Below are 72089 nucleotides of genomic sequence, written 5' to 3' on the forward strand. Positions count from 1 at the left end.
AGGAGATTTATGACCTTGACACACTTTCACTTTTAAAATATTGACATAAGCTGGTGTTCATACCATAGACCGTATGGTTCATATAGTAAAGGACTGTTTCCATGTGCAGTCCAGATGATCTTAGTTTTTCTCAATCGCATACAAGGGATCTGTGTTGAAATGTATCTACAATGAGTGTACAAAACATTAACAATACTTTCCTACTATTGAGTTTCACCTCCCACTCCCTTTTGCCCTCAGAACAGCCTCAATTCGCCGGGGCATAGACTCTAAAAGGTGTCGAAAGCATTCCACAAGGATGTTGGCCCATGTTGACTCCAGTGTCAAGTTGGCTGGATGTCCTTTGGGTGGTGGATTATTCTTGATACACACGGGAAACTGTTGAGCATGAAAAACATGAAAAACGTTGCAGTCCTTGATACAAGCCGGTGCACCTGGCACTTACTACCCTGTTCAAATCACTTGCATATTATGTCTGGCTCATTCACCCCCTGAATGGCTCACACACACAATCCCATGTCTCAATTCTCATGGCTTAAAAATGGTTATTTAACCGGTCTCCTCCCCTGATTGAGGTGGATTTAACAAGTCACATCAACAAGGGCTCATAGCCTTCACCTGGTCAGTCTATTTCATGGAAAGAGCCGGTATTCCTACATTATTTTAGTCATTTTAATTTTGATGAATGATTTTACTGTTCTGTGGTTTTTAGTGTCTTGTGAACACTGTTTTGAAAAATATCTTTCAAAGAAATGCTTGTATGCATTTGAGAAACACTGTACCAGTCTTTTTGCAGTGTCTCATGTAATCCAGTAGATGGCGATGTAGAAGTCTATTTGAACCACTCAGGACATGGGCCTTACATCAAAGAGAGAAAAGTATTTGCAGTATTGACATTTGAGGAGCCTATCAGACTTATTTTATTTAAAGATTCAGCATTTATTTGTATAATGTAATGTAACATTGGACACAGCCATAAAAGGTAACTCTTTTAATTTGAATTACAAACATAGACACCATCTACTCATTTGCCAAGAAACATCTCAATGTAGACCGTGACTCACTAAAAGCCAATTGGGGAGAAAACCCTCTTCAGGGACAGTAATTGTTTGTGTGGTATCTAACAAACTAAAATAAAATTAAAGTTGTTTTGGTGGCAAACACTCTCAATCAAAACTATATCATCAGCTTATTGAAATAATTGTTATATTCTGTACTATTAAAAAAACATTGCATTTATCATACAACAGATTCTACGGCATAGACCAGTGCACTTTTCTACATTCAACTAAAAAGTTAATATAGGAATAATCAAGATAAAGGTGTGTGAATAGTTATTGACATTATAATAGTTTATGGCTACCGGTACCTATTTTACAGACACAGTATCTTTTGGTTATCTGTTTAAATACAAAGAACTTGGGGAAAAATCGTGTCCTGCTTTGTCTGTCTGTGTGTGCTTGCTGGTGGTGAGTTACAGTGTGAATATTGGGCGGAGCAGAAACAGGAGTAATGGGCGGAAGGGAGAACAGCAACACATGTAAAAGCAGCACACCTCTGATCTCCAATGGCACAGTACCACCTCCCTCTTGGGAAGACAGCACCACTCTCTAAAAAACAACCTCCATTGGACAAAAAACAAGCCAACTCCACCCATCAATTTCCATCTCTTGATTGATGCAGAACCAGGAAGTCGATTTGACCTGCTGCCAGGTAGGAGTTTGGTTCCTAGCACTCACTGGCCCGAGCTGTGGACAGAAAGAAAGATTACTTGATATCTGGAATCATTAAAAGGCATTCATTACCAAGCCATGTGAGATAACACAGACATACAGCTCTCCGTTGGGCAGCCATAATGATCATGTCCTCCATGTCCCCAGATCAGAGGCAAAACAGTGACAGCCATGGCTAGAGTTTTATGAGAGATTAAGAGTTTTTTGATGATAAGCACAATTAATATTAGCAGCACAGATGCACAGTGCAGTTCTGTTCAGCAGTGGGAAGGATGTGCCCCACCCAGCCTACATCAGCTGGTGAGCTACAGGGGAGCAAGTGATGAGTGTGGGCAGACAATCTCCGCTCCGGCTCTGCCTATACAAGTTTTTCAATGAGTTGTAATATTTGTAGCTACTTTTTAAGTAAATACCTGCAGTCAACTTGTGCAACACATTAGGAGATGAAGCAGATTGCGTTCTTCATTTCACGTGTTATATTATTTTACATTATGAAGCTTACCGTAGTTCACCAGAACAGATGAGCCAGTCACGTGTGTGTTTGTAAATAGCACAATGGGAGAAAGCGGGAGCAGGTGAGTCCAGCTGTTTATTTGGTTTAACTTGCTAGTAAGCCAAATAACTGGCTGAAGGAGACGGGGCATCATATAGTGCTTTCTACTGTGTTTGAGAAGTCAATGCGCTTTGGATGAGTTATCTATACAGCTGTCACTGCTATCTTGATTTCCTAGCATGTGTTCTCCTCTCTGTTCTGGGCAGCCTCAGTCTGCTCCTCTGCCCTCTGCAAGCAGGCAGACAGGTCGTGGCCCTAACGACTCCACACAGACACAGCGTGTAGACATGGTGCTTTAGAGAAAGCGTCAAAACTGAATTCATTTGCACAATTTCTCGTTGACATTTGCTTGTAAATGTCCAAACTCACCAAAAAGCACATTCAGTAGCTACTACCTATATATGTATAACTTCATGAACTGGATTGCCTGTCTTTGCTTTTAGTTTATTTTTGCTTGCACTCATTAGCATATCAGCCTCCATGGAAATTAATATTACTTGTGTATTTATTGTTGTTGTTGCATTTTAATGGCCCCTTGTTGACTAAGACGGTAATACCGTAAATCCCAGGATGAAAGAAGGACAGATTGACGATATGAAAATCTGGATAGCACTCAACCCTTCAGGCGATACTCTTGCTTCCCCGTAGCTAGCCAGTCACCACCACTTCTAGTTAGCTACCCTTTGCCTGTTAAGAAACACAAGCTGCTTTGCAAAATTAAAAACAATAGCAGCATTGAATGTAATAGTAAAACAACAGTCTAGCTATGTTTTTCTCTCCCTTGAGTATAGAAAAGTAGGCTGTCTTTGAATTTGTAGTCTCGCTCAGCCCTCCCACTTTCCCCACTTGTAAGGGGTGCGTATCTGGTGGCAGGGTGAGCAGAACTTGATAATAGCCGGAGCAGTTTAATAGTAAAACCAATGGCATAAGAAATACAAAGTATGGGCACAGTAACCCGACCCGCACCAGTCAAACAAAATGTGCACAAGCACTTACAATTAACAATACCACACAAAGACATGGGGGAAACAGAGGGTTAAATACACAACACATAATGAGGGAAATGAGAACCAGGTGTGTGGGAAAACGAGACAAAACAAATGGAAAATGAATCGGCGATGGCTAGAAGACCGTCGACGTTGACCGCTGAACACCGCCCGAACAAGGAGAGGCATCGACTTCGGTAGAAGTCGTGACACCACTGCATTTCATAGCCAGGTTCTGTAGCCAATGAAGCCAAATCTCCTTTTTCCTCAGAGAAACGGCTTGATTCTAGCCCTTATCATTCAAAAGATATGACCCATAATCACGGCGCTACGTTTTTTTTCTTTCTATCCTGCATTGGTGGACAATTTGTGGCGCATTCAGCAGGATGCAACATTTTGGAATGTTCAGATAGCATATTTCTATGTAGAACAAACATGCCTCTGACATGTTGAATAAGGAATAACGTTGGCTCTATTCATGGAATTTCTATCTGCAACATTCGAGAACATTTTGCAACTGAATGTGGCACTGGTACATTACAATTAGCCTACAGTATATGCAGACATTTGGTGACACAGAAAGAAAACAATTTATTTACTAAATTCCTCTTGCCACTACACAGGGTACTCGATTCGGACTCAAGGTTTAGTGACTCGACTACATCACTGAGCGAAACAGTCATTAGCCCACGTTCTACTTTTGGATACCAATGTGGCTGAGGCATCTGTGGAACACTGATAACAATGGCAATGACGTGGCTGAAGTGATGAAGGATCAACCAGTACTATTTTGTCAAAACCATGCAGCACCATCTGGTGATCTCTCTCTCACATTTCAAGAACTTTGAAAGCTTCTTCAAGTGCAGTCGCAAAAACCATGAAGAGCTATGATGAAACTGGCTCTCATGAAGACCGCCACAGGAAAGGAAGACCCATAAGTTCATTAGAATTACCAGACGCAGAAATTCCAGCCCAAATAAATGCTTCACAGAGTTCAAGTAACATCAACATCAAATGTTCAGAGGAGACTGCGTGAATCAGGCTTCATGGTTGAATTGCTGCAAAGAAACCACTACTATAGGACACCAATAATAATAAGATACTTGCTTGGGCCAAGAAACATGAGCAATGTACATTAGACCGGTGGAAATCTGTCCTTTGGTCTGATGAGTCCAAATATGAGATTTTTGGTTCCAGCCATGTGTCTTTGTAAGACGCTGAATAGGTTAACGGATTTCTAATCCTTTTTCTTGAAGAGGATATTTTGTAATGATCACTCAAACATGCCAGTCAGTTATATATGTTCATTATATTCCTAGCCAAGACTTATGCATCCAGATGGCTAGGAATCATCCAGTGTAAGGAGATTGAGAGGTCAGGGGAACAGACCTTGGTCGTTGAGTGGCTGGGCGGCGTTGCTTCCTGACCTCCTCCTGCAGAGAGAAAACCAGCATGTCAACTCACACTACATTTCATTATACATTACGACACCTAGCTACGTAACACACACACATACACCTACCTGAAACGTACAGTTTCACACAAAGAGTGTGCCCTGATCTGGACTGAACTGAGCATGCACTTATATGATAGATCATTTACCTTTTGTCTTGGTTGAACTTGCATCTGCAGTGTCCACCTGTTATAAGAAGGGTCGGTCACAAGGTAATCTGTGTCCTATGTTAATGTGAGCATGTGTAAATACATGCTCTGACTGTGTCACTGTGTGTGAGTATGTATGTGTTTATGTGATTGAGTCTTACTGAAGAGGATGGTGATGCCGATCAGACACAGAACTGCTGCCAGGATCAACCCCCCAACACGTAGCCTGTGATAATCTGAGTGAGAGAGAGAGAGACGGGGAGAGAGAAAGCAGCAGAGAGAATAATGGGAGAGAGAGTGAAAGGAAAAAAGCATTAATCATACACAGTAAGCCAGGAATGTTGAGAGTTGTTGAGTGTTCTAAAAGATGTATCTCTCTGCTCACCAAAGGTAAATGGATCCTCCTCCTCCACTGTAGGGGCAAAACATGACAAAGGTCAGTTTATACAGCATCTAGACACCTTCAAAAATAATACAAAGAACTGGAATGCACCCAACCTCAATGGGCAAATAGCGAATGGCCTACTTTAATTTGTGAATCAATGATTTATCTGGAGACCATATTAATGAATGTCAAAAGATTTAGAGTAATAAAACTGTATTGTCAGTTACATACTTTCTTTCTGCTCCTCTGCGAACACAAGGGACGTAACTGCTAACAGAAGAGACACAATGGTAAAAGCACACAGCATAATGCATTGACAACATGGCATCCCAACAATGTCCCAAACAAGTCAGCTTTCCGTCCCTGTGACAAGTGCACTTGTAACTTTAGTGGTCTCTCAACGGCTTTGACCTTGAATAGCACTGGAAAAGGTCAATGAATCTATCCTTCCTCTATTTAGTTCTAGATTGGTATACTATTCATATCCATAATCATATGTATTTCATAACATTACATAAACATATTCTCTCTCTCACTCAAAACATACAGTAGTATCTACTGTTCTGAATACTGAGCCAGAGTTGTGAGTGAAGACTGGGCAAAACAAGATGAACAGAGATGGTAGCTTTGGGGAAAACCTAAGCAGGAAGTGGTGATATTAATAGGTGTGTATGTTTGGTCTTTAAGACCTACCACTCACATGTCAATAAAATCAAAGCAGAGATATTTGCCATCTTCTCTCTTTCACCTGGAGAAGACAGAACATAAACAATTGAGGGAAACAAAGTAATGGCATAATAATACAATCATATTATAATATTAGGCTGACTTTAAATGATAAAGTAGCTGAGCATTATGACTGCAGTGCACCCTAGCAAATTGGCACTCATCCTCCCTGCCCTTTTGACACCCACATAAGTAAGAGCTCTGCTGCTCAAAATGAAGGAAAAAAATGTACCCGCTTGATTGTCTGATCAAGCCTCCACTTGTTAGAATTAAATTACCCTTGTCCCACTACCTATTTGACTTGATTATACCTTTTCAAACCCGGGATGCTAACGGCAGCTCATACAGTGTCCAAAACTGGCTCACACCGTCAGGACCCGGTTACGAACCCGGGTCTCTGGAGTGAGAAACAGTCACTTAACCAACTGAGCCACGAATAGTCGGCAGAACCCAGAAGATGAGGCAGACACAGCAGTACTTGAGATGGTGTATTTAATGAAGTAAAAAGTGAAGTTCTTCAGGAAAACATGTAACTCCACAACCTCAAAAGGAATTCCACAAGAACAAAGGTAATCCTCCAAGACAAAAAAGGTAAATCCACAAGGTGGAAGGTATAGCACAAAAAGCCTCAAAAGATACTCAAAAACAAACAAACAAGAACAAAAAAACAGAATTCCACAAGCGCGTCCACCGGGATCAACAAGAGTTCTCAGAGTACTAGGGCTGGGTGCTAACATACAAACACAGAGAAAAGAACTGGGGAAAACAAAGGGTTTAAATACAATCAGGGGAAACGAGGCACAGGTGCAAATAATAATGGGGATCAAGGGAAAACAAAAGGTCAAAAGGCACAATGGGGGCATCTAGTGACCAAAAACCGGAACAACCCTGGCCAAATCCTGACACACACCAGTTACAATATCAACAGAAACCTGACACAACATTTAGCTTTCCCCTGGAGTCCCATATTTGATTTAGATTTGTACAAAATGGCTTCTAAGCAGCGTAACCCATGTGATCTTGAATGTTGCCCAGAATGCTTTGCTTCATCTCATGCCAAACCTTCAAACCTAATTATGTTTCAGCTATTCCTTGTTGTCACGATCGTCGTATTGAGTAGACCAAAGCGCAGCGTGAATGCATGATTTAATGAAAAGATGGGAAAAACACAAAGTACACTAACTAGACTGCTAACTAGACTGCTAACTAGACTGCTAACTAGACTGCTAACTAGACTGCTAACTAGACTGCTAACTAGACTGCTAACTAGACTGCTAACTAGACTGCTAACTAGACTGCTAAAGAAACACACTGTGCTAACAAGCAACATAACATAGACAATAACCCACGAACCACAATACAAAACAGGCTACCTAAATATGGTTCCCAATCAGAGACAACGACAAACACCTGCCACTGATTGAGAGCCATATCAGGCCAAAACACATAGAAACAGACTAACTAGACATGCAACATAGAATGCCCACTCATATCACACCCTGACCAAACAAAACATAGAAACAAACAATGCAAATAATGGTCAGAGTGTGACACTTGTTCAATATATATTTTGGGTTATAATGTCTTTATAATCATATAACTGTCAAATTATATAAAGAAGTAGAAAATCCACAAGGGAAAAAATGCTGGATCATTGAGCATGGCTCCAGCGCCAAAACGTAAAGTAACTAGACCCCAGTAATTTTCCATCACACCTTATGAATAAAAGACAAAGAGAGGAAATCACCTCACCCATCAGCAACCACACACTTACAACAACCTACAAACAGGTTTCTAAAGTATCCATGAGGGAAAGAGAGACAATGGGAACTACACAACAAACATGCCGGGGCTTGAGCAGAGTTCCAGGGGTTTGGCCTTCTTCGATCATACTCTGCCTAACATGATGGTTCTGGAAGGGCTGGATACTGATTTGGACAGGAATGGAGTCTCGAGGAGATTTGGTAGCTAAATCCCTTATGTCACAACTGTCTCACGCTCCCCTTTGGTTTCTGCTCATGATAAGGTTACATTTATTTTCCGTCATGTGGTGTACTCCACCAGCCACATACTGGACAAGCACCAGATACAATCTTCAAGGATTCAGACTCCAATTATTCTTCTCACTATATCCTATCCAGGTTCCAGGGTTTAAGAGGGTACACTACACTACTAGACCATGTGTGTTGTGGTTTTTCACTATGAGCTAAAAGGGGTTTAACAGTGTAATAGGCTTACACTTTGCTATTGCATAGCGAGTAGTAAATGTTACAATACGTGAGTACCATAAATTACTTTGTTTTTGGTCACTTGGTATTTTCCTGCCATGGTAGTATAATTAAAAAACTACAACTACTATTTTGTCATTGTACTACCATGGTAAAGTTTTGTAAAGGCAGCTCCTATAACAACACTACATATCCTACAACAACACTACAGCTTCTGTAACAACACTACAGCTCCTACAACAACACTACAGCTTCTATAACAACACTACAGCTCCCATAACTACACTACAGATGTTATAACAACACTACAGCTCCTATAACAACAGTACAACTCCTGTAACAACAGTACAACTCCTGTAACAACACTACATATCCTATAAAAACACTACAGCTTATATAACAACACTACAGCTTCTATAACAACACTACAGCTTCTATAACAACACTACAGCTCCCATAACAACACTACAGATCCTATAACAACACTACAGCTCCCATAACAACACTACAGCTCCCATAACAACACTACAGCTCCCATAACAACACTACAGCTCCTATAACAACACTACAGCTCCTATAGTGTTATTATGGGAACCTACAACCTACAGCTTGTATAACAACACTGCAGATCCTATAACAACACTACAACTCCTGCAACAACAATACAGCTTTTACAATAACACGGCGGCAGGGTAGCCTAGTGGTTAGAGCGTTGGACGTGTAACCGAAAGGTTGCAAGTTCGAATCCCTGAGCTGACAAGGTACAAATCTGTCATTCTGCCCCTGAATAGGCACTGTTCCTAGGCCGTCATTGAAAATAAGAATTTGCCTAGTAAAATAAAAAATCACACAGCTAAAACAAAGATCCTCCCTCTATCTTATAGCAGTGTCATACTATTTGGCATTTGGCAGCAACCAGGGAAGAAAATCCCTCCCTGGATTCTTTCCAAGCGCACCCTCCATCTCCCCAGCAATGTTGGTGAGGGAGAGGGAATGCAAGAAGCGGGAAGCCCTCCAAAATATCGGTCGTGGATGGTTTACGATTCAATACAGGGAGAGAGGTAGACTCTCCCGGGGTTCTTTCTTTCCACGTTTTCAAGTTGGGAATCATATTACAGAGTAAATGTTAGCAAAGGGTGGAGGCGGCCGACCTTGTGAGATTTATGTAGCAAAGTTTAGGGCTCTTGGTTGTCTGTTCAAGACAATGCTAGGCAGCGCTGCGGATCGTGCTTAGCCATCCCCTCAGTTCCCCACCAGGCAGATTCACCCTGGACACCAGGCCTGGTCATAATGGGATGAGTGTTCTAACATGGGTCACGCTGGCCTCCCTGCCACTGAATGCTTGAAGCTAAGAAAGAATCGGCCGTTGTGTGGTAACAGTACGTCTCGGTTCACCCCTATCTCTTCGCCTTGCACTGCCCTCCTTTTATCCCACTTCACTCACTAACCTGCTCATTCACAATAGGGTCTTGTCTAAACTTACGATGAGTACACACCCACACCAGTCCCCCCCACATTCACTCATTACACCTGTGCTTACTCCCTTATTCACACTCACTCCCTTTCTTTTTTCCTAATTTCCTGTCATTCCACCTGGCCATCTCAGTCAGTCACGACGTCCTAGCACTACGGGAAATTACTTGTGTAAAGTTACTTGTAAAGGTACTTGTGAAATGGATTAAATCTAGGATTTTTTGGTTTTCTTTGTGTTTGTGAAGTCTCTTCTATTATTCTCTTTTCCCTCTATTCACTCTGCCTACCAACATGAGGAGGATTGGAGACCCAAGGACTGGAGATCAAGTTTCCCCCACTACAGAGGCAGAGACGTAATGCCAGTTGGGTCCACTGCCATATGACTTATCTAAGAGTTCCATGAGGCCTCGGAACAGGAAGGTTTGTCTTTTCAAATGACACAATATGGGCTCCCGAGTGGTGCAGCGGTCTAAGGCACTGCATCTCAGTGCTAAAGGTGCCATTACAGACCCTGGTTTGATTCTAGGCTGTATCACAATTGGCCCAGCATAATCCGGGCTGGGGTAGGCCGTCATTGTAAATAAGAATTTGGTCTTAACTGACTTGCCTAGTTACAAAAATACCACTGAAAGATTGTCAGGTTGAGGAGCAAAGCTTCAATGACAGCTGAGCATGTCCTGTGTGTGTGGGTGAGTCTAGATGTGTGTGTACTTCTCCCACTATGACCCAGTCACCTCTCCATACTCATACAGGTTCACTCTTTGCTCCCCCATAGAGAGGATCTGGGATCTGGCCATGGGCTGGCTCATAAAGGATGTGGTGCCTGGACACAGGAATCTAGTGTGCAGCTAATTTTGGAACAAAACATGCCGCTGAGAATAGGCAGCACCCTTTGAGGTATAATAGGAACACACACACACTGGGAAACCATTCTAATGTGGTAAGGGACTGTGATAGAGCAATACATTAGTGTATGTATGTATTCATATTACATCTGGAATAAAGAATATGTGATATTTAACCTATTTCTTTCATGCTGTCAGAATTGAGATTAAAAATGTTATGGGTCCATTCTTCCGAGCTGTCTCACAACCAAAACCGAACCAGACAGAAACGAGTACCAGACATTTCTGTGAACGTTTTAAGTTAGCTGGGTAAAGTGTAGTCGATATTTTCTCATACAGAGTGTTGTTTTTCTGTCAGTCAGCCATAGATGGCTATTGAAGCCACTACTTGTTGTTAGTGTTTGATGAAGAAGTAGTTGCAGGAGCAAAGCAGGGCAATGTGTTCCTCCGGCTGCTCAATGGAGAGGGGGGACATGGCATACTATAGCCATGACTCATCCCTCCTACCCACAGCCACAAGGTCAACAACAGCAGCAACAGCAGCTCCACTGTTTAAAGAAGTCATGCGGCCTTCCCTTCAAGGGAAAGACCTTGGTGTTGCTTTGCTGTGCTTCTGAGGCAGTGAGGCCTTGAAATAAGCTATTCATATATCTGAAGTAAAGAGTGGTGGTGTTGCTATGGTGAATGTGTGATGAACCCTAATTATCTGAATCTGAGTCAAATGAGCTTTAAACTGCGGAAAAATAGAACCATAGCTTACCTATCATCTCTTGTGATTTGTCATGTCTCACAGAATAAATAAGCGTCACACTCTGTGATCACACTGAATCTCTCATTTTTAATAAGGCAGTCTCTCCGGGGTCCTCACTTTTGAACGTTGCTCATCTGTATTTGAGGTCTAGACAAACATTGTGTATGATTAGAGGCGGCAGAAGGCGACCCACTGAAGGTCGTAGAATACGTTTAGCTTTTGAGTGTGAGATAACATTTATATGTCAGTTTTAAGTCCGTCTGTCAGTATCAATCACCTTAGCAACAGCACTGTGCTGGAGTAACCACAGTGAATAAAGATCAGTCCAGGATAACAGCTCTATCAGGCTTCTTATCAGCTGAGCTGTTTGCACTGTACCAGAACCCCAGACCCCTGTTTTCACAGATCCATAAGCATAGCTTACAGGAGACTTGGGACATGTAGTTTTTGTATCAGACTTGAAATAGAACAGCAATTTCATAATGACATGTCTGTCTACTGATCAATCATTCATACCATTTCAAAATGTCTATTAGCCTACCCATGTCACACTAGTGAGCAGAACATAACTGAACCATGCTGTACTGTGTTGGCATGGTTACGCATCACCATAGTTGCAGGAGCCATGCTGAAAAGGACAATGTGAAAATAAAATATCCAAGCCAGCACGGTAGCCTATGGTTTGGGTTGGCACAATAGTGTGTGAAGGGTACCACCAAGATGCTGAACAGAATTGGTCATTCAAATGTAATTCCCCACACACAGGGGCATGTACACTGATACATTTTCCATTACAGAAGGACAGCACACCAACTAGCCTACCAGTCACAAACATATTATCTTGCGACATTAATTTGATAAAATACTGAATATTCTGATCCAGTAAAAAAAAAGTGCTAATGGGAGAGGACATGTAACATTAGTATCGCATCATTAACCCTGACCACCCCTCAACCCATCAAAGCACAGCTGGACCACAGCTGGATGATGAGCACCACAGACATGAACAATCTGGCTCTAGAAAAATGTATTGAATACAATAAAGGAAGGACCACACGTTCCGTTGTTTTCCATGAGCGCCACATAAAATACTGAATATCACGCGGATTTTATTGGGTCCTCCCTCTTAGAAGACTGCCTGGACACCCTTGCTAAACGGAATAGAAAGGAGAAGAAAAGTTGCCGAAGGCCAAAATGTTGCTTTAGGCCTATAGGTTATGGACGTTTTGTTTGAATATTACAAACAACATACAGAACACTGTTATAGAACAGCCCGAGTAAATAACTGAATTCATAAAAGCAGGTTAACAAATACATCTGCGTGACGCAGAAACACTATAATACTTGCACATGGCTCTGGCTCATATGCGCTCGTTCTGTCTGTCTCGCATAGGCCTATACTGTAGGCTACAACCTGAAAGCACATTACATGCAGGTTCGATCTTTGTTCTATAAACATAACTAATATCCTAATAAAGATTGTACCCTTTGGAGTATTTTAGTTAGGCTACTCAACTTTTTCCCAAATCTGAGCAACTCTTGCCAGGAAAGAAAAGAATATGCCTATAGAGAAAAGGATATGCCTTATAAAGGAATTACATATATTTTAAGGTCTTACTAGGGATCGGCTACTACTACTAGAACATATAGAGTGATACGTTTGTCTTGGTCAAAGATGCGCTAAGCAACATTTTAGAAATGACTTAAAACAAGATTAGCCTATTATTTTCTTGAAATAAATAGAATTAATAACGGTTAACATACTCATACTTTTGATGAAACTACAGCTGAACATTCACTCGAACTCTAATTGTTAGAAAATTCAAACTTACCTCCGACACGCGTTAAACCCAAATGGAGATGTGTGTAGGGGGGTAACAGGAAATGTCGGGCATGGAGCGACACACAATAGACGAACGTACTCTTGAGTCAGACAGACGCCAACACCCTTTTTCACTGACGCTCAACAGGTTTGCTCAGCTTGAAAATAGGCTGAGTTTAAATTGAAGTTGCATGCGCTGGAGAGGAGGAGGATTTTATCATTTGTTTGTCATTGGTTGCTTTCAATGACCTGTTGTTGCTATAACAAATATAGCAACAACGTGTAACAACGGTGATATAGAAGGTACCAAATCGAACATTATCACATCAATATATTCAAAGTAGTTGTGTACAGTACCTGCTATTCTATCGTGAGAGCATGCACAGTGCACATCTCTGAACACAAACAGTTTAACATGTTGTTTACTTCTAACAATGGTATTTATTTGGCTTTTCATTAATAATAATTTGCACAAACAATTGAAGGCTAATCGTTTTAGCTCAATACAACTCTGTTTGACTATAATGCCCAGAGCCTATAGCTAAATGAAATGCATTTCAGTTGTTCGATCATACATCTCACTACCACCGTAAAACACCTGCAAATAAACTCATATATTTGAGCCAATAAAGAAACAAAACAGTAAATAGATGCATTGTGGTCCACCCTCAATCCGCTCTCACATCCATTCAGGTGTCATTACATTGTCACGGCCAGAGCCCTGCCCCATTCCCACCCCCGAATCTTCATCATTAGAACAACAGCAACCAGTTAATCAGATTCCATCCTTTAGAGATGCTTAGAGTTCACTTGTGTCATCTTCAGATTTTCTTTTGTTGTTGGAGAAAGAAAATAAAAAATGGAGACAGAAACAAGATTTTATTTAAATATTACACACACATAACAACAGTACAGTGTAACAATCAAATGAAAGGACATTTCTTATGCAGTATAAACTATTTGTGAAGCATTTATGTAAGCCTAGTAAAGGGTTTATAAAGACATGGATATAAAATAGGCTCTTACTTGTTCTTTCTAGTGCATTTGGGATCTGAAGAGAGAATAATGAGATGTTACTACAAACACTGACAAAGTGTGAGTCTATCCTCTTGAGTTACACATTCATAATGTAAGAACGTATTAGTAATTGGGCTATGTGTACTTACTAAGTAGGACAAACAAGCCACCTACTACAAGCAAGCCTGCAATGATCAGGCCTCCAATTCGTAGTCTCTCATAGTCTGGGAAATTCAACATTCAACAGCTAAGAATCACACAGGTGCAATGATTCATCCAATGACAGAAGCATATTTCAATGATTCATCCAATGACAGAAGCATATTTCAATGATTCATCCAATGACAGAAGCATATTTCTGACGTGCTCATGTCCTTTCATATCCATTAAGAATATGACCACTTACATACCACTACGTTCATTTAGTTTGTTGGTGGTGATTTATCAGTTCCCTTTGAATGAGTGTAGAGGAATGAGCTACTTACTGTAAACAAATGGATCTGCAGACGAGAGAGGGGGGAGGAGAGAAAGGGAGAACAGAAAATGAACCTCAAGCAAATAAAACACATGTTGCTCTGACTGACTGCACAGTGTGTGACTCTGGTTTAAGTGACAGTGGTCAAATCTGCTGAAAATAGTTAGTTCTCATTCACAGTCACCTGAAAACAAGAACCTCATGAAAAACAGATGAGTCTTAACAAAGAGCGAGTTTTGACCAACCCGTCAGACAACTAGAGACAACACTAAAGCAGAAGTGTCTTACTTGCTTCAGTTTCCCCGAAGAATGCACAGAGAACTAGGAGAGAAAAAGAAGAAACATTTTTAAAATGTTTGTCATTTGGTGGATAGATCTAAGTGTATATGTAGGTTTGATCATGTTAAGGGTCAAGGTCAACAATCCTTTCTTGGAAGGACACAAAAGGTCACAAAATGTCAAGTGCAACAAAACAGTCCTGTAACATTCTTCTATGACAAAGCAGAACTTGTCTGTTGTATCACAGACTTGTAGTTCCCACTTCCATACTAATCTTTCATAATATTTATTTCATTTTGCAGAATTCATCTGTTGCATTACCCCATGCATCTTTATCATGAAAATGTCTGATTTACCTGTCAGCAAAACCAGAACTGATAATTGGCCCATCCTGTACACAACCTGACTGGGAGCAAAATGAGAAAAGGCATCTATTATAACAGCATAACATCTCACAATCTCACAACTCACAACACCCCCCTATTTTACATTGCTGCTACTCTCTGTTATTATCTATGCATATCGTAGCACTTTAATAACTCTACCTACATGTACATATTACCTCAATTACCTTGATTAACCGGTGCCCCTGCACATTGACTCTGTACCAGTACACCCTGTATACAGCCTCACTAGTGTAATGGTACTGCTGCGCTTTGATTATTTGTTACTTTATTTGTTACTTTTTTAAGGTATTTTTAAGCATTTCACTGTAAGGAAGTAGTATTCAACGGATGTGATAAATAAGATTTGATTTGACATACCAATAACCATTGGGGTCATTCCTAGAATTTAACACCATCTTGAATGAACCCTTGTTATTCCTAGCTGAAGAGGGATAATACTGTATGATTATACTAGTATGATCTATAATGAACTAATATCATTAAAACCATTGTGTCTATGTTGCCCTCCTGCACAGTCCCATTCTTGTTCCCAAACACAGTGAGGATAAAGGGGCAGAATGTCCTTATGGTGTGAGACAGACACTGGGACGCAGCAGGAGGGCATTGTGGGTGTTTGGACAGAAAACAGCTGAGGGAGGAAATGTGGGGCGGACGCCACAGGCCTCAGGACACCCTTGGCTCGACCTTGGTCACTCACTGGGGTTTACACTGCAATGTTTTGGAAATATAGAAATACGACACCCATCTCCTTCATTCTGGTAAAAACGAGTTTGTTTTACAATAGACAATTCCACCATTTGAAGACCAGGTCAATGCTAGTAATCCAACTTTTCCTATCAGATTTTTTACTTTTCTAATGCCCTCATACACAGTAAGATGTGGTCGTAGATGACTCTATCTCTCAACTCCAACTGACAATGATGGGAATTAGTCCTATGTCGAAATACTATGATGTGTATAGTTCACGTCAGAGCATTCATACACTGAAACATAACACATACATTTGAACTTATAGAGGGAAACAGAATATTTCCATTCATATTGTACTATATATCCCAATATATAGTATATATAGTACAATATATATTCCAATATGCCCAGAATGCCATTTTCCCTGTTGCAGACTAATAGTAGTGAAGGTAACCATGCTGATCAGCATGTCATCCCTCAAGGTCAAGGATACCTATCCATATATTTACTGCCTGACAACTGCCTTTTGCAGGGAACACACCAACCTAGCTCAACCAACTGAGAATATATTGACTTTACAAAGTGATTTTACATTGACTATTTAAATATATACAAAAATCACCATTACATCCATACAATCTTCAGAACCTAATGGTGCTATAGCAACACCCGACCCTATGGATGTGTAAGTGTTCAGAACAACACAGATGGTTGTAAAACAGGGCCTGGGAAAGCCAGTGAAATCCCTTCTTACCTGAGAACGAGATCTGTCTTGGCAAGGGGTCTGGGGATGTCTGCTGGGCAGCTCAGGTCGTCCTGCTGACTTCACACACCTAGTCTTTACTCTTTCCTTTTACCTTGAGGAATAGCCCCTCCCTTTTGTTGTCACCTTAAACACACTATAGGACGATGAGATCCCGTGTGCAGAATGTGTGTGGTGTATCCAGGTGCACTGTTGTGCCCCAAACACAGGCCTGTGCCCTTCTGTTCAGGGTTAAAAACACTGGGTGGGACGAGGTACTGAGTTGCCATACCAAGACCTACTGAGCTCTCATACTGATCACTATTTCATTGGATCTCTTTCGGTGTATTCGCTTTATGGTCAGTTATATTAGACTTTGTGCATGTCCTACTGATAAGCAGAATGAATGCTAGAGAAGCATACGGTTTGAGCTGGAGAGAAATGGATTTGGGGCGTCCTTGAAATATTTGAATGACACAGTGAGATACATCAATCCAGGAAGTTTCCTTCCAGTCCAGTAACCTTTCAATGTCATTCTGAGACATTCTAAGAGGACATTCTAAGAAGACAATCTAAAAGGACACAGAGAGACATTATGTACCGTCCCAAATTTGAGCATTGTCTGAAATAGGAGTGAGAAAAATCGAAATATTTTTGTAGTCTCTTTGATAAACGGATGTTAAAAAATGCTATATGGGTAATACAAAAGGCCAACACACAACACAGTATTAACAGGAGTAGCCTTTGGCCAGAATGTATTGAAACAATGCAGTCTAATAGGTTCCCTCGATTAGAGATACACTACATGACCAAAAGTATGCTCGTTGAACATCTCATTCCAAAATCATGGGCATTAACTTGGAGTTGGTCACCCCTTTGCTGTAGGCTCGTCACGATATCAACATTTTACAAACGATACGATACCAGGCCAAGTATCGCGATGCCACTCAGGCTCCTGAGTGGCGCAGAAGTCTAAGGCACTGCATCTCAGTGCTAGAGGCTTCACTACAGACACCCTGGTTGGAATCCAGGTGGTTTCACAACTGTCTGTGATTGAGAGTCCCATAGAGCGGCGCACAATCTTTTTATTTCATGTTATTTAACCTTTCTTTAACTAGGCAAGTCAGTTCAAAACAAATATAGTCCGGGTTTGGCCGGTGTAGGCCGTCATTGTAAACAATAATTTATTCTGAACTGACTTGCCTAGTTAAATAAAGGTTAAAAAAATATATATATATATTTTTTCCCACGGTGGAAAAAAATCTGTGGCATAGCATCCTTTTTGCACAGCCCCAGGGACGCTTGTTCACGTCTTCTAAACGTTCTCCAAAAACCTGTCACTGAAATTCACACTGCTACTCAATACAAAACATTGAATTTAACTTCACACTTTTTAGTGTATAATAGAATACTTCTTTACTCTTCAGTTAACACACACACTCTCCCTCCCTTCCTCACACACTCTGTCTCCCTCACTTTCATAAACACACACACATACACATCACTCTCTCTCACACAAACACACATACAGCGCAGTATTCACACACCTTCACTTTTCCCACATTTTGTTACATTACAGCCATATTCTAAAATTGATTAAATAGTTTTTTTTCCCTCATCAATCTACACACCCCATAATGACATAGCAAAAACAAGTATTTTTTTTGTGTGCAAATTTATTACAAATAACTGAAATATCATATTTATATAAGTATTCAGACTCTTTACTCAGTACTTTGCTAAAGCACCTTAGGCAGTGATTACCTTCTCGAGTCTTCTTGGGTATGACACTCCAAGCTTGGTACACCTGTATTTGGGGAGTTTGTCCCATTCTTCTCTGCAGATCCTCTCAAGCTCTGTCAGGTTGGAAGGGGAGATTCGCTGTACAGCTATCTTCAGGTCTCTCCAGAGATGTTCGATCGGGTTCAAGTCCGGGCTCTGGCTGGGCCACTCGAGGACATTCAGAGACTTGTCCTGAAGCCACTCCTGTGTTGTCTTCACTTTGTGCTTAGGGTCATTATCCTGTTGGAAGGTGAACCTTCGCCCCAGTCTGAGGAGCAGGTTTTCATCAAGGACCTCTCTGTATTTTGCTCCATTCACCTTTTCTTCGATCCTGACTAGTCTCACAGTCCCTGCTGCTGAAAAACATCCCCACAGCATGATGCTGACACCAACATGCTTGACCGTTGGGATGGTATTGGCCAGGGGATGAGCGGTGCCTGGTTTCCTCCAGATGTTAGGGTTGGCATTCAGGCCTAAGTGTTCAATCTTGGTTACACCGGACCAGACAATCTTGTTTCTCATGGTCTGAGAGTCCTTTAGGTGCCTTTTGGCAAACTCCAAGCAGGCTGTCATGTGTATTTTATTGAGGAGTGGCTTCTGTCTGGCCTCTCTACCATAAAGGCCTGATTAGTGGAGTGCTGCAGAGATGGTTGTCCTTCTGGAAGGTTCTCTCATCTCCACAGAGGAACTCTGGTGCTCTGTTAGAGTGACCATCGGGCTCTTGGTCACCTACCTGACCAAGGCCCTTCTCTCCTGATTGCTCAGTTTGGCTGGGTGGCCAGCTCAAAGAAGAATCCTGGCGGTTCCAAACTTCTTCTATTAAAGAATGATGGGGCCACTGTGTTTTTGGGGACCTTCAATGCTGCAGAAATGTTTTAGTATCCTTCCCCAAATCTGTGCCTCAACACAATCCTGTCTCTGAGCTCTACGGACAATTCCTTCCACCTAATAGCTTGGTTTTTGCCCTGACTGCACTGTCAACTGTGGGACCTGTATATAGACAGGTGCCTTTCCAAATCATGTCCAATCAATTGAATTTACCACAGGTGGAATCCAATCAAGTTGTAGAAAAATCTCAAGGATGATCAACGGAAATTTTGAGTCTCATGGCAAAGGGTCTGAATGCTTATGCAGATAAGGTATTTCTGTGTTTTATTTTGTATACATTTGCATTATGGGGTATTGTGTGTAGATGTATGAGGATTTTCATTGATTTAATCCATTTTAGACTAAGGCTGTAATGTAACAAAATGTAGAAAAAGTGAAGGGGTGTCACGCCCTGACCATAGAAAGTTGTTTATTCTCTATGTTGGTTGGGGTGTGATAGTGACTAGGGTGGGTCATCTAGGTGAATTGTATTTCTATGGTAGCTTGATATGGTTCCTAATCAGATGCAGTTTATCATTGTCTCTGATTGGGGATCATATTTAGGTAGCCATTTCCTTATTGTGTTTGTGGGATCTTGTCTACAGTTAGTTGCCTGTGTGCACACCAGTAGCTTCACATTTCCTCGTTTGTGCTTTTTTGTTTGTTTCGTGAGTTTCTATTAATTAAAATATGTGGAACTCTATGCATGCTACGCCATGGTCTACTCCTTTTGACAAGCGTGACAAGGGGTCTGAATACTTTCCGAATGCACTGTAGGCCCTCTGCTCTCAACTTTTAAAACATTAGGCACCAAACATCAGTTAAGGAGCACCAGAAATAAATTGATTTTGTTTATAGTTTAGGCTTCCATTAGGCCAATATGAACCCTACCTTTTGAAACACATCTCATGAGTAGCAGACCCTTTTCCTTTCTTCCTGTGCCAGTCAAATTTACCGGGATTAGTTTGTTAAATTATATTTTAGAAAGGCATCTTCTCTTAACAGTTTAGGCTAGACAAGCCGTTTTCTTTGCTGTAAAGCTGCGGACATGCCTGTGGCGTGCTCCATTTCCCCTCTCTGACGCTCAGAGGCTGCATGACAGTGAACTTCCACAGTCTACTCAGTCTGGTCTGTGCCCTAGGTTATAACAGGCGATGAAATTATACAATATATTAACATTGCTTGCTTTGTGCGCAGCTCCAATGTAACACATCTAACAAGAGAACACTCACCAGAGTTTGGGTCTGCATCCCAGCTGATATGCACATGAATGTTTAGAAGCAAAACTGACTTCACAAACATTTCATAACAGGCGCTAGCAGGTTTTTTATATCGGTGGGTTTAAAAAGTCAGTAGTATCATATGGAAATGTACTACAGTATTCTAAAATGTTGTTATTATAAGTATCATAATATTACCGTGTTACCAGTATACCTTGCAGCACTTCTTTGCTGTTAAAACAGCCTCCACTCTTCTGGGAAGGCTTTCCACTAGATGTTGGAACATTGCTGTGGGGACTTGCTTCCATTCAGCAACAAGAGCATTAGTGAGGTCGAGCACTGATGCTGGGTGGTTAGGCCTGGCTCGCAGTCGGCGTTCCAATTCATCCCAAAGGTGTTCGATGGGGTTGAGGTCAGGGCTCTGTGCAGGCCAGTCAAGTTCTTCCACATCGATCTCGATAAACCATTTTTGTAAGGACCTCGCTTTGTGCACAGGGGCATTGTCATGGTGAAACAGGAAAGGGCATTCCTCAAACTGTTGCCACAAAGTTGGAAGCACAGAATGATCTAGAATGTCATTGCATGCTGTAGTGTTACGATTTCCCTTCACTGGAACTAAGGGGCCAAGCCCAAACCATGAAAAACAGCCCCAGACCATTAATCCTCCTCCACCAAACTTTACAGTTGGCACCATGCATTGGGGCAGGTAGCGTGCTCCTGGCAGCTGCCAAGCCGAGATTCGTCCGTCGGATTTCCAGATGGTGAAGCGTGATTATTCTCTCCAGAGAACGTGTTTACACTGCTCCAGAGTTCAGTGGCGGCGAGCGTTACACCACTCCAACTAACACTTGGCATTGCGCATGGTAATGTTAGGCTTGTGTGCGGCTGCTCGGCCACAGAAACCCATTCCATGAAGCTCCCGGCGAACAGTTCTTGTGCTTACTTTGCTTTGAGAGGCAGTTTGGAACTCGGTAATGAGTGTTGCAACCAAGGACAGACAATTTTTACATGCTTCAGCACTCGGCGTCCTGTTCTGTAAGCTTGTGGGACCTACCACTTCGAAGCTGAGCCGTTGTTTATCCTATACATTTCCACTTCGCAATAACAACACTTTGACTAACGGACTTTTTTTAGAAAGGTGGCATCCTATGACGGTACCATGCTAAAAGTCACTGAGCTCTTCAATAAGACCATTCTACTGCCAATGTTTGTGTATGGAGATTTTATACACCTGTGGCTGAAATAGCCGAATCCACAAATTTGAAGGGGTGTCAATGTACTTTAGTATATATAGTTCACCTTGTCTATATGGCTCTATTGTTATAAATAAATGACAACTGTATAGAAAATCACACAAGATCTATAAGTGTCCCTCCCAAGCCAGTTTTGGAGTAAAAAGAAACATGACAACCGTCAGATTGAGATCATGCTCACCTCACAGAGAGGGAGGTGCCTTAAATACAATATAATGCTTTGGAATATTCCACATCTATTCCCAACTCAAAGAGACAGCTATCATAGCTCAGAGATCAGAACTCACTACTGGTGATGTCAGTGGCAGTCTGTCTCTCTGTCTCTCTGTCTGTCAAAACAAATACAATTTAAATGTATTTGTCAATAACAGGTTTTGTCTTCCTGCCTGCCTGCCTGATTATGTGCTTCTCATTTGGAGTAGTGTGGAAAGTAAATGAAAACACAAAGCCTTTAAAAAGGCTAACACAGTAAACTGAACAACAGAGTCAAGAACCTAAGGCTCACACCTCTATGGTGGCTCCTCAGAGGGGACACATGACTGAACCACTGCACTTTATTGGCATGGTGACGTGCTGCTATCTGGGACTATTTATATCCCCGCGGCATCTGCGGAGGAATACATATCCAGTTCTTCACAAGTGATAATACAATAATGTGAGTGACTATATTCTAGTTAGAGGGACCATCAGTGACATATTGAAGACCTGACATGAGACTGAGGTGGTTACCACCATGAAGGACTGATAAAACTGTGAGATAAAGTCCATTCTGTGCTGTCCATGTCTATGTGTGTATTGTGTCCAACATATGTGTGTTCCATTGTTGTACGTTCAAGCACAACAGCATTCCATGCAACCAGAATAGTTTTAAGACATTTATTACTGATGATAACACAACTTTTCCACAATGTTCAAAACTGACCATATAGTGCAAACTAATTGATTGGAAGACTGCATACCTGCATACCCAGTGATGTAAAATACTTTAAAGTACTACCTACATAGTTTTTTCTTTGGTATCTGTACTTTACTTTACTATTTATGTCTATTTTTGACACTGTATACTTTTATTTCACTACATTCCTAAAGAAAATCATGTGCTTTTTACTCCATACATTTTCCCCGACACTCAAAAGTACTCATTACATTTTGAATGCTTAACAGTACAGGAAAATGGTCCAAGTCACGCATTTATCAAGACAACGTTCCTGGTCATATGTACTGCCTCTGATCTGGCAGACCAACTAAACAAAAATACTTTGTTTGTAAATTACGTCTGAGTGTAAGAGGGCACTCCTGGCTATCTGTAAAACAAATATGTAATAAAAATATGAGTGCCGTCTGGTTTGCTTTATAAAAGGAATTTGAAATGATTTATACTTTTACTTTTGATACTTAAGTACATTTTTGAGATTACATTGACTTTTGATACCTTTTACTCAAGTAGGATTTTACTGGGTGACTCACTTTACTTGAGTCCTTTCATATTAAGTATCTTTACTTTTACTCAAGTATGACAATTGGGTACCTTCCACATACCTCAGTTACATAGTCTACAGAACCAGTGGCCACAGGGAAAGGGTTGTCGTAGACTCACACAAGAGACAGTCAGGGTGGGCTATCCAAAGGGTAAAGCTGACACACAGGTACAACACACACATAAGACATTCCCTCCACAAAAACCCTGCTCTCTTCTTTGCACAGCATCTCTTTACAATAGTATTGAGACAGTGACACATGTTTGGTTTGTTTTGGCTCTGTACCCCAGCACTTTGGATTTGAAATTATATCATGACTGTGAGGTTGACGTGCAGAGTATTTAATTTGAGGATATTTTTATCCATATCGGGTGAACCATTCAGAAATGACAGCACTTTTTCAACATAGTTCCCCCATTATAAGGCACCAAAAGTATTACGACAAATGTACTTGTATGTGTATTAAAGTAGTAAGAAGTTAAGTATTTGGTCCCATATTCATAGCACACAATGACAACATCAAGCTTGTGACTCTACACATTTATTGAATGCATTTGCTGTTTGTTTTGGTTGTGTTTCAGATTATTTTGCGCCCAATACATAGGAATGGTAAACCATGGATTGTGTCTGTAACTTTCTCATTCATCATTATTCACGATTCATTCAGGATTATCCGTAATCGTGGTAGCATCCACATTAATGCAGAAATGTTTAGAAACATATTTTATTCTTATTTTACAATTAAAGTGACTCCAAAATGACACAATACATTATTGACCATTCATTTATATTGGGCACAATATAATCTGAAACACAACCAAAACAAACAACAAATGCATTAAAAAACATTGTAGAGTATAAAAAATGCATAAAAAATATAAATACATCTCAAAGAATGTATGTAATTCTAAACAAATTAGCAATGCATATTGTGGGATCTGGAGGGATGTGAGTTGTGTCCGTGTCAGAGTCATACCACAGCATAGCAGGCCAGCTGAGTCAACATCGCACCACCTCTACTGATCCTCCACTGGAACACTTTAGACAGCTACTCAGACGTCCTGCTCTCTATTGTTTATGCAGTGAAAACAGGTGTTAGCTGGCTGCCAGCATAACGGTAAAACAATGAATGGAGCTATAAAACGCAGTATAAAAAATGAACATACAATTCAGTATTCCGGAGTAGAGGAAAAGTCAGAGACGCACAATTATAGTACATGATCAAACGCTTTAGTAGTATCCTAGCATCATTGAACTTCAGTTTCTGTACTGTCATGGCTGCTCTCTGTTGGACAAATAGTAGAACTGCGACTGAACAAACCAAGGCAAAACAAATCTAAAAGCTTATGGGTGAGAATATGTTATGTGGGACTTTTGTAAGAAGTTTTCAAAATGCAACAGTTTGTTTAATTTGCTATGTTTAGCTACATTTAATAAGATAAAAAACACAGGAAACTGATGCCAGTATCAGATACTGCATACTGCTAGATAAGCAAATAATAGAACAGTAAAACAAAATAGAAATTACAATCAAAATTCTGCCTATGCAAAAAAAAAACCACAAAGTGCCACCTTTTAGAAGTTGAATAAGTAAATCCAACAGTATTGAAAGGTGTGTGTTTAATCCTTTGTCACCATTGTGGTGACGTCATCCTCACGATCTTTCCCCCCTGTTGACACAAACACAGAAAAGAGAAGAGAACCATATGAACGTCATGCTGCATCATTCTCTGGTCCATCCTCTGTTAGGGCTGAAGGAGAGAGGTACTTACTGAAACAGAGCTGGAACCTCTCAGATCTCCTGAGCACAGTGTATGACAGACCAAAGACGATGAGGATACCAAAGAAACCACCAATGACGCAGCCAATGAGGGTGGCAAAGTAACTGCCGTCCTCTGAAAATGTATCCGAAGAGGACAGACAGACAGACAAACAGGATAGAGAGACAGACGGGATAGACAGGAAAGACAGACAGACAAACAGGATAGAGAGACAGACGGGATAGACAGACAGGATAGACAGGAAAAACAGACAGACAGACAAACAGGATAGAGAGACAGACAGGATAGACAGACAGGATAGACAGGACAGACAAACAGGATAGAGAGACAGACGGGATAGACAGACAAACAGGATAGAGAGACAGACGGGATAGACAGACAGGATAGACAGGACAGACAGACAAACAGGATAGAGAGACAGACGGGATAGACAGACAGGATAGACAGGAAAGACAGACAAACAGGATAGAGAGACAGACGGGATAGACAGACAGGATAGACAGGAAAGACAGACAGGCAGACAAAGAGATTATGGTTAGCTAATGATGACAACGTCAAATACCATATGCTCAGGGAAGGTGTATTAGAGAGATGTATTTACCGTACACCCAGAGGTATCCATCCACTAGTGGTCGTCCTGAGCTCTCACATACCACACGTGTGTTGTTGTCAGAGCGGGATGTCCCACTGATAAGCCATATTGCAAAGAGCTCCTTACCTGTGTTATCACAGTACCCTTTTATTGACTGAGAGAGAGAGAGAGGAGGGGGGAGAGATTAAGTCGCTCTGGATAAGAGCGTCTGCTAAATGACTTAAATGTAAATCTCATCTGGTGATACATAAAGACTCCAATTAGCAAGTAATAAAGAGGCAATGAAAGTCATAGTTTTGCACTCCAACAGGCCTGCTGAATTGAGCTACTGTATGGATTTCTCAGTGATTTCAGCTGTACCAATGTTCATGCTAATTAGGTCACCTGCGTCATCCAGGCCTGTACAGAGCAAATACATGCAACCTGGGTGGTTGGTATATATAAGCTAAGGCTGTGCCACTCACCTGGGCAGCCAGATACTCAGTGTGGTCTCCTGGGCAGATAAGGGTTCGGTTTCCATGGCTACCATAGAGAGTGAAGTTGAGTTGTCTAGGAGGGGACACACCACACTGGAAGGCAGCAGGCTTGCCAACAGCCACTGATACGTTATTTGGGAGCGTAGTGTAGTTGTTCTGGGCTGGAGGATGGATGATGATGGGGTATTAGGAAGAGATGGGTACAGTGAATGAGATAAATGGGAGGGGAGAAGAGACAACAAGGAGAGAAATGGGAGGGGAGAAGAGACAGCAAGGAGAGAAATGGGAGGGGAGAAGAGACAGCAAGGAGAGAAATGGGAGGGGAGAAGAGACAGCAAGGAGAGAAATGGGAGGGGAGAAGAGACAGCAAGGAGAGAAATGGGAGGGGAGAAGAGACAACAAGGAGAGAAATGCAACATAATCAGTCATAGCTTGTGACACAGCCTAGTCCTCATTTGCCTAGGAGGCAAAGCGCACTAGTTCTCATGGAAAGGGTTGTTTGACTGTTTGACTATTCCAATGTGAATTGGTCTGAGATTGTATTTTCCTGATACAAGGGACATCAGTGAAACCAAGGCACCACTGCAAATATTGCTCTCTGTCTACATTCTAGGTCTGGATGGCTGCTCTTGAGCCCAACCAATCTTGGCTAAAATAAACACAATATGGTAGCTTTACAGTAGCTACCTTTACATGTATGATTGGCAAGACAGACCCAACGGTCAACCAAGTCAGTCCTACCTGAGCATTGAAGATGAAGCAGAGCCAACAGGAACACAGACAGACCAAGCCCTGGTCCCGTCATCCCACATACAGACATTATTCTTCTCTTCAACAAAACAACGTTCTACCAACCCCTCCAAGACATTCGCTTCAGTGGACATTCATGTCCTGAGACTCTAGCTGCTGCAAATGATTCCAGCCTGAAAACACAGAGAGCGAGAGGACATACAACTCTCCTTGAGCTACGACCTAAACAAATTAACAAACAACTTTATCTATGGTGAAAAACAAATGAACTCCCTGGACTGATTTGCAAGAAAGATTCCTGGGAATTAAGATAATGAGAACAGGTTGAGCAGGGCTGGGCCGCATTTAGCATAGAAAGCGATGAGGTTATTTCCTTTCCTTTCTCTCTCTCTCTCATTGCTTCTCAGAGCACACCTGTGATTTGAGTAAAGACATTTCACTTCCAAAGCAGACACCCAAAATTGTCCTCTTTTTACCAAGGGAAAAAGAGACAGTGTCTCACTATACCACACAGTATACAATTCACAAGTAATGCTAAAGACTTTAAGGTGAAAGGTTGTTATGTACTTTAAAAACCCTTTAGGTTTACTAACAACAGATGTATTTGCATGGCCAGTGGACATAAGTCTAGCACATTTGGGTCTGGGAAAATACACAGGCTAATGGGGTTGCCTGGCAGGGGTCATGCAGGGCAGTCATGCAGACTTACCCAATGATGTAATGATACGTTAGATTACATTGACTGTAGAACTGATCATATAGTGAGCCATTTATAGTATCACCTTTCAGGATGTCTGAATAGTTCAGTTCCTGTAAACCAGGAATGTTTAGATTCCATAAAACCAGTTCCACAACTGTGTCCAGATACAAAGTGTTATGTGTTGCGGAAATGACAGGCTTTTTACTGAGGCTTTAGCCGCAAAATATAATACTGGTACAGATGTAGGATCTTAATTTGATCACCCTTTCGAAGGAAATGTACAACTTGAAAAAGGCTTCTCGAGTTTGTCATTTCCACTTTGAAATTTCAGACTTGATTTTCCCTTACAGAAAATGTATCTACTACTACAAAAATATCCATGAATTATAATCCACATAATTCATATTTCCTGTTGCTTCAGCATTGGTTTCCTTCTGTAGCAAACTGGCTCAAATTAAGATCACATATCTGTAGATGACATTTGACATACATCATCCAATTTGTTAAATTAAATCTTTATTTCAATACAATATTCAATAGACAATTTACATTTACAGAAGGAGCAGAGTTTAAATCAGTAACAATAACATTCTTACTAAGAATTTCATAATTTCTTCACAGAAAATATATATACATTCACATCTGTTGAAGTCATCTGCATAGAGACTAGACTTCAAACAATATAAAACGAGGAAATGAAAGCATAAAGACCGTCAAATAAGCTTGATAAACTACATCACAATAAACTACAGCAAATTGAGCCATGATGATCAACAGACAATACAGAGTTTTTCTCGTGTTGCTGTGTAGCTAATTCTCTACCAATAAGGTAGTTGTGGTTCTCAGCAGGTAATAGGCCCTTAACTGACAACACACAGCTGAGTATGATCTCTGTAGTGTAGTGCATCATCTTGTGATGAATATGTTATATGACTTGGTGTTGTTCACCGTTAATCACTAGTAACTTGTGAAGCTGAAATGGCAAATAAGAACTTCATTCGGGTTGTTATTGCACATTTGAGATTGAAATCCATGGATCGCTTACAAATAGACATCCATTTTCAAAAAATCTGTTACTAATATTTACAATAAAGCCAAACAAATACAACACTGATTTAACTACGCATATCTCATACGTTCAAACAGCTCAATTTCTAATCTACACAGGCTATAGAAATATCCTTTACATTTCACCTGTTTACTTGTCCCTAAATTTCATGTCCCCACCAAAAACAAAACTAAGAAACATCATGTATCATTATAGAAGGTAACAGTCACTCTGAACTGCAATCTGTGATACAAACAAAGGATAGAGAGACAATTCAAGAGCTGAATATCTGACACCAATGTTTTATTTGTTACAAACATTTGAGGTCTTAGGGAATTTCAGCTACATGTTGTCTATGTTAAAATCTCTTCAGTAACTTTGGCAATATTTGTTCAAGGGAATCATATAAAGGAGAAACTTCATGGCAAAACCAGCCAGAATGTTATTTAACATCTGTTTGAGCCTTACATTTTGATACACAGGCTTGTTGTGTATCATACGTTTGTTGCACCTGAAAACAGTCAAACTGTAAGAAAACTCTGAATACAAAAATGAACCCTTTAATGACATACAAATAATCCCCATGACAGTACAACCTGTACATTGGCTGGCAGAGTGGCGATTTTCTATGACTTTGTCATTGCAAGTCCCATAAGCCTTTTCATTTGATGCTTTCTCATTTCACAAGACCATACACCTATTGATTATTCTTTGGTCAAGCTATCGTTTCAAGGGTTTCCTCAGGTAATCTAGCTGAATTTACCTATACATCCAATTTGTGCACAAGGTTCCCCTAATAGGATGGGTTTTTGGACAGGTGAAGTGCAGTAAGTCTGAATGGATAATACTTAAAGGTCAGTGCTCCCATGTACGCGCCATTTTGTGCACTCCTGGTGAATTGTGATACGTCTGTGAAGATAAGACAGGAAAAGAAGATTATACTTCCACCTGTGTGCATCTGTGTGTGTGTGTGTGTGTGTGTGTGTGTGTGTGTGTGTGTGTGTGTGTGTGTGTGTGTGTGTGTGTGTGTGTGTGTGTGTGTGCGTGTGTGTGTGTGTGTGTGTGTGTGCGTACATGTGTATGTCTATGTACTGTACTCACTCTCATGGCTGAGGAGATCCAGGGTAGGAAGCGGGACACTCTGGTGTAGACGCCAGGCTTCTTGGCCATGGCACAGCCTGTTCCCCAGCTCACCACCCCCAGCAGGCGGTAGCGGCTGGCCTTGGACAGGGAGTCCTCAGCCACAAATGGGCCCCCGCTGTCCCCCTGAGATAAGAAAGTCAACCACTCACATACAGTACATTGTAAAATCAGTCTCACTTGGGTGAATGGATTATATAAATATGAACAATTTCTCATGTAAAAGCTAGAATCTGGATAGAGAGAAACGGTACAGACTTGCTCATATCCGACATTCGGATGTCAATAGATGACGTCAATAATTGACATGTTTGTAAGTGGAAGACAGAATACGGATGGAAGGTGACATTTTTTGTTCAAGTTTATTAATTGACTGTCAGGGCAGGGAAATTAGATGTCACTATAGCTGGTTACCTGACAGGCATCGGTACCACCCTTCTCAAAGCCAGCACAGAACATGCTGGTGGTAATCTGGTTGTCATAGTAATCAGGGGCGTTACAGACAGCGTCGTTGATGATCGGCACGTTAGCCTCCTGAAGAACGTCAGCAAGAGTACCTAAGAGAGAAAGAGAGTGAGAGATATAGAGAACGAGAGAGAGGGATAGAAAGAGAGAAAGTGAGGTCATACAGTGAGAGAGAGGAGGGAGAGAAAGAAAAGAGAGAGGGAGAGGCTGTCTTGTCCAATGATAACAATGATACACCTACTTAGTCTTTCCATAGTTCCAGATAATGGTTTAAACCCAACTCCTACAGTATCTGTCTCTGGGAAAAGATTATGTTTTAAACCCAGCTCATACAGTATCGGTCTCTGGGACCAGATTATGTTTTAAACCCAGCTCCTACAGTATCTATCTCTGTTATCCCAGCTGTATCTATCTGGGACCAGAAACCCAGATTATGTTTTAAACCCAGCTCCTATAAGAGCAAATGTATCTGTCTCTGGGACCAGATTATGTTTTAAACCCAGCTCCTACAGTATCTGTCTCTGGGACCAGATTATGTTTTAAACCCAGCTCCTACAGTATCTATCTCTGGGACCAGACTATGTTTTAAACCCAGCTCCTATAGTATCTGTCTCTGGGACCAGATTACGTTTTAAATCCAGCTCCTACAGTATCACTCTCTGGGACCAGATTATGTTTTAAACCCAGCTCCTACAGTATTAGTCTCGGGTCGGGGTCCAGATTATGTTTTAAATCCAGCTCCTATAGTATCTGTCTCTGGGACCAGATTACGTTTTAAATCCAGCTCCTACAGTATCGGTCTCTGGGACCAGATTATGTTTTAAACCCAGCTCCTACAGTATTAGTCTCGGGTCGGGGTCCAGATTATGTTTTAAATCCAGCTCCTATAGTATCTGTCTCTGGGACCAGATTATGTTTTAAATCCAGCTCCTATAGTATCTGTCTCTGGGACCAGATTACGTTTTAAACCCAGCTCCTACAGTAGCTGAATATGGGACCAGATTATGTTTTAAACCCAGCTCCTATAGTATCTGTCTCTGGGACCAGATTACGTTTTAAATCCAGCTCCTATAGTATCTGTCTCTGGGATCTGATTACGTTTTAAACCCAGCTCCTATAGTATCTGTCTCTAGGACCAGATTACGTTTTAAATCCAGCTCCTATAGTATCTGTCTCTGGGACCAGATTACGTTTTAAATCCAGCTCCTACAGTATCTGTCTCTGGGACCAGATTATGTTTTAAACCCAGCTCCTACAGTATCTATCTCTGGGACCAGACTATGTTTTAAACCCAGCTCCTATAGTATCTGTCTCTGGGACCAGATTATGTTTTAAACCCAGCTCCTACAGTATCTATCTCTGGGACCAGACTATGTTTTAAACCCAGCTCCTATAGTATCTGTCTCTAGGACCAGATTACGTTTTAAATCCAGCTCCTATAGTATCTGTCTCTGGGACCAGATTACGTTTTAAATCCAGCTCCTACAGTAGCTGAATATGGGACCATCTTATGTTTTAAACCCAACTCCTACAGTATCTGTCTATGGGACCAGATGTAAGTTTAAGGATGTAGAAGCCAACACAGTCACTCACCATAGTAACCTACATTTCCCCAGCCTGTCACTGTCCCTATCTGGCCGTCAATCAGGCGCTGCCCGTAGTGGGGTAAACACACCGGCTGGATGTAGTCTGCAGAAAACAGAAGGTTTGTTATATTTTTTTAATTTCACCTTTATTTAACCAGGTAGGCTAGTTGAGAACAAGTTCTCATTGACAACTGCGACCTGGCCAAGATAAAGCAAAGCAGTGCAGCACAAACAACAATACATGGAATAAACAAACATACGGTCAATAGGTAATAAATAGCCATAGTGGCGAAATAATTACAATATAGTAATTAAAAACGCTAATCAAATCAAAGTTTATTTGTCACGTACGCCGAATACAACAGATGTAGGTAGACCTTACAGTTAAATGCTGAATACAACAGGTGTAGGTAGACCTTACAGTTAAATGCTGAATACAACAGGTGTAGGTAGACCTTACAGTTAAATGCTGAATACAACAGGTGTGGATAGACCTTACAGTTAAATGCTGAATACAACAGGTGTAGGTAGACCTTACATTGAAATGCTGAATACAACAGGTGTAGGTAGACCTTACATTGAAATGCTGAATACAACAGGTGTAGGTAGACCTTACATTGAAATGCTGAATACAACAGGTGTAGGTAGACCTTACATTGAAATGCTGAATACAACAGGTGTAGGTAGACCTTACATTAAATGCTGAATACAACAGGTGTAGGTAGACCTTACATTGAAATGCCGAATACAACAGATGTAGGTAGACCTTACATTGAAATGCTGAATACAACAGGTGTAGGTAGACCTTACATTGAAATGCTGAATACAACAGGTGTAGGTAGACCTTACATTGAAATGCTGAATACAACAGGTGTAGGTAGACCTTACAGTTAAATGCTGAATACAACAGGTGTAGGTAGACCTTACAGTTAAATGCTGAATACAACAGGTGTAGGTAGACCTTACAGTTAAATGCTGAATACAACAGGTGTAGGTAGACCTTACAGTTAAATGCTGAATACAACAGGTGTAGGTAGACCTTACAGTTAAATGCTGAATACAACAGGTGTAGATAGACCTTACATTAAATGCTGAATACAACAGATGTAGGTAGACCTTACAGTTAAATGCTGAATACAACAGGTGTAGGTAGAACTTACAGTTAAATAATAATAATATATGCTGAATACAACAGGTGTAGGTAGACCTTACAGTTAAATGCTGAATACAACAGGTGTAGGTAGACCTTACAGGTGTAGGTAGACCTTACATTGAAATGCTGAATACAACAGGTGTAGGTAGACCTTACAGTTAAATGCTGAATACAACAGGTGTAGGTAGACCTTACATTGAAATGCTGAATACAACAGGTGTAGGTAGACCTTACAGTTAAATGCTGAATACAACAGGTGTAGGTAGACCTTACAGTTAAATGCTGAATACAACAGGTGTAGGTAGACCTTACATTGAAATGCTGAATACAACAGGTGTAGGTAGACCTTACATTGAAATGCTGAATACAACAGGTGTAGGTAGACCTTACAGTTAAATGCTGAATACAACAGGTGTAGGTAGACCTTACATTGAAATGCTGAATACAACAGGTGTAGGTAGACCTTACATTGAAATGCTGAATACAACAGGTGTAGGTAGACCTTACATTGAAATGCTGAATACAACAGGTGTAGGTAGACCTTTCATTGAAATGCTGAATACAACAGGTGTAGGTAGACCTTACATTGAAATGCTGAATACAACAGGTGTAGGTAGACCTTACATTGAAATGCTGAATACAACAGGTGTAGGTAGACCTTACATTGAAATGCTGAATACAACAGGTGTAGGTAGACCTTACATTGAAATGCTGAATACAACAGGTGTAGGTAGACCTTACATTGAAATGCTTACTTACAGGCTCTAACCAATAGTGCAAAAAGGTGTTAGGTGAACAATAGGCAAGTAAAGAAATAAAACAACAGTAAAAAGACAGGCTATATACAGTTGCGAGGCTATTAAAGTAGCGAGGCTACATACAGACACCGGTTAGTCAGACTGATTGAGGTAGTATGTACATGTAGATATGGATAAAGTGACTATGCATATATGATGAACAGAGAGTAGCAGTAGTGTAAAAGAGGGGTTGGTGGGTGGCGGGACACAATGCAGATAGCCCGGTTAGCCAATGGGCGGGAGCACTGGTTGGTCGGTCCAATTAAGGTAGTATGTACATGAAAATATAGTTAAAGTGACTATGCATATATGATAAACAGAGAGTAGCAGCAGCGTAAAAGAGGGGTTGGGGGGGTTGGGGGGGGCACATACAATGCAAATAGTCCGGGTAGCCATTTGATTACCTGTTCAGGAGTCTTATTGCTTGGGGGTAAAAACTGTTTTGTCCTAGACTTGGCACTCCGGTACCGTTTGCCATGTGGTAATAGAGAGAACAATCTATGGCTGGGGTGGCTGAGGTCTTTGACAATTTGTATGGCCTTCCTGGATGGCAGGCAGCTTAGCCCCAGTGATGTACTGGGCCATACACACTACCCTTTGTAGTGCCATGCGGTCAGAGGCCGAGCAGTTACCGTACCAGACAGTGATGCAACCAGTCAGGATGCTCTCGATGTTGCAGCTGTAGAACCTTTTGAGGATCTCAGGACCCATGCCAAATCTTTTTAGTTTCCTGAGGGGGAATAGGCTTTGTTGTGCCCTCTTCACGACCGTCTTGGTGTGTTTGGACCATTCTAGTTTGTCCAGAGTAGTGGTGCTGGACGGGCAGGCAGAGTTGTATGACATTGAAGCTCGTCTGGAGGTTAGTTAACACAGTGTCCAAAGAAGGGCCAAACGTATACAGAATGGTGTCGTCTGCGTAGAGGTGGATCAGAGAGTCACCAGCAGCAAGAGCGACATCATTGATGTATACAGAGAAAAGAGTCGGCCTGAGGATTGAACCCTGTGGCACCCCCATAGAGACTGCCAAAGGTCCGGACAACAGGCCCTCCGATTTGACACACTGAACTCTGTCTGAGAAGTAGTTGGTGAACCAGACGAGGCAGTCATTTGAGAAACCAAGGCTGTTGAGTCTGCCGATAATAATGTGGTGATTGACAGAGAGTCAAAAGCATTGGCCAGGTCGATGAATACAGCTGCACATTATTGTCTGTTATCAATGGCGGTTATGATAAGGTGAAGAGAAGGGAGCGAGAGATGAGATTGAATTATACTTAACTTCACTAGGGTAGGGGGCAGCATTCGGTATTTTGAATGAAAATCGTGCCCAAATTAAACTGCCTGCTACTTAGGCCCAGAAGCTAGGATATGCATATAATTAGTTGATTTGGATAGAAGACACTCTACAGTTTCCAAAAATGTTACAATAATGTCTGTGAGTATAACAGAACTGATATGGAAGGCGAAAACCTGAGGAAAATCCAACCAGGAAGTACTATTATTTTGAAAGGCTGTTTTTCCACGATCTCTATTGCTTCCCCTACATGTGGCCAGTCAGGCGTTTACTCTGAAAAATGAGGGAGATACAGCACTTTCAATGAGATGCCAGTGGAAATTTCCAGCCATGAGCGCACATTTCATGTTTCTGCTTTTCTATTGACGTAGCTTTTGTCCGGTTGAAATATTATTGATTATTTATGGCAAGATTTTTGGACATAAAGAGGTACATTATCGAACAAAACAAACATTTATTATCTAACATGGAGACCTGGGAGTGCCACCAGATGAAGATTATCAAAGGTAAGTAATTAATTTTAACGCTATTTCTGACCTTGGTTGGATAATGGCTGTATGGTTTTTGTGGCTAGGCGCTGACCTAACATAATCGCGTCGTGTGCTTTTGCCGTAAAGCCTTTTTGAAATCTGACACAGCGGTTGCATTAAGGAGAATTTTATCTTTAAATGTATGCTAAACACTTGTATCTTTAATCAATGCTTATGATGAGTATTTATGTAATTTGATGTGGCTCTCTGAATTTTCACCTGATGTATGTTTGAGACAATGATTACTGTACATAACGCGCCAATTTCAACTGAGGTTTTTGGACATAAAGATTAACTTTATCGAACAAAAGACACATTAACTGTGTAACATGAAGTCCTGTGAGTGCCATCTGATGAAGATCATCAAAGGTTAGTGATTCAGTTAATGGCTATTTCTAACTTTTGTGAGCCCTCTCCTTGGCTGGAAAATGGCTGTATGGTTTTCTGTGACTAGCTGCTGACCTAACATAATCGTTTGGTGTGCTTTCACCGAAATTGGATTTACAAGAGTTTACAAGAAGTTTATATTTAAAATGGTGTAAAATACTTGTATGTTTGAGGAATTTTAATTATGGGATTTCTGTTGTTTTGAATTTGGCACCCTGCAAATTCACTGGCTGTTGTCGAGGTGGGACACTTGTACCAGAGAGGTTAAATATATACTTGCACAAAAATTGAGATAGTTTACTTGCGGGCATGTGTGTTGTATTCACTGTGGATAATGTTCATCTTGGCGGCTAATGTTGCATGTTCTCAATTTACCCACCAGTGAGTTATTATATCATGAAAATAGCTGCAATTCTGAGTCCAACCACCAGATGTCAGACAAGGCCCAATATATATGTCCTTGATAAACAACAGGAAGTTCACTGCATAACAACTACATCCTAGATCAGTTTCCCAAAATCGCTGATTCAAATAATCAACTAATCATAAAGCTTTCATAATTTGAAATAGTTGTATAGTGTTAAGACAAAAGACAAAACGTGCACCCCTTGGGGTTTGGGAAACGCTGTCCTAGAGAGTTTTCTCTCTCACATTATAACAATGTTATGTTTTTCTATGTACGTCCAGCGATTCCAGGAATAATGACAGTAAAACAGAGGGCAAACTATTCTGTCCGGTTCTGATATCATTGTCTTTTGTCCAGGGGACAGCAGGCAGGCAGTAAAGAGGGCCTTTGTTTTGTAGTCTGACTGGAAACCTGAACACTGAAAAAGGGAATTATCATAGTGACTCGTCCCTCATCTCAATCTGGCTTTATCACTTCTCTCTACTCCCCTTCTCTCTCTCTCTCTCTCTCTCTCTCTCTCTCTCTCTCTCTCTCTCTCTCTCTCTCTCTCTCCCCCTTCCTCTCTCTCTCCCTATTCTACCTCTAAGCACACGGTGGCTTTGTCTGATGTGCCTTGAAAAAGAACAACAAATCATCACAGTATAATAAGAATATAACAATATGGGCCCGGATGTGTTTACCTGTGAAGTGCAGAGGCTGGGCCAGAGCCAGGACAGCGATGTCTCTGCTGTTGTCGTCTATGTTGGGGTCTACAAAGGGCAGGTAGCTGCTGTGGTACACCACAGTCTTTACCTCAAGAACTCTAACATTCTTATGGGTGAGCTTGTTGTAGATGGAGCCCAGTAGCACCCTCCATCGAGACACCTGACGGTTCCTCCTGAGGACAAACAGAATCCATGAGAAGAAGTGTGTGTAAGCGAGAGAAGAGATAGAGAGAGCAAGTGAGACAGTGTGTGTGTGTGTGTGAGTGAGAGAGAGAGAGAGAGAGAGAGAGAGAGAGAGAGAGAGAGAGAGAGAGAGAGAGAGAGAGAGAGAGAGAGAGAGAGAGAGAGAGAGAGAGAGAGAGAGAGAGACAGATGGAGAGAAAGATTCAGGGCTTACTCTGGGAAGCAGTGGGCTGCGCTGACGATCCAGCGGTCTGAGATGATGGAGCCTCCACACTGGTGCACCCCGTCATACTGCAGACTGACCTGCCACGGCCAGCTACCCTGTCTAGCATCTACACCACCTACTATACGGTCCTCTGTCAGACTACGCCTGCCACAGTCTAGACAGAGAGACAGAGAGGGGAGGGAGGGATAGGGACGAGAAAGAGATATGGATGGGGACGGAGGGAGAAGGAGAAGACAGAGAGAGATAGGGAGGGAGGAATAAAAAGAGAGGTAAGAGAGGGAGAGGTACAGGAGGAGAGAAAGAGAGATAGGGAGGAGTAAAGAGAGAGGTAATGGGGGACGCAGGAGAGAGAGAGTTAAGCCATCTTGTACAACTCTCAGGTTGTTTTTCATCACTTTGTGTAAAAACTGTATCACGGTGTCAGGACCAAACCAAAGCTCTCAGCAGAACCTACCTTGACAAAGCAGACTTAGGACCTGGCCAGTTTCACAGTCACTGAAAAACAACAACAACAACAGTCAGACACAGCAGCCTGGAACCCATCTATGAGATATGAGTGTTATAGGAATGTCTGACCAGGGATATAGAGACTCTTTGATCTTCTTTCCATAGGTCAGCTCCTTCTCTTTGACACAGAAGAACTCCTCACGGTCATTACTGCCTTCAGGGATACTGGACACAGAGTAATTCACCACGCTGGAGGGGACATAAGGCATGCATCTCTTTATTACAGAGACTTCTATCACTGACAGATCAGTTGAAAGATCCCTGGCCTAAACCAGATGAAGTTGTATAACTTTTTGGGTGACCCTACCAAATCCACATAGCAATGTAAGGTAAAACATACCCTCGTAAAACTGACCATCTTACCGATCCTCGACTTTCGGCGATGTCATTTACAAAATAGCCTCCAACACCCTACTCAACAAATTGGATGCAGTCTATCACAGTGCCATCTGTTTTGTCATCAAAGCCCCATATACTACCCACCACTGTGACCTGTACGCTCTCGTTGGCTGGCCCTCGCTTCATACTTGTCGTCAAACCAACTGGCTCCAGGTCATCTACAAGACCCTGCTAGCATGCGTTCCAGCGGGTATATCTCACTTGTCACCCCAAAGCCAATTCTTACTTTGGCCGCCTCTCCTTCCAGTTCTCTGCTGCCATTGACTGGAACGAACTACAAAAATCTCTGAAACTGGAAACACTTATCTCCCTCACTAGCTTTAAGCACCAGCTGTCAGAGCAGATCACAGATCACTGGACCTATACATAGCCCATCTATAAATAGCCAAAACAACTACCGCTTCCCCTACTGCATTCATTTATTTATTTTGCTCCTTTGCACCCCAAAGTATTTCTACTTTGCACACTCATCTCCGGTCAAATCTACCATTCCAGTGTTTTAATTGCTATATTGTATTTACTTCGCCACCATGGCCTATTTATTGCCTTTACCTCCCTTATCTCAACTCATTTGCTCACATTGTATATAGACTTATTTTTCTACTGTATTATTGACTGTATGTTTGTTTTACTCCATGTGTAACTCTGTGTTGTTATATGTGTCGAACTGCTTTGCTTTATCTTGGCCAGGTCGCAGTTGAAATGAGAACTTGTTCTCAACTTGCCTACCTGGTTAAATAAAGGTGAAATAAATAAATAAATAAAGATATCTCATTGAAAGGAAGTCTGAGAAGCGGTAGATCCATTCTATATGCACTATTGTTTATACTTCCTGTCCTTAAGTTTAGTTTTCGCCTCCTTTTATTTTCAGCTTTGTACATCAGCTGAAAATACAGTCTTTTTTAAATCCCACTTTGGGATTTAATCTAAAGTCTCATATCACAATCCATCAATCTCCTCACCTGACAAAGCCCATCTCCTCACAGCTGATGTTGGCCAGGAGCTGGTTGGCCTCTGAGGAACAGAGGTGTCTCCACCGTCGCTCGGCCGAGTCAAACACCCGGAGACGTAGGTCCGAGCTTGGATTGGAGTTCACCTGGACTGGGTTGGAGAAATGAAATACTGGATCAAACAAACCATTCTATCGATTCAGATACGATATGAGGATGGCTTTGGTGGAGTGGTTTCCCTCTCACTTACCATCATATAATCCTGTGTCTTCTTCTCTGATACAAAATGTTACTAGGATTTGAAAAACAAACAAACAAACAAAAGTCAACAACATGTAATATAAAACTGTAAAGTGCATACACACTCTGTTGATGAAACAGTAAACCTCACAGAGCCTGCAAACAAATCCACTGACTGCAATCAAACAATGTTGGTAATATCTGTACTAGAGTTCGACCGATTATGATTTTTCAACGCCGATACCGATACCGATTATTGGAGGACCAAAAATCCGATGCCGATTAATCAGCCGGTGTTTTTTTGTTGTTGTAATAATGACAATTACAGCAATTCTGAATTAACACTTATTTTAACTTAATATAAAATATAAATAAAATCCATCTAGCCTCAAATAAATCATGAAACATGTTCAATTTGGTTTAAATAATGCAAAAACAAAGTGTTGGAGAAGAAAGTAATATGTGCCATGTAAAAATGTGTGCCATGTAAAAAAGCTAACGTTTAAGTTCCTTGCTCAGAACATGAGAACATATGACAGTTGGTGGTTCTTTTTAACATGAGACTTCAATATTTCAAGGTAAGAGGTTTTAGGTTGTAGTTAATACCTCTTGAAACTAGGGGGCACTATTTTCATATTTTGAAAAATAAAATTCCCAAAGTAAACAGGCTATTTTGTCAGGACAAGATGCTAGAATATGCATATAATTGACAGCTTAGGATAGAAAACACTCTAAAGTTTCCAAAACTGTAAAAATATTGTCTGTGAGTATAACAGAACTGATACTTCCTGTTCCAAGATGGCGTAGCAGTCGGACGTGTGTTTTGTCTTGTCCCGTCTGGTGTAAATATAGTTTTCCTCGTTTTTTTTCTGTATATATTTCATACATATTTTAATCTCACTTTCCAACTATAGGCTGAATATACTCTCCTGCAACCCGCATCACCCAAAATGTGGTACGGATCTGCTTTTTCTATACTTTAGAACCGGAACCCCCATCAGAAGCTAGCCAGCTAACTAGCTACTAGCTAGTACTCAGTTAGCCACTGCTAGCGGTCTTCAAAGCTAACTAGGACACCAGCGCAACATCAACCCAGAGCATATCAGACTGCTTTTTCTCTAACACATCTCCGGATTCCTACCGCAAGCTCTGAACCTTTACACCAGATCATCGCAACAAGCTAGCTGCAATCCGTGTGGCTTCTCCTGGCTAACGTCTCTGCCCCAAAGCAAGCACCAGTTAGCCTTGAGCTAGCCCATCTCCCGACTAGCCGAAGAGGTCCAACATTACCTCTCTTGCCAATTGGCCTGGACCCTTTACTGCCGACACGGAGCCCCGCCGATCCATCACGACTGGTCCGCCGACATAATCGTCCGAGGTGGTTTCAACAGGCTTTTCCGTTGCGACATCGCCAAAGATCCATCTGCTGGCCAAGGCCCGCAAGCTTTCTGAAACGCTGTGTCTCCAGCTCACCTAGCGTACTAGAGCACCTGTAGCATACTCCTGGGCTACAATTACCCGGGCCCACGACCGGTCTGTCGATGTCACCGCATGAAGAGGAATAAACAGACTCACACCATCGCGACATCCCCCAAAGGTTAACTCTCTAGCCCTCGCTATCTCCCTGCTTGCTAATTCGGCCTGCTAACGGCTAGCTTGTCTAGCCCGGGCCTACGAACTGTTAGCTTGATAGCACATGCCTGCTAACCGTCTGAAACACCGCGTCCCAAACACTCTCTGAACCCATTTACTTTCTATCTCTTTTTGATTTTGATTTTGTTTATTTTGATAGCCTTTAGCCGCACCCTCATACTACTCCTTCTCTGTTCCGCGGGTGATGTCGAGGTAAACCCAGGCCCTGCATGTCCCCAGGTACCCTCATTTGTTGACTTCTGTGATCGAAAAAGCCTTGGTTTTATGCATGTCAACATCAGAAGCCTCCTCCCTAAGTTTGTTTTACTCACTGCTTTAGCACACTCTGCTAACCCTGATGTCCTTGCCGTGTCTGAATCCTGGCTCAGGAAGGCCACCAAAAATTCAGAGATTTCCATTCCCAACTATAACATCTTCCGTCAAGATAGAACTGCCAAAGGGGGCGGAGTCGCAGTCTACTGCAGAGATAGCCTGCAAAGTAATGTCATACTTTCCAGGTCCATACCCAAACAGTTTGAACTACTAATTTTGAAAATTACTCTCTCCAGAAATAAGTCTCTCACTGTTGCCGCCTGCTACCGACCACCCTCAGCTCCCAGCTGTGCCCTGGACACCATTTGTGAATTGATCGCCCCCCATCTAGCTTCAGAGTTTGTTCTGTTAGGTGACCTAAACTGGGATATGCTTAACACCCCGGCAGTCCTACAATCTAAGCTAGATGCCCTCAATCTCACTCAAATCATCAAGGAACCCACCAGGTACAACCCTAACTCTGTAAACAAGGGCACCCTCATAGACGTCATCCTGATCAACTGGCCCTCCAAATACACCTCCGCTGTCTTCAACCAGGATCTCAGCGACCACTGCCTCATTGCCTGTATCCGCCACGCAGCCGCAGTCAAACGACCACCCCTCATCACTGTCAACCTTTCTAATCGACCTGGCCCGGGTATCCTTTAAGGACATTGACCTCATCCCGTCAGTTGAGGATGCCTGGTCATTCTTTAAAAGTAACTTCCTCACCATTTTAGATAAGCATGCTCCGTTCAAAAAATGCAGAACCAAGAACAGATACAGCCCTTGGTTCACTCCAGACCTGACTGCCCTCGACCAGCACAAAAACATCCTGTGGCAGACTGCAATAGCATCGAATAGCCCCCGTGATATGCAACTGTTCAGGGAAGTCAGGAACCAATACACGCAGTCAGTCAGGAAAGCTAAGGCCAGCTTCTTCAGGCAGAAGTTTGCATCCTGTAGCTCCAACTCCAAAAAGTTCTGGGACACTGTGAAGTCCATGGAGAACAAGAGCACCTCCTCCCAGCTGCCCACTGCACTGAGGCTAGGTAACACGGTCTCCACCGATAAATCCATAATTATCGAAAACTTCAATAAGCACTTCTCAACGGCTGGCCATGCCTTCCGCCTGGCTACTCCAACCTCGGCCAACAGCTCTGCCCCCCCCGCAGCTCCTCGCCCAAGCCATTCCAGGTTCTCCTTTACCCAAATCCAGATAGCAGATGTTCTGAAAGAGCTGCAAAACCTGGACCCGTACAAATCAGCTGGGCTTGACAATCTGGACCCTCTATTTCTGAAACTATCTGCCGCCATTGTTGCAACCCCTATTTACCAGCCTGTTCAACCTCTCTTTCATATCATCTGAGATCCCCAAGGATTGGAAAGCTGCCGCAGTCATCCCCCTCTTCAAAGGGGGAGACACCCTGGACCCAAACTGTTATAGACCTATATCCATCCTGCCCTGCCTATCTAAGGTCTTCGAAAGCCAAGTCAACAAACAGGTCACTGACCATCTCGAATCCCACCGTACCTTCTCCGCTGTGCAATCTGGTTTCCGAGCCGGTCACGGGTGCACCTCAGCTACACTCAAGGTACTAAACGATATCATAACCGCAGTACTGTGCAGCCGTCTTCATCGACCTCGCCAAGGCTTTCGACTCTGTCAATCACCATATTCTTATCGGCAGACTCAATAGCCTCGGTTTTTCGGATGACTGCCTTGCCTGGTTCATCAATCAAACGGAGACACCTGGAACCCCACCTCTTTAAGGAATACCTAGGATAGGATAAGTAATCCCTCTCACCCCCCCCCCTTTAAGATTTAGATGCACTATTGTAAGTGACTGTTCCACTGGATGTCATAAGGTGAATGCACCAATTTGTAAGTCGCTCTGGATAAGAGCGTCTGCTAAATGACTTAAATGTAAATGTAAATTACTTTGCAGACAGAGTTCAGTGCGTCAAATCGGAGGGCATGCTGTCCGGTCCTCTGGCAGTCTCTATGGGGGTGCCACAGGGTTCAATTCTCGGGCCGACTCTTTTCTCTGTATATATCAATGATGTTGCTCTTGCTGCGGGCGATTCCCTGATCCACCTCTACGCAGACGACACCATTCTATATACTTTTGGCCCGTCATTGGACACTGTGCTATCTAACCTCCAAACGAGCTTCAATGCCATACAGCACTCCTTCCGTGGCCTCCAACTGCTCTTAAACGCGAGTAAAACCAAATGCATGCTTTTCAACCGATCGCTGCCTGCACCCGCATGCCCGACTAGCATCACCACCCTGGATGGTTCCGACCTTGAATATGTGGACATCTATAAGTACCTAGGTGTCTGGCTAGACTGCAAACTCTCCTTCCAGACTCACATCAAACATCTCCAATCGAAAATCAAATCAAGAGTCGGCTTTCTATTCCGCAACAAAGCCTCCTTCACTCACGCCGCCAAGCTTACCCTAGTAAAACTGACTATCCTACCGATCCTCGACTTCGGCGATGTCATCTACAAAATGGCTTCCAACACTCTACTCAGCAAACTGGATGCAGTCTATCACAGTGCCATCCGTTTTGTCACTAAAGCACCTTATACCACCCACCACTGCGACTTGTATGCTCTAGTCGGCTGGCCCTCACTACATATTCGTCGCCAGACCCACTGGCTCCAGGTCATCTACAAGTCCATGCTAGGTAAAGCTCCGCCTTATCTCAGTTCACTGGTCGCGATGGCAACACCCATCCGTAGCATGCGCTCCAGCAGGTGTATCTCACTGATCATCCCTAAAGCCAACACCTCATTTGGCCGCCTTTCGTTCCAGTACTCTGCTGCCTGTGACTGGAACGAACTGCAAAAATCGCTGAAGTTGGAGACTTTTATCTCCCTCACCAACTTCAAACATCAGCTATCCGAGCAGCTAACCGATCGCTGCAGCTGTACATAGTCTATTGGTAAATAGCCCACCCATTTTCACCTACCTCATCCCCATACTGTTTTTATACTGTTTTTTATTTATTTACATTTCTGCTCTTTTGCACACCAATATCTCTACCTGTACATGACCATCTGATCATTTATCACTCCAGTGTTAATCTGCAAAATTGTATTATTCGCCTACCTCCTCATGGCTTTTGCACACATTGTATATAGACTGCCCATTTTTTTCTACTGTGTTATTGACTTGTTAATTGTTTGCTTCATGTGTAACTCTGTGTTGTCTGTTCACACTGCTATGCTTTATTTTGGCCAGGTTGCAGTTGCAAATGAGAACTTGTTCTCAACTAGCCTACCTGGTTAAATAAAGGTGAAATAAAAAATATATATAAAAATTGCAGGCGAAAGCCTGAGAAAAATCCAATCAGGAAGGGACTCTTATTTAGAAAGCTCTTTGTTCCTATGCTTCCCTATTGAGCAGTGAATGGGATATCAACCAGATTCCTTTTTCTATGATTTCCCTAATGTGTCTAGTGTCACAATACATAGTTTCAGGCTTTTATTTTGAAAAATGAGCCTGAACGACAACATTGCGGCAGTGGTCAGCTGGAGGCTCTCAGAGTGATTTGTGCGTAATAGACAAATGCGACCATTGTTTCTCTCTTTCCTACTAAGAAGCTACCTCCCGGTTGATATATTATCGAATATATATTTGAAAAACACCTTGAGGATTGATTATAAAAAACGTTTGCCATGTTTCTGTCGATATTATGGATCTATATTGGAATATTTTCCAGCGTTGTCGAGAACGCAGTTTCCGGTGGATTTCTCAACCAAACGTGAAGTACAAACGGAGGTATTTCGGCTATAAAAATAATCTTTATGGAACAAAATGAACATTTGCTGTCTAACTGGGAGTCTCATGAGTGAAAACATCCAAAGCTCATCAAAGGTAAACTATTTAATTTGATTGCTTTTCTGATTTTTCGTGACCAAGCTGCTAGCAAGGCATAATGCTATGCTAGGCCATCGATAAACTTACAAAAAAGCTTGTCTTGCTTTGGCTGTAAAGCATAATTTCAAAATCTGAGATTACAGGGTGATTAACAAAAGGCTAAGCTATGTTTCAATATATTTCACTTGTGATTTCATGAATATGAATATTTTCTAGTAATATTTTTTGTCCTTTGCATTATGCTAATTAGTGTCAGTTGATGACAATTCTCCCGGATCCGGGAGAGGGAGTTCCAAGAATTAATATAGTATTTATAGGACTATTTCTCTCAATACCATTTGTATTTCATATACCTTTGACTATTGGATTTTCTTATAGGCACTATAGTATTGCCAGTGTAACAGTATAGCTTCCGTCCCCATCCTCGCCCCTACCTGGGCTCAAACCAGGAACACATCGACAACAGCCACACTCGAAGCATCGTTACCCATCGCTCCACAAAAGCCGCGGCCCTTGCAGCGCAAGGGGAATAACTACTCCAAATCTAAAAGCGAGTGACGTTTGAAACAGTATTAGCGCACACCCAGCTAACTAGCTAGCCATTTCACATTGGTTACACCAGCCATTAGGCTGATAGGCTTGAAGTCATAAACAGTGCTGTGCTTGCGAAGAGCTGCTGGCAAAACACACGAAAGTGCTGTTTGAATGAATGATTACGGGCCTGCTGCTGCTCAGTCAGACTGCTCTATCAAATCAGACATAATAACACACAGAAATAGAGCCTTTGGTCATTAATATGATCGAATCCGGAAACTATCATTTCGAAGACAAAACATTTATTATTTCAGTGAAATACGGAACCGTTCGAATTTTTTTATATAACGGGTGGCATCCCTAAATCTAAATATTCTTGTTACATTGCACAACCTTCAATGTATGTCATAATTACGTAAAATTCTGGCAAATTAGTTCGCAATGAGCCAGGCAGCCCAAACAGTTGCATATACCCTGACTCTGCATGCAATGAACGCAAGAGAAATGACACAATTTCACCTGGTTAATATTGCCTGCTAAACTGGATTAGTAGTTATAACTAGTGATTATGATTGATTGTTTTTTATAAGATACGTTTAATGCTAGCTAGCAATTTACCTTGGCTTCTACTGCGTTCGCGTAACAGGCAGGCTACTCGTTGAGTGCAATGGTTAGAGCGTTGGACTAGTTAACTGTGCGGTTGCAAAATTGGAACCCCTGTGCTGACAAGGTGAAAATCTGTCGTTCTGCCCCTGAACAAGGCAGTTAACCCACAGTTCCTAGGCAGTCATTGAACATAAGAATGTGTTCTTAACTGACTTGCCCAGTTAAATAAAAGTAATAAAAAAATAAAAATATTATAAATATATATTTATTTTTATATAATTGGAAATCGGCGCCCAAAAATACTGATTTCCGATTGCTATGAAAACTTGAAATCGGCCCCAATTAATCGGCCATTCCGATTAATCGGTCGACCTCTAATCTGTACCAAAGATGGGAGGATGAATTAAGATAGTTCAGTCAGGCCGTTTACCATTGAAATAATTGGTCAGTTCCTGTCTACTTAAGGGGGTGGCTCTCCCATAGACACCAATGTGGTAGAAACCGGTTCTGGTGTACTTAGTTAATTGACTTCCATTCAAACAGAAAACAATGAGGGAGTGGGACGTCTCGCTTCCTCTTTCGTCTCTGTCTGTACTATGAAAAAACTAAAACTACATTGCCCACAAAAGCACTACTCATTGCCAAAAGGTACACATTACTACTATGTGAGAGCAGATGCAGAGGTCTCTCACCTACAGCCCAGACAGCAGCTCCAATTCCCCCAAGTAGCACCACGGTCAGACACACGCCCGCCACGCGACATGGGGTCAGGAAGGTCACCCCCGCGCCTCCTGTAAAAGACAATACACACAACAAAAACAACACACACAACAAAAACATACCATTACGTTCAACGTCACACTGAAAGTAGTCTGGCCCAGGAGTGTGAAGGTGAACGGCAAGGCACTGGAATGACAAACCACCCCTGCTGTCTCTGCCTTGCGGGCTCCCCTCTCTTCACTGGGATTCTCTACCTCTGACTCTATTAAGTCATTGGCTTACACGCACTCTCCCATTCTGTCCCTAGGAGGGGTGCATCACGTTGTGCCAGGCTTTTTTCGGTGGTCTGTCTGTCCTATCTGGTGTAATTATCCTGTCTTATCTAGTGCCCTGTGTGATCTTAAGTAGGCTTCCACTAATTCTTCAATCTCTCTCTCTCCCCATCCGGAGGACCTGAGCCCCATGCCTCAGGACTACCGACTGATGACTCCTGGCATTCCCTGTCCCCAGTCCACCTGGTTGTGCTGCTGATCCAGTTTCTGCTGTTCTGCCTGCGGTTATAGACCCCTGATCTGTTCACCGGTCGTGCTACCTTGTCCCAGACCTGCTGTTTCGACCCTCGCTCTCCCTCTCTCTCTCTCTCTCTCTCTCTCCCCCCTTCTTGCTCTCTCTCCCCTCTCTACCACACCTGCTGTCTCGACAATGCTCGGCTATGAAAAGACAACTGACCATGCTGGTCATCTATGAACGTTTGAACATCTTGAAGAACGATCTGGCCTTAATGGCCATGTACTCTTATAATCTCCACTAGGCACAGCAAGAAGAGGACAGGCCACCCCTCACAGCCTAGTTCCTTTCTAGGTTTCTTCCTAGGTTCCTTCCTTTCTAGGGAGTTTTTCCTAGCCACCATGCTTTTACATCTGCATTGCTTGCTCTCTGGGGTTTTAGACTCGGTTTCTGTATAAGCAATTTGTGATTGCTGATGCAAAAAGGGCTTTATAAATAAATGTGATTGATTGATTGACATTTACTCCTGATGTGCTGACCTGTTGCACCCTCTATAACCACTGTGATTATTATTTGACCCTGCTGGTCATCTATGAACATTTGAACATCTTGAAGAAGTGAAAGTGTTTTAATCAGATAGGTAAAAAGGAAGAGAGAGTGTCATAATAACACACTGGCAAATTGGCACATTGAAAAAGTACAAATGAATGGGATCAATAGTCCAAAGTCTGCTCCATTTCCATAGAGCTAAAACAAACTGCAAGCTTGATTTCAGTGCCATCTCAAGCCCCAACAAATTGTCACTGTGTCCCTAGCTAGAACACAAGGATGGGCAGAATGAGAGGTCATTTCATTACATTAAATTGCTGATGATGATGAAAGGTTCATGAACTGACCAGTCACTAACTGTTAAAGTTTGGTTGAACCAAAACAAAGCCACACTTGATTATTCAAGCACTGTTTCCAACTTAAGTCACACTTATGCGCTGCACACACACACAAACACACTTGTTTTACTGTCCTTGTGAGGACTTCTGGTCCCCACAAGGATAGTAAAACCAAACCACACACACACACACACACACACACACACACACACACACACACACACACACACACACACACACACACACACACACACACACACACACACACACACACACACACACACACACACACACACACACACACACACACACACACACACACACACACACACACACACACACACACACAGGTAGCATGCGTAAATCTGCTGTGTTTGCAGACAGGTATCTGAGGCGCAGAGAGTGAAGTTCTGGAGTGGTCATTAACCTTGCAGGCTGGCTAGCCAGCTTCAGCCTGTGTAGAGACATGCCACATACAAGACCAAACCAGCAGAGCAGACCAGCAGAGACACTGACTGACTGCAAGGCATAATAAGCTCCTGACTCAGTGCAAAGAAACACACTGTCTGTCTGTGTGTGGATCCAACTCAGGTCTAACACACGTTATAAGAATGCTCTGTAGGTAATACACAGGTCTATAAGTCTGTTATTACTGTGTAGGTATTCACAAGTCTTTATGTATGCTGTAGGACCAAGACATTTTACTGATCTGGTCATGTGGCCCTTGCTATGTGGGCAATACACCAGTCTGACAGACACTTAGGAACAATCTCTTAATCTCCTATTGGGCATCAATACATGCCCAATAGTGAGTACATCATTCAACCATTCGACACCAACAACACAAACACTATATTGCACTATATTTCACATTTGAGTCATTTAGCAGACGCTCTTATCCAGAGCGACTTACAGGAGCAATTAGGGTTAAATGCCTTGCTCAAAGGCACAGACAGATGTTTTACTTAGTCGGCTCGGGGATTCGAACTAGCGACCTTTTGGTTACCAATGCTCTTAACCGCTGGGCTACCTGCCACCCACTACCTGGATCACCCTAGCTGCCTGTACAAGCAGAGTCTTGCCGGATGAGCATGTCTCTTATCAACAACATAACACTGTTTCCCATTGTGCCTTATGCAGGGAAACAAGCATCAACCTGATACTCTGCCAATCAAAAGAGAGGAAAATCAACATTGCACACAAAGGAGGGAGACTGGAATTCAGTGAGAAAACACTGGGGGTCCTGTAAGGCCATGGGGTCTGCCGTCTGTACTCCCTACCTCAGGATATGGGCACAGTTTACAGGCAGCTGATGGCTTTTCAGAGAGTGATTGGGAAATCCTCCACTTTTTTCTCCCTTACTCACCACTGTCAATCAGTGTGGACCATGCATCAACAATAAGATACATTGGTTTCTACTGAGAGGGCATTAAAAAAATAACATCAAGTACTGTTGCTCTTTAACACAGTGAAAATTAAGATGTACAAATGTATTTGAAGGATTTTGTATACTGTACGGTTTTTAAAACACACAATTGACCTGCATAACATACAGTGAAGCTCTGTAGTGTGATGACTGTACATTATATAATAAAATTGACTTTTTCCAAACAATAACAGATGTTTTGGTGCAGTCACCTATGGCAACACCAGAGAACCCTGACTGAGCACATGTTATAGGCTGCTGATTAAAGGGCTTTTCCAGATATCAGTCTGGAGCCCTGATACACTGGCTCCTGGGTGTGCTGGCTTTTGTTCCAACCCAGCACTAACACGCATGAAGACCATGATTAGTTGATTGTTTGAAACAGGTATGGTCTAGAGAGCAGAACCATTCATACCCAGTCGCATTGCAGAACCCTGCACGACAGATTTAAATTAAAACATTCCTTCTCAGTACAAAAGCGATTCTCAACCTTGTTGACTTTCAGGAGAAGTTCTACTTCGAACAAAAATGTTCTACAACCACAAAACCCATCCCTAACCCATCCACCTATGTCCTGTGAGGCCGTATCAGTAGATTAATGTGTTATTGTTCCTGCCCAGGACTCTGTGTAATGACAGGGGTGAGGAAGGGACCACAGATCCTATTGACATAACCAGATCTTGTCTAAGGGCTGACTTTATCTCAGGCCAGTCTCCCTTCCAGTATTCCAGCTGCTGGTTCCAAGAAAGCCCCACATTTCCTAAACCCACTCCAGTGGATCCTGGAGTCATAGGCCTGGAGCTGGAGAACAAGCCCTGCTATTGTTTTAGCCTCTACCTGAGTACAACCGGTGTGTGGGAAATGCACATCTCCTTTGCTGAAGAGAGATACATACTTCTATAAGGTGAAAGGCCTAGTTACCTTGTGTCTCTCTCTCAGGAAGATTGTATTCTGCCTAATTTCACAATAGAAATATAGTTTCATAAAGCTACATCTGTTTCAGAACTGTGACTAAAATGTCTCACACAACAATCAATGAGTCATGGAATGCCACAGATCAGTAGTTCCAGTAACTAATCCACAGATAGACCACAGTGTTGTACACCTCAGCCCACACCTCAACCCAGATCAAAACGAAACCAGACAACACAACAATCGCCAGTCATCGCCAGATCATGATTAGGATCACCTACTACTAGTGATAACTAGATAACAAAGAAATACTGAGTAAAGATCACTTGTGAATATTTCTCTTTCCCGGACTAGCTGTCTTGGTTTTCTGATTAATATTTTACTACTAGTGATAACTAGATAACAAAGAAATACTGAGTAAAGATCATGATTAGGATCACCTACTACTAGTGATAACTAGATAACAAAGAAATACTGAGTAAAGATCATGATTAGGATCACCTACTACTAGTGATAACTAGATAACAAAAGAAATACTGAGTAAAGATCATGATTAGGATCACCTACTACTAGTGATAACTAGATAACAAAAGAAATACTGAGTAAAGATCATGATTAGGATCACCTACTACTAGTGATAACTAGATAACAAAGAAATACTGAGTAAAGATCACATGCTTGTGAATATTTCCTGAAATCTTTCCCGGACTAGCTGTCTTGGTTTTCTGATTACTTGATATTTTACTACTAGTGATAACTAGATAACAAAGAAATACTGAGTAAAGATCATGATTAGGATCACCTACTACTAGTGATAACTAGATAACAAAGAAATACTGAGTAAAGATCATGATTAGGATCACCTACTACTAGTGATAACTAGATAACAAAAGAAATACTGAGTAAAGATGATGATTAGGATCACCTACTACTAGTACTACTATCACCTAAGAGTGTGTGTACTTTAATAAAAGCTAAATTATTTGCAAGATCTTCGTCAAAAACAGACTACAAAGAAAAAAAAAACATTTTTAAAAGGTTCCTAATCTAGATCACAAACTCGACACCACAAAAGGTAGTTTACCCCATCAAACATCAAGCAGTGGCCAGTTCTATTAATCTTTAACACTGAGTTCTTCTGATGTCAAATAAAGAGGGAAAAAATGTGGCAAGCACAATGTCTGGATGTGTGCGGAACACTCACCATTCTTTTTCTCAGTCATGTTTTCTGGCTCAAAAGTAGAAAATGTAAAGAGGTAGCTGAGTGGCCCTGCTTCACAGCTCCTGTGATGGTCAACTTGCCACCCAGGCTTATCCCCAGCCTGGATAAATAGATGGCACGGAACATGAACGTTAATACACCTTTTGACTGGAGAGAGGTGGGTTAAACAAGTTAAATAAACCAAAGGGCAAAGTGAGTTGTTTTTAGCAGATTTGACTAATAGTCCAGGCTGAAGGGGAAATTGTTCTTTTTCTATGGAATAAATGTGTAATAAACATATCTCTACTGATGCGTGGTAGCTATATTGTAATTTACCACAGAATTCGGATATTCTGTTTCTCCCCAGTATGCATACTAGCTAGCTACCAACAGGCCTACCATCCAGCATAGAATGAATAGGCCTACATACCTTTCATATCCAGAAACTCATAACAATCACCATTAGACGTGAACACTGGACAGAATGTAACTGTTACTTTTCCATAGCTATGTTCATGATCAAAAACAACTCAATGTGCTTTAAAATAACAGAGCAGTAGGTTACTCAAAATCCACACCATTCTCAGAGCACTCACCTCTCTTTTGCAAACAGGTGTACGACTGCTTGTCAAGTCAAGCGTGAGAAAAAATGAAGTTACAATCTCGGCGATTACTCTCGAGGCTCGCTGTTCCCTCCGGGGTAGCAGTATGAATAGGCTGTAAACTCCACCATAGATATTCCCAATAGTTCGACAAGTGGTTGTATGGTTACAAAGAGTACGAAAAGAAAACGTTCCCCACTTTCTCCCCTTCTGCGAAAGAAAACAGTTTTCCGTTCAAAACTGAAAATAAAATATAATTTCCTATAGATAAAACGTGTAGCTATCAACGTATTTACACGGTTGTTTTTTTCTGTAAAAACATGACTGCTCAGCAGTTCAACTTGTTCAACTCCCGGATCTGCGCTCATAGCCTTTTAGAAACGGTCAAGGTAGTGTACAGGTGACGTCATGAGATATCGGTCAAATGGCACCTGCAGAGCAGAGCACAGGCTTAACAACCCCTTCAATTGATTTACATTTATGTGTTAAGTTCAGGTAATGTTCCAGGTGCAATAGACCAAAGTGCATTGAAGTAGAGGCATGCGTATACTGCACCGCTGTAACTCTACGTTGTGTGTGGTTGATTGAGACTATAAACGTGGACTTTGGAGATCAGGTCGTTTTAATCAAGCAGAACTGACTCTGCATCCTGCATCTGCATCCAAAAGAAAATAAAACATTTGTAGAGCACATATGTTCTGAGAATCGTCGCCTCTTTCTCTCTCAGTGCATCAAAATGATTTTCGAATACAAAAATTAATACACTCTCTCCTTATTATACATAACATATTTTACATAGATAAAACCACATACCTGCATCCAAAAGGAAATAAAAGATGTGTAGAGCACAAATGTTCTGAGAATCGTCGCCTCTTTCTACAACAGGTGCACAATAGGAGGGACTGGGATCATTCGAGGAGCTCGCCATCGTTCACACATACAATAGCCTGCTACTACCTTAAGCTAGCTATTAACCACATGTTGAATTCAGAATATTGACATCATCCTAAAAAGTACAATTACAAGTGCATCTTAACAATACCATCCACTTATGAGTAACCTCTAAATATACATCATTATTCATGAACAAAACACTGTGTGTATGACTTTGTACTTAAAAGAATCAAACTTTTCTGAAGTCAGAAAAAGCGTGCCTCTCTCAGTGCATCAAAATGATTTGAGCACGCCGGGCAAAACGTAAGTACACACTCCCCTTCTCCCAGGATGCAGGCATGCAAAACCAATCAACACAACATATTGATATATGAACCTGGTGAAATTCACATAGTACTTTAACAACTGTTACACAAACAGGGGTTGGGATATGATTAGTACTAGACAGGTCTGTAGGCAGAACGGTCAGAGGTAAAGGCATAGATCTGCATATAATGGATGCTCATTGTAAACAAGGTCTCAATAGACAGAACCACAAACAGGCTCTGGCTTGTTTAGTGACAGTGACATTATAAGCCAGCAACAGTGCCTTGGCTTTTTGTTGCAGGCTTATAATGTTGTGGGGGAGCGTCAGAGATGGCTTTGGGAGTGTTCTAGACTGGCTGGATGAGGCTGCTCTCACTTATCCTGCAAGGTAAGACTGACATCATATTCATCATTATTATACGGAGCACACTTTTAGTATGGTATGTGAATAGACATACAAAGTATTGTATCCCAGGCTGCTGTGTGTGTTCCCTCCGCTCTACTGTGTGCCGTGGCCGTCTTGTCTGTGGTTCTCCTCTGCTCCTATGGCTACCCTCAGCCCTACAGGGTGCTGTCTGAGATGTGGTGCCGGGACCAGAGCCGCTGCATCACCCCCAGATACGTGTACCATAGCCAAGGCATCTTCCCTGAGCCAACCTCCCAGGGCAGAGTGGAGTAGCAGGAACTGCTCCTTGACGATCTCTGATCTGAGGAGGTCTGATAGTGGGACATATGTCTTCTATTTTATCACCAACCACCCAGTGGAGGAGTCTCAGTGGAGGAGTCTGGTGGAGGAGTCTGGACAGCCTGGAGTAACCCTGCTAGTGGCAGGTAAGAACACAGCGCTTATTATATGTTTTTTTGACACGTATTTTGTGTAAATATTCCTTGTGGTCAATGATTATATGTAGATAGCAACTGACCAGTGGCGAGTTAATAAAGCCGCATTGAGTTAATAAAGCCTCATACAAACATAGTCTCTGTTAAACGGGTGTCCTGACTCTGTGGTCACTAAAGATCCCATGGCACTTATTGTAAGAGTAGAGGTGTTAACCCCGGTGTCCTGGCTAAATTCCCAAGCTGTCCCTCATTCCATCACGGTCACCTAATCATCCCCGGCTGACAATTGGCTCAATCTTCCTCCCAGGTCGTTGCTGTAAATGAGAATGTGTTCTCAGTCAACTTACCCGGTAAAATAACGGTAAAATTGAAGTTAAAAAACACATTGGCCACAGACGAAATTACTTTAAATCACATTATATCTACCGTAGCTTTGATTGGACTGATCATGTCAACATTATACTTTCAAAATCGTAGCTAGCAAGCTAGATAAGCAGTCATCATCATGAATCAAGTCGCAATCTACTGGCAAATCCTTTTCCATCCTTGTCATATGAAGGTCAATTATAGATCAAACGTATCAGTGCTCATTGACCAATTCAACAATGAGTGGTTTGGAAGCAATCAGTGGCTAACTGCAAGCATTGCAAATCAATCATTAGTCTGCTATAGAGTGAAGTGGCTGTGTGGTCCCAAGTCTAAGATTAAGGGTCTCTTTTCCTAGTTTAAAAGATAAACTTTCAACATTGTCCATGCTGTCAATGAAGCATTATTTTTACCGCGCTTAAAACAAAAAGGACCGCCGTGCCATGTTCCTGTTCAAGTGAGCACAGCACAACAAGGTATGTCCAAAAATGTATTGTATGATGCTGCATAAATGTAATATGCCAGGGAGATATGTATACTGCCAATGTTCTGAATTCTGTCATCCGTCCTAGCTCGCTCATTAACAGTTGATGTTGAGATGTGTCTGTTACTTGAACTCTGTGAAGCATTTATTTGGGTTGCAATTTCGGAGGCTGGTAACTCTAATTAACTTATCCTCTGCAGAAGAGGTAATTCTGGGTCTTCCTTCCTTGCGGCGGTCCTCATGAGAGCCAGTTTCATCATAGTGCTCGATGGTTTTTGCGACTGCACTTGAAGAAACTTTCAAAGTTCTTGAAATTTTCCGGATTGGCTGACCTTCATGTCTTAAAGTAATGATGGACTGTCATTTCTCTTTGCTTATTTCAGCTGTTCTTGCCATAATATGGACTTGGTCTTTTACCAAATAGGGCTATCTTCTGTATACCACCCCTACCTTGTCACAACACAACTGATTGGCTCAAACGCATTAAGAAGGAAATACATTCCTAAATTAACAATGCACACCTGTTAATTGAAATGCATTCCGGGTGACTACCTCATGAAGCTGGTTGAGAAAATGCCAAGAGTGTGCAAAGCTGTCATCAAGGCTGGCTACATTGAACAATCTCAAATATAAAATATATGTTTATGTTTAACATGATTCCATATGTGTTATTTCATAGTGTTGATGTTTTCACTATTATTCTACAATGTAGAAAATAGTAAACATAAAGAAAAACCCTTGAATGAATAGGTGTGCCCAAACTTTTGACTGGTACTGTACATTTAGTGTGTAACTATTTGACCTATGAGAATAGGAGAGCTGTTGAAGTTGTGGTCAGCTTCCAGCTTGTCTTCACAGAGATCAGGTCTGACCACAAGCCTGATCTCTGTGAATGTTAATGTCATCATCATTTCTGAGTCACTCTGAGAGGAGCCATTGCTTCCTCGTTTCAGTATTATCACATGACTTCAGAGAGACTCTCATAGTGTCCTTACACTTCCTCAGAAAGTTTGTCAATATTTACCAATTTTCTCATTAACTTCCTGAAAGACTCTCTGAGTAATAGTGACAGTGATATTGATATCTGTATGTACAGTACCAGCTGTTGGCAACAACATTGAGAGCTCTCTTGTAATTAAGAAGTTATTGTACTTTAAATCCTGATGGTATGGTGGCATGTCCCACGACAACAACAACTGTATGCAAAAGTTGCGGAATTGTAGCAGGAAGTCACATGGTCTTGACTGTCAGTATGGAATCATCCTTTGGGTGACCACCTACCGATTCACATTGTAAAAGGGACGTGGCCATGTGACTGGTTTAGTTTGTAACTATCTGATTAAGTTTGAGAGAATCTTGTTTTTTATCTTGAATTGAAGTTGAATTAATATTTTGTTTGATCTCCCCTCGACTGCACCAGAACCTGTATTTTTGGTTGTTTAGTTTGTTGGGTTTTATTAATTATGTACTGTTATGACCTCCTTTTTGACCAGGCTGAGAGGGCCTCAGTAATCCAGTTTGTATTCACTAATGAAGGGGAATATAATTTTTTGAACTTGCAACCTGTTGTTGACTTCTTTATTTTGCCACTCAACCCAAACTTGAAGAACCTGTGTATAATTTGTGATAGGCTTCTGAGTGGCGCAGCGGTCTAAGTCCCACAGGGTGGGGCACAGTTGGCGTAGGCCATCATTTAAAAAAATCATTTGCTCATAACTGAGTTGCCCGGTTAAAAAAATTGCGTACACATCTCTTGTCTAATTGCAGTGTCCCTCAGTCCCACTGGTGATGTTGTTGAGGGCAGCTCAGTGATGTTATACTTCTGTAGAAGAAAGCCCAATAAGACATACCAGACAGATAACAGGACGGGGCACATCATATTATTTCTCTATTCCTGTTTTAAATGGAAATACACTGGAATGTCTATCCATATGTTGTTGTTGTGTTTGTAGTGGTGGTTGTCTGGGCATTGATGTTCTTGGGTTTGACAATTTGAACATTGAGATATTAAATAAATGATAGAGAAGAAGCATAGAATCAAAGGAGAACGTTAAGGGTTCTCTGTGGAAAGCAAGAAGGCTTTGGAATGTGTTTGATGGAGGAGAGGAGAGTGACGTGTTGATACAGGAAAGACAGATGGACATCTGTGTATTAGATGAAAGAGGGGTTGAGGCCAGGAGGTGAGGACAGCTTCTCTTAAGAGAGTAATACATGTTTGGTATCCTGTTACCCTCTTTATTAGCTTCTTGTAGAGCCATAAAATGTAAGGATTGGAAAGAAGGAGGAGTGTCTTAAGTGGGTTAATAAAGTACTCTACAGGTCGGTGTCCCACCCTCGGGACGTTTGAGCTGATGTGCGCTAATGTGATTAGCATGACTTTGTAAGAAACAAGAACATTTCCCAGACATAGACATATTTTATATGGGCAGAAAGCTTAAATTGGTGTTAATCTAATTGCACTGTCCAATTTACAGTAGCTATTACAGTGAAAACATGCCATGCTATTGTTTAAAGAGTACACAGCTATCTACCTTAACATGTATTTATTGACCAATTAGGCATATTTGGGCAGACATTTTAACATTTTGAACAGGAATGCAATGATTCATTGGATCAGTCTAAAACTTTGCACATACACTTCTGCCATCTAGTGGCCAAAATCTTAATTGCACCTAGAGTCCTAAGTCCGATAATGTTCTTTCTAAAGTGTTATATTCTCCTACATTAATTTCACATTTCCACAAACTGCAAAGTGTTTCCTTTCAAATGGTATCAAGACTATGCATATCCTTGCTTCAGGTCCTAAGCTACAGGCAGTTAGATTTGTGTATGTCATTTCAGATGAAAATTGAAAAAAAGGGTCCGATCCTTAATTAAGAGGTCTTAACAAGATAGAAGCATGCACAAGCAATGGGCGCTCATGGACACACCTGAGACACATACTGTATATTACAAGTACAGTACAAGACATATACAATGCCTTCGGAAAATATTTTCCACATTTTGTTACGTTACAGCCTTATTCTAAAATTGATTAAATAATTTTTTCCCTCTCCAATCTACAAACAATATACCATAATGACAAAGCAAAAACTGTTTATTAAATATTTTTTAGCAAATGTATAAAAAATAAAGAACTGGAATATACATTTACATAAGTATTCAGACCCTTTACTCAGTACTTTGTTGAAGCACCATTGGCAGTGATTACAGCCTCGAGTCTTCTTGGGTATGATGCTACAAGCTAGGCACACATGTATTTGGGGAGTTTATCCCATTCTTCTCTGCAGATCCTCTCAAGCTCTGTCAGGTTGGATGGGGAGCATCACTGCACAGCTATTTTCAGGTCTCTCCAGAGATGTTCGATTGGGTTCAAGTCCGGGCTCTGGCTGGGCCACTCAAGGACATTCCGAGACTTGTCCCAAAGCCACTCCAGCATTGTCTTGGCTGTGTGTTCTATTCTATGTGTTGTTCTAGTTTTGGTTTTCTATGTGTTTGGCCTGGTATTATTCTCAATCAGAGGCAGCTGCCAATCGTTGTCTCTGATTGAGAACGATACATAGGCAGCCTGTTTTTCCGACTTGAGTTGTGGGGTATTGTTTTCTGTCTGTGTTTTCACCATACAGAACTGTTTTGTTTTTCGTTTCTGTCTTTCACTTTGTTATTTGGTATTTTCGTGTTCAGTGACTTTTCATTAAAAATGACGAACACTTACCACATTGGTCCGATCTGTCATACTCCTCGTCAGAGGAAGGCGAATCTCATTACAATAGCATGATGCTGCCACTACCATGCTTCACCGTATGGATGGTGCAAGGTTTCCTCCAGATTTTACTCTTGGCATTCAGGCCAAAGAGTTCAATCTTGGTTTCATCAGACCGGAGAATCTAGTTTCTCATGGTCTGAGAGCACTTTAGGTGGCTTTTGGCAAGCTCCAGGAGGGTTGTCATGCACCTTTTACTGAGGAGTGGCTTCCGTCTGGCCTCTACCATAAAGACCTGATTGGTGGAGTGCTACAGAGATGGTTGTCCTTCTGGAAGGTTCTCCATAGGCCACAGAGGAACTCTGGAGCTCTGTCAGAGTGACCATCGGGTTGTTGGTCACCTCCCTGACCAGGGCCCTTCTCCCCCGATTTCTTAGTTTGGCCAGGAGGCCAGCTCTAGGAAGAGTCTTGGTGGTTCCAAACTTCTTCCATTTAAAAATAATGGAGGCCGCTGTGCTCTTGGCGACCTTCAATGCTGTAGAAAGGTTTTGGTACCATTCCCCAGATCTGTGCATCGACACAATCCTGTCTTGGAGCCCTACAAACAATTCATTCGATCTCATGGCTTGGTTTTTGCTCTGACATGCACTGTCAACTGTGGGATTTTATATAGACAGGTGTGTTCTTTTCCACATCATGTCCAATCAATTGAATTTACCATAAGTGAAGTTGTAGAAATCAATTTGTAGAAACCTCTCAAGGATGATCAATGGAAACAGGATGCACCTGAGCTCAAATTCGAATCTCATAGCAAAGGGTTTGAATACTTACGTAAATAAGGTATTTCTGTTTTTGTTTTTTTAATACATTTGCAGACATTTCTATAAACCTGTTTTTGCATTGTCATTATGGGGTATTGTGTGTAGATTGCTGAGAATTTGTATGTATTTAGTCCATTTTAGAATAACGTCTATAACGTAACAAAATGTGGAAAAAGTCAAGGGGTCTGAATTCTTTCCGAAGGCACTGTAACTCTATTACCATAACGACTTATTAATTGCACACTTTACATATCTTAACTTGCGTTCCAATGCAGCTTAGTTTATTCAACATTATGAAAGGATATGTTCAGTCTTCTGGTTTGGCAACAGTGGAGTAGATAACAGAATGGTCCACCTCTAAACTTTCTTCCAGCCTGCAAAAAGCAAATAGAGTTTTTGTATGAGTATATTCAAACATTTCAAATAAACAGACTTCCAGAAATAGGTTATATGGAAAAGGACTGAACTGATAGTGAGTTCACTCTTACCTGGCAGTAGGACTGGGGAGGGGGAAATGGATGCTGGCGTACTGGAGGTTGTCTGTCACGTTGGCCTTTATGGCTTTCACTGTGGAGTATACAACATCATCCTCTTTATGGCATCGGGAGAATTGGGCCTCGTCGATGGAGCTGCGGAACTGCTGGAAGTCAAAGGTAGCGTACTGAGGTTCAGGAGGGTTCTGCAGAGCTGGTGGCTCGACCACAGAGTACAGAGAACTGTCTTGGTGGTGGATGTGAGAGGGAGGCAGTTGAATGTTGGCATAGAGGGCATTTTCCTGTTCCTCTGTTCTAGTTTCCTGTGTGGCTGGGTCATTACTGGTCCTTTTTCTGGATAAGACTGAGTTTTGATCGTCCTGAAAGATGCAATCAGTCAAAAAAATACCAAACGTTTGAAATATTGACTCCTCAACATACCTTCATCTTTTGGTTAAACTAAGTATCATGTTACTGGGGAAGAATGGAAGCTGGTGCTTGAATGTTGTTCAAATACCATGAACTCTTACTGTGTTCAAACCTTCATACAACACTATTGCACTGAAATGCTATTGGTATTGTGAATTAGAGTGTATATGCTGTGTTCCACTCACCTCTATGTCCACAACAGTCCTTTGACATAATTTGAACGGGATCTTCCTGTCAAAGAAACCACATTTCTTTGGTGGGACAAATAGGTACCACAAGGCCATCATACTTATGCATTATGATGTTTCTAGACTTACCACATCCATAAGAACACAAGAAGTACGATCACCATGAAAACTGTGGCCGCGGAACCAATGTAAACTGCTATTTGGAAAGTATTTGTAGCTGAAAATGACGCAGGGTACAGTACATGAAAAAAATACATTCAAGGGAATTCCCATTTAGAACATATTGATTCAGGAGAACAGGACATTTCCCTCTACACTCACCATGATTGGCACTCTGTATGGTCAGAGACACCACGGTAGACTTGTGAGCCCCTTCTCTGTTCCTGGCCTCACAGAAGTACTGTCCACTGTCAGAGGAGGTTAGAGAGGTCAATCTCAACACCTCTCCTGACCCTGTCTGTGAGGTGTCTGTTCCATCCTTCTTAAACCAGGTGTAGTTCTCCACTGCTGGGTTGGCGTGGCTGCTGCAGGTCAGGTTCACAGAACTTCCCTCTAACAGTGGGACAGAGAGACTGATTGATACCAAGGTGTTCCTTGGGGGATCTAAAGTAAGCAGAAAAAAAATGAAAAATTTAGCTTTTGATATCTGCTCCATATTTAGTAACGATTAATCAAAACACAAACAGTCCTGGCCAACAGGGTTGGTGTCAAGTTCATCTACATTCATGACAGGTGAGACAGATTGCATTGCTTTCCTATGGTACATTCCATGTCCAATTCAACTGAAAGGAATTTAATTGTGATTTACCCCAACTCTGCAGATCTGTTATGCTTACATTGTAGTGAGAAACTGTTGCAATATCTTGGATATTACACTCCAAGATACTGCAAACACACAGTTTTAACAACCTGCTTCCCTATAAAGAAAGCAAACACAACTTTGCACATAAAACTGACATCCTCACATAGCATGTACAGTTAACTTACACAGAACATCAAGAAACAGGAGTGATGAGTTGTGGGCTCCATGTTTGTTCTGTGCCTTACAGTAATACCTCCCTGAGTTATCAGGAGAGATCTTCTCAAGTATCAACTGAGTCCCTGACTGGATAGGGCTTTTCCCATTGACTCTGTACCAGGTGTAGCTCACTGCTGGGTTAGCATGGCTGCTACAGGTCAGGTTCACAAAGCTTCCCTCTACCACTGGACCAGAGGGACTGACTGAAACAGAGGTGTCCTCAGGAGGGTCTGCAAGTGGAAACAAATAGCTGCGAGTACATCAGTGGAAAACAGCCTTTTTTCTTTCACACAGCCTCAGCAAGGCATACACTGCATCCAAAAGGTGCTGGAATCACAAAGTGACTCGTTGGCCTTCTGTTCGTTAGCACCGAATTAAACTGCCAATACTCACATTGAACATTGAGGGTAGTTAGATTAGATCTGACTGTGTTGATACTGTTGCTGGCATTACAGTAGTACCATCCACTGTCCCCTGGCTGGATGTTAGAAAAGGTGTGAGTCTGCCACCCAGCCACAGTGGTGAAGCCCTGTCCACTCTCCTTATACAGGAGGTAGTCCAACACGGGGGGGTTTGCACTGCAGCTGCAGTTGAGAGTGACTGAGTTACCCTTAGTAACATCTCCAGATGGACGGACCGACAATGTGACATTCTTTGGAGCATCTGAAGGAGAGGGAGTAAGGTTACAAGTGTTTATATGATGCTGAACATATTTCTCTGTATAGAACCACAACACTACTACAGTACCTCTCACCACACATTTGGAGGTCTGTGCACTTCACAAAACCAAAAGACTGATCTTTCATCCCAATTGGTGGTTCCAGTAAATATAATGGGTCAGAATATATTTTTTAACGTTCTCAGAACAGTTTAGCATCTTGTTAGTAGCCATCATTGTGTAATAACACAATGCTCTCACCATACCCTACCAGCATGAACATCATCCTCAAACTGCTCAACTTCCTCTTCAAGTAATCACAATGCAAACACACAGCCATGGTCAGGAAATAGACATTGCCTTGTGTCACAGCAAATTTGTTATCAAGCACATTGACATTCATCAAACGATCAAGGGATGTTGTATGTGAAAACACTATGCTATCTACAGTTGAAGCCAGAAGTTGACATGCACTTAGGTTGGAGTCATTATTAAAACTCGTTTTCAACCACTCAACAAATTTCTTGTTAAGGTGTATGTAAACCTCCTACTTCAACTGTACATCCGTCTTTCAAAATTCATCCTATTATTTTATCAGAAATAAACCTTATCTTTTAGCTTTCTTATGAATATAATGAAATGAAATTAACACCATTCAGAGGCAGCACATCCTTGATGCAGAGCTTTGAATGTACAGTGCATTCGGAAAGTACTCAGACCCCTTGACTTTTTCCACGTTGTTATGTTACAGCCTTAAGCTAAAATGCATACAATGATATAATGTGCTCATGTTAATTAGATGAGGTATTAACTCACATTGGACATCAAGAGACACTGGAGCAGAGGAGAGATTATATTGACCTTGAACAGCACATCGGTATCTACCAGAATCCTCACTATTTGCCTGAAACTCTGTTTTTGATACTGATTGTCCATCCCTGAACCAGACAATAGTGGGAGGGTCACTCAGTGTACAGGTTGTACTACATGTTAGTGTCACCTTCTCTCCCTCTCTCACAGTGGCAGGGTTCACTTCAGCTGTCAGCCCTTGTAGAGAGGAGAAAAACAATAAATACTGAAAATGTTTTGTAGAGTCATGAGAGTGGGCTTTACTTCTGGTATCAAAATTACCTGTCAGAGTTAGTGAAACTGATGTTGTACTGCTCCATGCATTATTAGTTGTCTTAAATCTGAAGAAATAGGAATTTGTATCACTACTTATTAGGTTATTCATTCTCAAGGTGCAGTTGTGTTTTTCATTTCCAAGGTATTCTACACGGTCTCTGTATTGCTGGGCCTCAAAGAAATTTGTGTCATCATTTTGAGTCCTGAACTTCCAGAAGGTATTTGTTACAGTCTGGTCTGCGGGGTAGTCATAACTGCATCCAAACACCACTGATGACCCTTTTAAGGCACATGGACCTGCATTGTTGAAAGTCACCATCCAATCTCTCCCACAATCACCTTTACAAAACAACAACAACAAAAGAAGATGTTATCACATGTATCTACAACACTGATAGATACAGTGCCAATTTGCCATTTAAAGGTATAGGAAAATATAGCATCCCTATGTGTGGCCTTCCTTCAGATATGTTAATCAGTCACTTCTGTATTTTGTTCATTAGAAGAGAGTTGCTCTGTAATCTCAGATCAGATTTTCCTCCCCTTTGAGGCTTATAATTTGACACGGTTGGGTAGGTTACTTTCTAAATAGAATCTGGTACAGTTATTTGTTACCTGTGTCAAAATGTTATCAGTTACATAACCTTTGGATTACCAAAACTCAGTAACATAATCTGACTACTTTTGAATGACTTTCCCCTTGTTTTCCCCTTGTCCCCATAGTGGTCCCTGACTTGTGGTCATACTCGTTCAGGTGGAACAAATGTAAAGTTCTGCATTATTTCGATGCTGAATTGAATGTCATTAGAAAACAGAAAGATGTCACAATGTTGTTTTTTCCGCAAAAATCCTTTCTGAATTTAAAAGTAATCCATTCTTTTTTTTAAACTATCTGTAATATTATTACAATATTTTAGCTGGTAACGTAACTGATAACATAAAAACATGTGTCAGATTACATGTAACTGATTAAATGTGATCATTGTTCTGTTAATGTAATCAGTTACCCCCCAACCCTGTCATTTGAGAAATATACAGTAGGGTTAGGGTTAACCCTAACCCTAACCCTAATCCTAACCCAGTCAAAAGTTTGGACACACCTACTCATTCAAGGGTTTCTCTTTATTTGTACTATTTTCTACATTGTAGAATAATAGTGAAGACATCAAAATGATTAAAAACACATATGGAATCCTGTAATAACCCAAAATGTTTTAAAACAAATATATTTTAGATTCTTCAAAGTAGCCACCCTTTGCCTTGATGACAGCTTTGCACACTCTTGGCATTCCATCAAAAAGCTTTATGAGGAATGCAGTCTTGAAGGAGTTCCCACATGCTGAGCACTTGTTGGCTGCTTTTCCTTCACTCTGCAGTCCAACTCATCTCAAACCATCTCAATTGGTTTGAGGTCGGGTTATTGTGGCAGCCAGGTCATCTGATGCAGCACTCCGTCACTCTCCTTCGTCAAATAGCCCTTACACAGCTTGTTTTGGTCATTGTCCAGTTGAAAAACAAATGATAGACCAACTATGTGTGAACCAGATGGGATGGCGTATCGCTGCAGAAAGCTGTGTTAGACTTGCTAGTTAAGTGTGCCTTGAATTCTAAATAAATCACTGACAGTGTCAAGAGCAAAGCACCCCCACACCTCCTCATCCATGCTTTACAATGGGAACCACACATGCAGAGATTATCCGTTCACCTACTCTGCGTCTCACAAAGACATGGCGGTTGGAACCAACATTTTCAAATTTGGACTCATCAGACCAAAGGACAGATTTCCACCAGTCTGATGTCCATTGCTCGTGTTTCTTGGCACAAGCAAGTCTCTTTTTCTTATTGGTGTCCTTAAGTAGTGGTTTCTTTTCAGCAATTTGACCATGAAGGCCTGATTCACGTAGTCTCCTCAGAACAGTTGATGTTGAGATGTCTGTTACTTGACCTCTGTGAAGCATTTATTCGGGCTTCAATCTGAGGTGCAGTTAACTGTAATGAATTTATCTTATGCAGCAGAGGTAACTCTGGGTCTTCCTTTCCTGTGGCAGTCCTCATGAGAACCAGTTTCGTCATAGTGCTTGATGATTTTTGCAACTGCACTTGAAGAAACTTTCAAAGTTCTTGAAATTGTCCATATTGACTATTTCATTTTTGTCCGTAATGATGGACTGTCGTTTCTCTTTGCTTATTTGATTTGTTCTCGCCATAATATGGACTTGATATTTTACCAAATAGGGATATTGTCTGGATACACCCTACATTGTCACAACACAACTGATTGAATCAAACGCACGAAGGAAAGAAATTCTACAAATTAACAAGGCACACCAGTTCATTAAAATGCATTCCAGGTGACTACTTCATGAAGCTGGTTGAGAGAATGCAAGAGTTTGCAAAGCTGTCATCAAGGCAAAGAAAGGGTGGCTACTTTGAAGAATCTCAAATATAAAATATATTTTGATTTGTTTAACACTTTTTGGTTACTACATGAATCCATATGTGTTATAGTAAAAATAAAGAAAAACCCTTGAATGAGTAGGTGTGTCCTAACATTTGACTGGTACTGTACATTTCACTATCAAGGTAACACAATAATGACAATATAACAAATCCCCTCTTCCCTCTGCAGTATTTCCCTATTTATCTCCTATGAGCAATACCTAGTAGTAGTACATATTTCATATCTCAATTATTAATCATAAGTCAGTGTTGACATCCACATTATGATAGAGCATCAAAGCAAAAATATGGTTACCTGGCGACGTGAGAGTAATCACCATTATCACACTGGTTGTTTCAAAGAGCCACATTGCAGCAACTGCAACACTTCAATAAAAAACACCACAGGGTTCTATTGGGGAGGGAATTGCTTAACTTAATAGCAAAGTCAATCATGAAACAAGCTCCAACAGCGTTTTCACTTAAAACGGGTGTAATATTTATCTGTCTCGGAAGAGTTCTCACAACTCTAGATCATGTAGTCATTCTGTCTTTAAATTCTCACTAAACAGATAGATTGAACATCACTGTGCACCAATGTTGCACCAATTAAGGAAAGAAAACATGAAACTCTACAGAGACAAACAACACTACTCACCCTCCTGCAGAATGCGTCCAGAGAGACTGATCAGCAAATGACCATGCAAATAAATACCATGGAGAGGTGTGATAATAACCATGTCACAACCACAATGCAGAAGTTGGGCTGAGAATGTCTTGTCTGTTGAGCCTTTTGGTGCTATTTCCCTTCCTGTTACCATACAATTGATATATTATATTGCATTTAATTAAGGGGGTTACAGTAACATGTTTCATTTATTTCATTTAACCTTTCTGTAACTAGGCAAGTCAGTTAACAACAGTCTAACCCAAACTGCTTAACTTCCCCTAAAGGTAACCACAATGCAAACACACAGTCACCCTCAGCAAATAGACACTGCCGTGTGTCATGGCAAATTCAAATTTGCTTTCAGGCACATTGACATTCACAACAAACAGACAAGGTCTGTTATATGTGAGAACACTATGTTATCAACATACTTCTTTCAAAATCCTACTATCTTTACAGAAAATAGTAACATACCTTTTATTGACCTTTCTTTGGAATATAATGCAATTAACTTAACACATTTCAGAAGCAGCACATCCTTTGTGCTGAGTTTTGAACCTAGATAGCTGCTCCAATACGAGTCAAATAATATGATGCGCTCATGTTAATTAGATCAGGTATTAACTCAAGAGACACTGGAGCAGAGGAGAGAAGATCTTGACCTTGAACAGCACATCGGTATCTACCAGAATCCTCAATGTTGGCCAGAAACTCTGTGTTGTGTACTGTGTCCATCCCTGAACCAGACAATAGTGGGATGGTCAGTCAGTGTACAGGTTGTGTCACATGTTAGTGTCACCTTCTCTTCCTCTCTCACAGTGGCAGGGTTAACTTCAGCTGTCAGCCCTTGTAGAGAGAAGAAAGAAAAACAGTCATCAATAAAAATAAAATAGTGTTATGAGAGTGGGCTTTACTTCTGGTATGAAAATGACAAGTTCTCTCACGTCACCCCGCTCCTCCGCTCTCTCCACTGGCTTCCAGTTGAAGCTCGCATCCGCTACAAGACCATGGTGCTTGCCTACGGAGCTGTGAGGGGAACGGCACCTCAGTACCTCCAGGCTCTGATCAGGCCCTACACCCAAACAAGGGCACTGCGTTCATCCACCTCTGGCCTGCTCGCCTCCCTACCACTGAGGAAGTACAGTTCCCGCTCAGCCCAGTCAAAACTGTTCGCTGCTCTGGCCCCCCAATGGTGGAACAAACTCCCTCACGACGCCAGGACAGCGAAGTCAATCACCACCTTCCGGAGACACCTGAAACCCCACCTCTTTAAGGAATACCTAGGATAGGATAAGTAATCCCTCTCACCCCCCCCTTTAAGATTTAGATGCACTATTGTAAAGTGACTGTTCCACTGGATGTCATAAGGTGAATGCACCAATTTGTAAGTCGCTCTGGATAAGAGCGTCTGCTAAATGACTTAAATGTAAATGTAAATGTAAAGCTGATGTTGTACTGTTCCATGCAGTTGTCTTTTATTTCATTAACCATCTCAAATCTGAAGTAGCATTGTGTTGCATCACTACTAATTAGGTTATTCATTCTCAAGGTGCAGTTGTGCTTTCTGTCACGCCCTGGCCTTAGTATTTTGTGTTTTCTTTATTATTTTGGTCAGGCCAGGGTGTGACATGGGTATTTATGTGGTGTGTTTTGTCTAGGTTTTTTTGTAGGTTATGGGATTGTGGTTTAGTGGAGTAGTCTAGGTAAGTCTATGGTTGCCTAGAGTGGTTCTCAATCAGAGACAGGTGTTTATCGTTGTCTCTGATTGGGAACCATATTTAGGCAGCCATATTCTTTGAGTGTTTCGTGGGTGATTGTTGCTGTCTCTGTGTTTGTTTACACCAGATAGGGCTGGTTTGTTTTTTTCCCCGGTTTTTGTATATTGTTCATTATTTATCTTTATTAAAGATGTATAAAGAGGAGAAAGGTGAGTAGAAAGGAGAGAGAGTGGGAAAGAAGAAGAGAAGAGAGGAAGATCAAGGGGAGAGGGTAGGAGGAGAAAGAGAATGATGAGGAAGTGAGAGATGGAGGATGGCTGGTTACCTGGGGATCCTGGAGTAATGCACGGTGTTGTAGTTGAGGATGCTGTCTGCCTCTGTGCAGGGTGGAGCATCCTTCAGGGGTACGACAGAGGGATCGGCCCTCTCACACACCTCCTCTGGCTCCTCCTATCAAACACAGAGAAAATAGGGGGATTCCTATGAGAGGACTGAAGAAGTGTTGATGTCACTTCAATAGAGAACAACCCAAACCTGGGTTTAAAATGGGGCCGAATGATGTTAGGTGCGGATGTATTTACATGGTAGGTGCAGTGTCATTAAAGTGTAAGTACATATTGTTACCTTTGATCTTTCAAAAGAAGATGGGAATCTAATCATGAGTAATTCTAATGGCATGACCTGATTATTACAAGTGGACCATGGTGTTTCCCTCTAGTGGTGCAGAGTGGGAGTTGTTGTTCAACCTACCGGGATGTCGGCCATCTTGCCAGTCCTCAGCTGAAGGGTCTGCTGGACTGACTCGTAGAACAGGGTGTCAGCTGTCACCGATGGCCTCTGTTATTCCATATAAATACAACCAACGACAATTCTTTGTTAATTCTTTTTCTATATATTATTTTATCACATAATTGTTTATCACATAATTGTAGTGCGTCACCTGATCATGATGGCCACAGTGAGAGTGATGAGACCAGCAGACACGCACACAGCTGAGGCCAGGGCAATAACTTTTAGCCTGCTTGCCAATCAGAGAGCAACAACTGGTTCAGTCTGAATAAATCTGACAGTAGTCACCATTATAGAGGGGAGAATGAGGATGTTTGGGGTAATGACAGTGAGAGTGAAGGAGAGGAAAGAGAAGGCCAAGAAGGATGCAAAGGAAAGAGTGACAGAAAGATTGACAGACATAGACAGGAAGACAGACAGAGTAAAATATCCAGCTTTTGTCAGCTCCATGAATCAATTATCAAATCTCTAGACTTCTGTTATCTGATATCAAAGTTCAGCTCTTCTTCCCCTTTTACAGTTATTGAAAGTTATCCATATATGACTCACAGGTCAGATAATCGAACGCAGAAAAACTTTGGGATCGTGAGTGGGCAGACTGAGGGGCATACAGTGACATATTTAGATAGGGTATCTTGCCAAACATGTCTGTGAGACAGACATTACATTTACAGTAGTGATAAATTAAGAAACACACAGACAGAGGCCATCTGGGTCACTGAGTTTAGACTCACCACCCACTCCCCACCTCCTACTCTACCCTCCCTCCATCCTGCCCAGTCCACTGACCTCTGACCCTGACAGTGAGGACAGGCGAGCTGTGGACGCAGATGCGTGCCTTGCAGTAGTACTGGCCGCTCTCCCCAGGGCTGACCTCAGCGAAGGTGTAGCTTGGGCCCGATCGCGTTACCAGGTGTCAGCCACATTGATCCTGAACCACGTGTAGCTGTCCACCGCCGGGTTGGCCTGGCTGCTGCAGGTCAGAGTCAGAGGACGGCCCGCGTCAATCATACTGGAGGGCTGCGCAAACACAGACGTGTTCTTAGGGGCATCTGGGAGAGAGGAGAGAAGAGGAGAGGTGGGGTGGGGGGGCAAGCGGAGAGAGAGGGATAGGGGAGAGGATAAAAATATGGTGGCATGGAGGGGACACAGACAGGGAGTGAAAGAGAGAAAGCATAATAGGATAGACAGACAGACAGCCAAGGGCAGAGAGGGGAGTGAGAGAGAGAGAGGAGAAGGGGGGAAGAGGGGAGCAGAGCAACAGGGAGCCAAGGTGAAGGTGATGGAGGAGAGAGGGAGGCAGAGAAACAATGAAAGTTTTATAAAATATTTAGAGAGACAGAAAGATTTTTGAGAAATGACAAAACAGAGAGGGCAAGAGAGGGAGATAGAGAGAGGGGAGAGAAATGCGAGGAGGGGGAGAGAGTGAGGGAGAGATAGAGGAGGGAGATAGAGCTAAATGGCGCAGGAGGAGATGACCGCCGACACGGTCTTCTAACCAATTGTGCAATTATGTGTTTTTTTTACGATATTTGTCAGTTATTTTGTACATAATGTTTCTGCAACCGTATCTTACGGAAGAAAAGAGCTTCTCGATATCAGGACAGTGGTCACTACCTCGGATTACACAAAGATTTCTTCAACAACAACAACAGCAGCAAGCAGGACTCACACGATATTCTCCATACACCCCACAGGGCAGACATCCCAATTAATCGCAAAAGGAAGCAACAGAGAGGATGAAGAGCCGGATGCCTCGTCTGGACCCGCAGAAGACAACTAGGAAAGCTGCCGTTACCGTCAATATTACTCACCAACGTGCAATCATTGGACAATAAACTAGACGAGGTAAGATCACGAATATCCTACCAACGGGACATCAAAAACTGTAATATCTTATGCTTCACGGAATTGTGGCTGAATGACGACATGGATATTCAGCTAGCGGGATACAGGCTGCACCGGTAGGATAGAACAGCACATATTTGTAAAATTCAACCGCCGGTGCACAAAATCTAAGGAAGTCTCTAGATTTTGCTCGCCTGAAGTTGAGTATATTGTGATAAACTGCAGGCCACACTACTTGCCAAGAGAGTTCTCAGCTATACGTTTTGTGGCTGTTTATTTACCACCACAGACAGATGCTGACACTAAGACCGCACTCAGTCAGCTGTATAAGGAAATAAGCAAACAGGAAACCACTCATCCAGAGGCGGCGCTCCCAGTGGCCAGAGACTTTAATGCAGGGAAACTTAAAACAGTTCTACCAAATATCTATCAACATGTTAAATGTGCAACCAGAGGGAAAAAAA

The 72089-nt window shown here is 41.8% G+C and overlaps 3 protein-coding genes across 4 annotated transcripts; all 3 read right to left on the reverse strand.

The window, feature by feature from the left end:
• Nucleotides 1-976: 976 nt before the first annotated feature.
• Nucleotides 977-13269, reverse strand: LOC123997989 (phospholemman-like). 2 transcript variants are annotated; one of them, XM_046302765.1, is made up of 8 exons: nucleotides 13115-13269; nucleotides 5960-6007; nucleotides 5491-5529; nucleotides 5260-5286; nucleotides 5036-5110; nucleotides 4875-4911; nucleotides 4662-4705; nucleotides 977-1748 (listed from the first exon to the last, which is right to left on the reverse strand). In XM_046302765.1, exons 2-8 carry the CDS (start codon nucleotides 5991-5993, stop codon nucleotides 1729-1731), a joined length of 276 nt encoding a protein of 91 aa, XP_046158721.1. In that variant the 5' UTR covers nucleotides 5994-6007; nucleotides 13115-13269; the 3' UTR covers nucleotides 977-1728. The 2 variants fall into 2 exon arrangements, with proteins under 2 accessions (XP_046158721.1, XP_046158722.1); XM_046302766.1 differs by having other exon boundaries at nucleotides 5491-5526; nucleotides 13115-13268.
• A 14843-nt stretch (nucleotides 13270-28112) lies between these two features.
• LOC123997990 (serine protease hepsin-like) lies at nucleotides 28113-53362 on the reverse strand. The gene is made up of 13 exons (XM_046302767.1): nucleotides 52851-53362; nucleotides 52258-52375; nucleotides 47294-47392; nucleotides 39636-39677; nucleotides 39398-39536; nucleotides 38106-38225; nucleotides 37984-38024; nucleotides 37518-37683; nucleotides 37097-37293; nucleotides 31860-31955; nucleotides 30216-30358; nucleotides 29763-29927; nucleotides 28113-29570 (listed from the first exon to the last, which is right to left on the reverse strand). The coding sequence occupies exons 2-13, from the start codon at nucleotides 52274-52276 to the stop codon at nucleotides 29517-29519; spliced, it is 1281 nt and encodes a 426-aa protein (XP_046158723.1). The 5' UTR covers nucleotides 52277-52375; nucleotides 52851-53362; the 3' UTR covers nucleotides 28113-29516.
• Nucleotides 53363-60360: 6998 nt separating this feature from the next.
• On the reverse strand, nucleotides 60361-67297 carry LOC123997152 (B-cell receptor CD22-like). Its single transcript, XM_046301246.1, has 11 exons — nucleotides 67259-67297; nucleotides 66917-66987; nucleotides 64168-64500; nucleotides 63853-64083; nucleotides 62772-63041; nucleotides 62348-62608; nucleotides 61682-61963; nucleotides 61490-61577; nucleotides 61358-61403; nucleotides 60759-61123; nucleotides 60361-60644 (listed from the first exon to the last, which is right to left on the reverse strand). The coding sequence occupies exons 2-11, from the start codon at nucleotides 66969-66971 to the stop codon at nucleotides 60578-60580; spliced, it is 1998 nt and encodes a 665-aa protein (XP_046157202.1). The 5' UTR covers nucleotides 66972-66987; nucleotides 67259-67297; the 3' UTR covers nucleotides 60361-60577.
• Between the last annotated feature and the right edge of the window lie 4792 nt (nucleotides 67298-72089).

The sequence above is a fragment of the Oncorhynchus gorbuscha genome, linkage group LG15, assembly GCF_021184085.1.
Source record: "Oncorhynchus gorbuscha isolate QuinsamMale2020 ecotype Even-year linkage group LG15, OgorEven_v1.0, whole genome shotgun sequence".
Taxonomy (NCBI): Eukaryota; Metazoa; Chordata; class Actinopteri; order Salmoniformes; family Salmonidae; genus Oncorhynchus; species Oncorhynchus gorbuscha.

Excerpts from the sequence above, each read along its gene's own strand:
- LOC123997989 (XM_046302765.1), bottom strand. The coding sequence starts at position 5,993 with ATGGCAAATATCTCTGCTTTGATTTTATTGACAT. Across the intron at positions 5,111-5,259 it reads GGAGGATCCATTTACCTTTG|ATTATCACAGGCTACGTGTT; the intron begins GTGAGCAGAGAG and ends TCTCTCACTCAG. Across the intron at positions 1,749-4,661 it reads CCAGCCACTCAACGACCAAG|CTCGGGCCAGTGAGTGCTAG; the intron begins GTCTGTTCCCCT and ends TTCTGTCCACAG.
- LOC123997990 (XM_046302767.1), bottom strand. Across the intron at positions 29,928-30,215 it reads GTGGTACCGATGCCTGTCAG|GGGGACAGCGGGGGCCCATT; the intron begins GTAACCAGCTAT and ends TTCTTATCTCAG. Across the intron at positions 29,571-29,762 it reads GGATCTCCTCAGCCATGAGA|ACGTATCACAATTCACCAGG; the intron begins GTGAGTACAGTA and ends TTATCTTCACAG.
- LOC123997152 (XM_046301246.1), bottom strand. The coding sequence starts at position 66,971 with ATGTGGCTCTTTGAAACAACCAGTGTGATAATGGTGATTACTCTCACG. Across the intron at positions 61,964-62,347 it reads CCTGTTTCTTGATGTTCTGT|ATCCCCCAAGGAACACCTTG; the intron begins GTAAGTTAACTG and ends TGCTTACTTTAG. Across the intron at positions 60,645-60,758 it reads CTCCCCAGTCCTACTGCCAG|GCTGGAAGAAAGTTTAGAGG; the intron begins GTAAGAGTGAAC and ends TGCTTTTTGCAG.